The 51,369-nt window shown below is 52.7% G+C and overlaps 3 protein-coding genes across 5 annotated transcripts; all 3 read right to left on the reverse strand.

Moving 5' to 3' along the window:
• Positions 1-19,307: 19,307 nt before the first annotated feature.
• Positions 19,308-30,359, reverse strand: MAG (myelin associated glycoprotein). Its single transcript, XM_058530947.1, has 9 exons — positions 30,295-30,359; positions 29,767-30,135; positions 28,194-28,490; positions 27,846-28,103; positions 26,466-26,726; positions 22,318-22,605; positions 21,875-21,971; positions 20,781-20,880; positions 19,308-19,778 (listed from the first exon to the last, which is right to left on the reverse strand). Exons 1-9 carry the CDS (start codon positions 30,338-30,340, stop codon positions 19,614-19,616), a joined length of 1,881 nt encoding a protein of 626 aa, XP_058386930.1. The 5' UTR covers positions 30,341-30,359; the 3' UTR covers positions 19,308-19,613.
• A 7,147-nt stretch (positions 30,360-37,506) lies between these two features.
• On the reverse strand, positions 37,507-39,953 carry HAMP (hepcidin antimicrobial peptide). Of its 2 annotated transcripts, XM_058530935.1 has the most exons (3): positions 38,804-39,953; positions 37,796-37,864; positions 37,507-37,717 (listed from the first exon to the last, which is right to left on the reverse strand). In XM_058530935.1, the coding sequence occupies exons 1-3, from the start codon at positions 38,888-38,890 to the stop codon at positions 37,613-37,615; spliced, it is 261 nt and encodes an 86-aa protein (XP_058386918.1). In that variant the 5' UTR covers positions 38,891-39,953; the 3' UTR covers positions 37,507-37,612. The 2 variants fall into 2 exon arrangements, with proteins under 2 accessions (XP_058386918.1, XP_058386917.1); XM_058530934.1 differs by having other exon boundaries at positions 37,507-37,864.
• A 1,200-nt stretch (positions 39,954-41,153) lies between these two features.
• Positions 41,154-50,695, reverse strand: USF2 (upstream transcription factor 2, c-fos interacting). Of its 2 annotated transcripts, none has more exons than XM_058530894.1 (10): positions 50,573-50,695; positions 50,263-50,309; positions 50,037-50,155; positions 49,782-49,901; positions 49,130-49,280; positions 48,951-49,038; positions 48,601-48,659; positions 42,156-42,250; positions 41,886-42,014; positions 41,154-41,793 (listed from the first exon to the last, which is right to left on the reverse strand). In XM_058530894.1, the coding sequence occupies exons 1-10, from the start codon at positions 50,632-50,634 to the stop codon at positions 41,704-41,706; spliced, it is 960 nt and encodes a 319-aa protein (XP_058386877.1). In that variant the 5' UTR covers positions 50,635-50,695; the 3' UTR covers positions 41,154-41,703. The 2 variants fall into 2 exon arrangements, with proteins under 2 accessions (XP_058386877.1, XP_058386876.1); XM_058530893.1 differs by having other exon boundaries at positions 49,701-49,901.
• Between the last annotated feature and the right edge of the window lie 674 nt (positions 50,696-51,369).

The following is a 51,369-nucleotide window of genomic DNA, read 5'->3' on the forward strand; positions in this document are numbered from 1 at the left end:
CCGAAAAGGCACAAGCCAACTTGAAAGTATTTGTAGTTTAGTGACCGCATCCCGTTCTTCTCATTCGCGTTACTGTCCCTCTACGGGCACGAATGTTCGGGGATCTGATCACTGACACTGAGGCATCAGAGCCCCCAAGGGTTCAGGGAAGAACACACAGATTTCAGGAAGGAAAAAGGTAACTTATGTGAAGTGTTATTGAATTGGCAAGTCCCGAGACTCAAACCTCGCCACTTTTACCAGACTTTTAGTCTGGGAGTGTCTTCAGACCAGAGCCAGACGGCAGGCAAAGCCATGCAAATCCTAGAGGTGAAAGGGCAGCTTCTGAGAAATCTTCACTCCGACCCTCTACCACACCACCCTCTACCAACCACCAGTCATTGAGAGGGAAATGGAGAGAGTGAAGAACAACAACTTCAAATTGCAGTGATGTTCCAGGAAGTAGAGGTACTTTTCCCCATTTCTTCTGCGAAGTACAAGTGAAAACCCTGGACATTATAAAACAAGCATAAGAAGACTCTGGAAGGTGGAGAGAAGGCACACTGGTTAGGGGCCCCGGGGCCTGAGGAACGATGTGGCGGTGAATTCCCTGGGTTTTTTCTTTCCCTGGTATATCCAAGACGGAATACTGGAGAAGCCTGCAACTGAAAATGCCCATGGGCACAGACAAAAAAAACACTCTAGCAAAACCCTGCTCTTCTAGCCAAAGAACCAGGAAAGGGGCAGCCTAGAAAGACAGGGCAATAGCTGCTCTACTCCAGCCAAGGACCACAGAAAACCCTTCAGCTTCCTCTCACCCCCGACAACAAAGGCTGATGGGGAACCTAGACTTCACTCTCCCGGGGCTGTAAGGAAGAACCCCAGGCCACGCCCCCACACCCCGTCTGAGCGGCGCCAGAGGAAGCCGAGCCCGGGGCTGTGCCCTCCATCCCCAGTGGGCTCATCCTCCCCACAGCGTCAGTGGAGACCACACTCCCCGTCAGGGGAGCCTGAACATCTGCCCCCACCCAGCGGGTGATGGGAGGTCCCTCCCCCTCCTCCCTGGGGTGCCATGAGAGGAGGTCCATTGGAGAGTGGGGACTTCACCAACGCGCAGTAGTAACGAGCCCTCCTCCTGCAGTAGGATCTGCGTGGAAGCCACGCGGGGAGCAGTCATGAAGTACCCCTCCCCTCCCAGCCAGAGTGGGAATAGTGGATGCCTGATGGGGACCTGAACTCCGCCCCTACCCCCACCTAGCAATAACAATGAGCCTTCACCCTCCAGGGTCGAGGGAGGCTGGTTGGAGGAGCGGGACTTCTACCCCCATTTGGCGGTAATGAGGTGGTGCCCCCTTCACTTCACTGGAGCAGGGGCAGGGGAGGCTTGCGAAAACAGAGATTTCAATAAGATGCAGCCCTCTAACATAACACTCAAAACGTCCGGGTTTCAACTGAAAATCACTTGTCGTATGAAGGACCAGGAAGTTCTCTAAGTGAATGAGAAAAGATAATCAACAGACGCAAACACCAAGATGACACAGATGTTAGAATTATCTGACAAAGATTTTATGTTTTAGGATCTTTTTTTATTGAGGTAACGCTGGTTTATAACATTATATAGGTTTCAGGTGTACAGCATTATAATTTAACATCTGTGTATACTACAGCGTGCTCACCACCAAAGTCTAGTTGCCATCGTCATTGTACAGTTGACCCCATTTACCTATTTTGTCCTTCCCCCACCGTCCTTCTGCTCTGGTAACCACCAATCTGTTGTCTGCTTCTATGAGTTTGTTTTCGTTTCGTTTTGTTTGTTTTGCTTTTTATCTTCCACATGAGTGAGATCATACAGTATTGGTCTTCCTCCATCTGACTTATTTCATTTAGCATAATACCCTCAAGGTCCATCCATGTGGTTGCAAATGGCAAGATTTAATCTTTTCTATGGCCGAGTAGAATTCCATTGGGTATTTATACCATATCTTCTTTATCCATTCATCCATCAATGGGCATCCATATCTTGGCTATTTTAAATAATGCCGCAATGAACATAGGGGTGCATATATCTTTTTGAATTAGTATTTCTGTATTTTTCGGATAAATACCCAGAAATGGAATAGCTGAATCATATGGTAGTTCTACTCTTTATTTTTTGAGGAAGGTCTTTGCTCTTTTCCATTGTGGCTGCACCAATTTACATTCCCACCAACAGTGTATGAGAGTTCCCTCTTCTCGACATCCTCTCCAATATTTGATATTTTTTGTCTTTTTGATAATAGCCATTCTGGTGGGCATAAGGTGATATCTCTTTGTGGTTTTGATTTGCATTTCCCTAATGATTAGTGATGCTGAGCATCTTTTCATGTGTCTGTTGGCCATCTGTATATCTTCTTTGGAAAAATGTCTGTTCAGATCCTCTGCCCATTTTTTTAATTGAGTTGTTTGGGGTTTTTTGTTGAATTGTATGAGTTCTTTATATATTTTGGATATTAACCACTTATCGGATATTTGATTTATGAATAGCTTCTCCCATTTTGTGGATTGTCTTTTTTGTTTTGTTGATGGTTTTCCAGGCTGTGCAGAAGCTTGTTAGTTAGATGTAGTCTCATTTGTTTATCTTTTCTTTTGTCTCCCTTGCCTGAGGAGACATATCCAAGAAGATATCACTAAGACTGATGTCAAAAAGCATACTGCCTGTGTTTTCTTCTAGGAATTTTATGGTTTTGGGTCTTATATTTAAGTCTTTAATCCATTTTGAGTTAATTTTTGTGTACGGTGTAAGATAGTGATCTAGTTTTGTTCTTTTGCATGAGGCTGTCCAGTTTTCCCAACACCATTTATTGAAGAGATTTTCCTTTCTCCATTGTATGTTCTTGGCTCCTTTGTCAAAGATTAGCTGTCCCTAGATGTGAGAGTTTATTTTTGGGCTCTCAGTTCTGTTCCATTGATCTGTGTGTCTGTTTTTCTGCCAGTACCATGCTGTTTTGATTACTATAGCTTTGTAGTATAGTATGAAATCAGGGAGTGTGATACCTCTGACTTTGTTCTTTTTTCTCAGGATTTCTTTGGCTATTTTTGGGTCTTTTGTGGTTCCATACAAATTTTAGGATTTTTTGTTCTATTTCTGTGAAAAATGCCATTGGGATTTTGATAGGGATTGCATTGAATCTGTAGATCGCTTTAGGTAATATGGATATTTTAACAATGTTAATTCTTCCAATTCATGAGCACAGAATATCTTTCCATTTCTTTGTATCTTCTTCAATTTCTCTCAATAATGTCTTATAGATTTCTGTGTACAGGTCTTTTATCTCTGTGGTTAAATTTATTCCTAGGTATTTTATTCTTTTAATTGCTTTGTAATGGAGTTGTTTTATTAATTTCTCTTTCTGACAGTTGCTTGTTAGTGCATAGAAACACAACAGAGTTTTGTATACTAATTTTGTTCCCTGCAGCTTTACTGCATTCATTTATTATTTCTAATAGTCTTTTGGTGGAGTCTTTAGGGTTTTCTATATATAAAATCATGTCATCTTCAAATAGTAACAGCTTTACTTCTGCCTTTTCAACTTAGATGCCTTTTATTTCTTTTTCTTGCCTAATTGCTCTGGCTAGCACATACAGTACTATGTTGAATAAAAGTGGTGAGAGTGGGCACCCTTGCCTTGTTCCTGATCTTAGAGGAAAATCTTTCAGCTTGATGTTAGCTGTGGGTTTGTTATACATGGCCTTTATTATGTTGAGATATTTTCCTTCTATATCCATTTTATTGAGAGTTTTTTTCATAAGTGGATGTTGAATCTTGTCAAATGCTTATTCAGCATCTATTGAGATGACCATGTGATTTTTATTCTTCATTTTGTTAATGTGGTGTATCATATTGATTGATTTGTGGATGTTGAACCATCCTTGCATTCCTGGAATAAATCCCACTTGATTGTGGTGTATGATCCTTTTAATGTATTGTTGTGTTTGGTTTGCTAACATTTTGTTGAGAATTTTTACATCTATGTTCATCAGAGATTTTGGTCTATAATTTTCTTTTTTTTGTGTTGTCCTTGTCTGGTTTTGGTAGCAGGGTAATGTTGGCCTTATAAAAGGAATTAGGAAGCATTCTCTCCTCTTCAATTTTTTGGAAGAGTTTGAGAAGGATAGGTGTTAAGTCTTATTTGAATGTTTGGTAGAATTCACCAGTGAAGCCATCTGGTCTGGGACTTTTGTTTTTTGGGAGGTTTTCAATTTCCTTACTAGTGATCAGTCTATTCAAATTTTCTATTTCTTCATGATTCAATCCTGGAAGATTGTATAATTCTAAGAACTTATCCATTTCTTCTAGATTTTCTAATTTGTTAGCATATGGCTGTTTGTAGTCATCTCTCATGATCATTTGTATTTCTGTGGTATCCGTTGTAACTTCTCCTCTTTTCTTTCTGATTTTATTTGAGCCTTCTCTCTTTTTTTCTTAGTGAGTCTAGCTAACGGTTTGTCAATTTTGTTTATTTTTTTCAGAGAACCAGGTCTTAGTTTCATTGATCTTTTCTATTGTCTTCTTAGTCTCTATTTCACTTATTTCCACTCTGATTTTTATTATTTCCATCCTTCTACTAACTTTGGGCTTCGTTTGTTCTTCTAGTTTCTTCAGTTCCTATTCAGGTGTATAGTTAGAGTGTTTCTTTGAGATTTTTCTTGTTTCTTGAGGTAGGCCTGTATTGCTATAAACTTCCCTCTTAGTACCACTTTTGCTGCATCCCATTGATTTTTGTATGTCATATTTTCATTTTCATTTGTCTCCAGGTATTTTTTTGATTTCTCTTTGGATTTTTTTGTTGACCTAATAGTTGTTCAGTAGCACGTTGTTTAATCTCCACATATTTGTGATTTTTCCAGTTTTCTTCTTGTATTTTATTTCTAGTTTCATACTGCTGTGGTCAGAAAAGATGCTTGATATGATTTCAATCTTCTTAAAATTAGTGAGACTTGTTTTGTGTCCCAACATATGGTATCTCCTTGAGAATGTTCCATGTGCATTTGAGAAGAATGTGTTTTCTGTTTCTTTTGGATGGAATGTTCTGTATATATCTATTAAGTCATCTAGTCTAATGTGTCACTTAAGGCTGATGTTTCCTTGTTGACTTTCTGTCTGGATGATCTATCCATTGATATAAGTGGAGTGTTAAGGTCCCCTACTACTATTGTGTTGCTATCAACTTCTTCCTTTAGGTCTGTTAATAGTTGCTTTATATTCTTTGGTGCTCCTATGTTAGGTGTATATATATCCATAAATGGCATGTCTTCTTGATGTATTGTTCCCTTTATCATTATATGATGTCCATGTTTGTATCTTGTTATCTTTTTTGGCTTGAAGTCTATTTTTTCTGATATAAATATGGCTACACATGCTTTCTTTTGGTTACCATTTGCTTGGAGTATCATCTTTCACTCCTTCACTTTGAGCCTGTGTTTGTCTTTAGCGCTGACATGGGTCTCCTGGAGGCAGCATATTGTTGGGTCTTGTTTTTCTAATACAGCCACTGTATGTCTTTTGATTGGTGAATTCAGTCCATTTACATTTAGGGTGATTATTGATATATGAGGGCTTACTACTGCCATCTTATCTTTTGTTTTCCAGTTGCTTTATATTTTCATTGTTTCTTTTCCCTTGTATTTCTGTCTGCCATTTTAGTTTGGTTGTTCTCTGTGATGTCTTTCTCAGTTTCTTCTTTTTTTATGTTTCGTGTCTCTGCTCTAGATTTTTGTTTTGTGGTTACCATGAGGTTTGTATACAATAGATAAAATAGTCCTTTTTCTACTGATAGCTTCTTATTTTCGTTTGCCTATACAGGTTCTGTCCTTTACCCCCTCCCCTTTTATATTTCTGTTGTCACAAATTATCCCTTTTTATGTTGTGAGCTCATTACCATATTGAAGTAGCTTTAGTTATTTTTAATACTTTTTTCCCCTTAAGCTTTATGCTATAATTAAGTGTTTAAATCCTATTCTGTAATAGGTTTACAATTTTCTTGTCCAGTCTGTCTATTTACCTCCTTGCTCAAAGTTTTTTTCACTTTTGCCTTTTCATTTCAGGTAGAAGGGATCCTTTAAACATTTCTTTTAAGGCAAGTCAAGTGGTGATAAATTCCCTCAGCTTTTGTTTGTCTGGGACAGCCTTTATTTCTCCTTCAGATCTGAAAGATAACTTTACTGGAGAGAGTATTCTTGGCTGACAGGTTTTATCTTTTCAATATTTTGAATACATCATTTCAGTCTCTCCTGCCCTGTAGAGTTTCTGCTGAGAAATCTGCTGATAACCTAATGATGGTTCCTTTGTAGGTTATTGTTTTTTTCCCTGGCTGCCTTTAGTATTCTTTCTTTGTCATTGATTTTTGGCATTTTTAATATAACGTGTCTTAGAGAAGGTCTTTTTGAGTTGAGATAATTAGATGTTCTGTTAGCTTCATGTATTTGTATATCCAGTTCCTTTCTCAGGTTTGGAAAGTTCTCAGCTATTATTTCTTTGAATAAGCTCTCTGCTCCCTTCTCCCTCTCTTCTAGAAGGAGAAGATTATTCCCATGTTGCTTTTTCTAATGGAGTCAGAGATTTCTCATGGAGTTTCTTCATGTTTAAAAAATCTTAGTTCTCTCTCCTCTTCTACCTGTATCATTTCTAGGTTTCTATCTTCCTATCTATCCTATCTATCACTAGTTGTCTCTTCCATATGGTCTGCACTATTTCTAATGCTTTCTAATACATTCTTCATCTCATTTATTGAGTCCTTCAGCTTTAGAATTTCTGTTTGTTTCTTTTTTAGAGTTTCAATCTCTTTAGTAAAGTACTCCTTCTTGTCACTAATTTTACTCCTGAGCTCATTGAACTGTCTTTCTAAGATTTTTTTGTGGCTCATTGAGTTTTCTCATGACAGCCATTTTTAATTCTCTGCCAGTCAGATTGCAGTCTTCCCGTGACTTCAAGTTTGGTTTTTAGAGAATTATCATGTTTTTGTGATACCGTGTTACCATAATTTTTCCTGGTGCTTGATGAGTTTTTCCTCTGCTGGTGCATTTGTAGTAGTGAACACCTGTCTTATTTAGGGAAAGCTCTGGTTACTTTGATTCTGAGCTGCCTCTGATTGTATTTGAGAGCCAGCACTTTCCACCCTCCACTGCCTCTGCCAGACCTGTCATTGGTGCTCTCGTTGTCCCTGCTTTTGCCTCCAAGGTCATTGGTGCCTTGCTGCTGCTGGTTTCACTGTGGTCCTGGGCATTGCCACCAAGTTAACCAACCTGTTTCCGGGATCACCTGGGTCAAAGTCTCCACCACCATGGGGGGAGAGGAGAGAGGGGCAGGATCTGGGGCTGCAGGGAGCCTCCACTGTGTCCAGGGTTGTCGGGTTCAAGGCACTGCTGCCATGAGTGGCAGGGCTGGGGTTGCAGACACCACTGTGGTTGAGGGACCAGGGTCAAGAACTCCACCGCCATTGCTGCCCAGTTCCCTGTGGCCTCAGGCACCACTGCTGCTGAGCAGTGGGAGTCACATGCACCACCTCCGCTGCTGCTACCAGGTTTTCTGGGGATGCTGGGTTCATGCACATTGCCACCACTGCTGGATGGGTCAGGGTCACTGGTGTTGCCACCACCACTGCAGAGTGTGGGTACCTGGGCCACAGGCACTGCCACAGTTCCTGGGACCTCAAGTCCTGGTGCTGCTTCAGTTTCTGGGGCCCCCAATCATGGTGCTGCAGCAGTTCCTGGAGCCTCTGGTCTCAGAAGCCACCATAGTTCCTGGAACCCCAAGTTGCAGACATTGCCACTGCTGCTGGGGGCACTGGAGTCTTGGATGCAGCCCTCCTTGGAGGGCTAGAGTCACAGGCACCACTGCTTCTGCCAGGGGAGAAGGAGGGGGCTGCATGCATCCTTGTCCTGGAGCCTCTGGTTGTGGGTGCTGCCTCAGTTCCTGGAGCCTCAATTCTCAGATGTTGCTGTGGTTCCTGAAGCCTCCAGTCACAGACACTGCCACGGCTCCTGGAGCCTCCAGTCACAGACACCGCCACAGTTCCTGGAGCCTCTGGTCTCGGGAGCTGCTGCTGCTGCTACCTGGTTTCACCACCTCCAGGAGGCCCAGTCCACCCACCTTCAGATTTACAGATGTATGGATCTCTCAGGTGTCCTGCTGTGCTGCGCAGAGGATCCTTTGTTGGTCTATGGATGTCCTGCTGGTTGTGACCTAGGGAGGAGAGACCTAGGGAGTGGCTCACACTGTCATGGTGCTGACCTCACTGACAAAGAGTTGAAAGCAGCCTTCATAAAAACGCTTCAGTGAGCAATTGCAAACACGCTTGAAATAAATGAGAAAACAGAAATTCTCAGCAAAACAACATATATATATATATAAAGAAGAACCAAAAGGAAATTTTAGAGCTAAAAAATACAATAACTATAATCAAAACCTGAACGAATGCGCTCAACAGCAGAATGGAGAGTATGGAAGAAAGACTCAGTGAAATGGAACATGGAACAACAGAAATTACCCAATTTGAACAACAGAGAGAAAATAGACCTAAGAAAATGAATAGAACCTCAAGGACATGTGTGACTATAACAAAAGATCTAACATGCATGTCATTGGAGTCTCAGAAGGAGAGGAGAAAGAGAGTGGGGCTGAGAAAGTCTTTGAAGAAATAACGACTGAAAAGTCCCTAATTTGACAAAACAAACAAAAAAAGTATATCTACAGATTCAAGAAGCTGAGCAAATCTCAAACAGAATAAATCCAAAGAAATCCATGCCAAGACACACAATACTCAAACTTCTAAAAACTAAAGACAAAGAAAAAATCGTGACAGCAACCACAGAGAAATGACACATTACCTATAGGGAGAAAACCCATTGAAATGACAGTAGATGTCACATCAAAAACCATGGAGGCCATGAGGACATGAAACAACATTTTTTGGATACTGAAAGAGAAGAACTATCAACCTGAGAACATTTTTCTAGTGAAAATATCCTTCAGAAATGAAGGGGAAATCAAGACATTCTCAGGTGAAGGAAAACTAACAGACTTTTTAACCAAAAGAGGCCTACTTAAAAGGATGGCTAAAGGGAATTCTCTAAACAGAAAGAAAATGATTTTTTAAAAAAAAGGAAGGAAGAAAGAATATGGAAAGAGCAAACTTATGGGTAAATACAATAGACTTTTCTTCTCTTCTTGAGTTTTCTAAATTGTATTTGACAGTCAAAGCAAAAACAATAACACTGAGTAAATACTGTTCTCAGTGTATGTAGAGGAAATATTTAAGACAATTATATTATAAATGGGAGAGTGTAAAGGGATGAAAAGGGAGGTAAGGTTTCTACATTTCCCTTGAACAGGTAAAATGTTGAAATCAGTAGACTTTGATAAGTTACATATAATGTAATACCTAGAGCAATCACAAAAAAGCTATACAAAGTGATATACTCAAAAACACTATAGATAAATCAAAATGGAATTTAAAAAACTTGTTCAAGGATCCCACAGGAAGGCAGGACAAAGGAAAACAGAAATTAAAAACAGAGAGAATGAAGAGAAAACAAAAAATAAAAATGGCAGACTTAAGCCTTAGCTTGTAAGTAATTACATTAAATGTAAATGGTCTAAATACACAAATGAAAAGTCAGAGATTGGCAGAGTGGACAAAAAACATGACCCAACTATATGCTGTCTATAAGAAAATAACTTCAAATATAATTATATTGGTAAGTTGAAAATAAAATATTGAAAAAGGATATGCCATGCAAGCATTAGTCAAAATAAAGTAGGAGTAGCTATATTAATAACAGATAAAGTAGACTTCAGAGCAAGGAAAATTACCAAAGCCAGGGAAGGATATTATATAATAAGAAAAGGATCAATCCACAAAGAAGATATAGAAATCCTAAGTATGTATGCACCAAACAACAGAGCCGCAAAATATGTGAAACAAAGACCAATGGAAATGGGAAGAAAAATGGACAAATCCACAATTATACTTGGAAACTTCAACACCTCTCTCTCAACAATTGATAGAACAACTAGACAGAAAATCAACAAGGATATGTAAGAACTCAACAACACACCGTCAACCAGCAGGATCTAATTGACATTTGTAGAACACTCCACTCAACAACAGCCTGATGCACAATCTTTTCAAGCACCTATGGAACATTTACCAAGATAAACCAAATTTAGGGCCATAAAACAAGCCTCAAAAAATTTGACATAATTTAAATCATACAGAGTATCCAGTTGTCCCTTGGTATCCACAGGGGATTGGATCCAGGACCCCCACAGATACTGAAATCCACAGATGCTCAAGTCCCTTATATAAAACGGTGTGGTATTTGCATATAATCCACCCACATAATCCCATATACTTTAAATCATCTCTAGATTACTTATAATACCTAATACAATGTAAATGTTATGTAAATAGTTGTTATACTGTATTGTTTAGGAAGTAATGACAAGAAAAACAAGTCTGTACATGTTTGGTACAGAGGCAACCATTGTAGGCCTTTCGATCTGCAGCTGGTTGAAACCACAGATGCAGAACCCATGGATACAGAGGGCCAACTGTGTTCTCTAACCACAGTGGAACCAAACTAGAAATCAATAACATACAGATAACAAGGAAATCTACAAACACTTAGAAGCTAAATAACACATCTAAATAACTTACGGGTCAAAGAGGGAATCCCAAAAGAAATTTAAAAAATACATTAAACTGAAAGAAAATGAAAATAGAACCTATCAAACTTTATAGGACACAGCTAAAGCACAAGAGGGAAATTTACAGCACTAAATGCTCACATTAAAAGAACAAAAGTCTCAGGGGCCAGCCTGGTGGCGTAGTGGTTAAGTTCACGCACTCCGCTTCAGCGGCTGCAGGTTTGCAGGTTCAGATCCTGGGTGCGGACCTACGCACCACTTATCAAGCCATGCTATGGCAGCATCTCACGTATAAAGTGGAGAAAGATGGGCAAGGATATTAGCCCATGGCCAATCTTCCTCAGCAAAAAGAGGAGGATTGGCAACAGATGTTATCTCAGGGCTAATCTTCCTCACCAAAGAAAGAAAGAAAGAAAGTCTCAAATCAGTAATATAAGATTTCATCTCCAGAAGCTACAAAAATAAGAGCAAAATAAACCCAAAGCAAGCATAAGGAAGGAAATAATAAATGTAAAGGCAGAAATCAATGAAATATGAATTAGATTATTTGAATAGCCCTATTACTACTAAGACAATTTAAAACCTGAAAAAGAAATCTCCAGGCCCATATGGTTGTACTGGAGAATTCTACTTAACATTTAAAGAAGAATTAACACCAATTCTACATAATCTCTTCCAGAAAACAGTAGAGGGAATGCTTCCCAACTCATTCTATGAAGCCAATATTACCCTGAAACAAACAACAAAAAAAGCAGATAATAATAGTAAGAAAAAGAAAACAACAGACAAATATTTCTCATGAATAAAGATGCAAAAATCCCTAATGAAATATTAGCAAACAGAATTCAGCAATATATAAAAAGAATTATACATTATCAGCAAGTGGGGATTATTCCGGGGATGCAAGTCTGGTTCAATATTTGAAAATCAATCAGTGTAATCTCACAGTAATAGGATAAAGAGAAAAAAAAAAATCACTTGATCATATAAATTGTTGCAGAAAAAGCATTTGACAAAATTCAACACCCATTCATAATAAAAACTCTCTGAAAACTAGGAATAGAGAGGAAATTCCTCAACTTGAGGAAATTCCTCAACTTGATAACCTACAACTAACCTGCAAAAACTGTAGCCAACATACCTAACACTAAGAGACTGAATACTTTCTCCCCTAAGACTAGGAACAAGGCAAGGGTATCCACTCTCTCTGCTCCCATTCCACACGGTACTGGAAGTTCTAGACAGCACAGTAAGGCAAGGAAAGGCAATAAAAAAGTATAGATCTGAGAGGAAGAAATAAAACCATCCCTATTTGCAGATAACATAATAATCCATGTAGAAAATTCCAAGGAACCTATAAAAAATTCTAAAACTAATAAGTGAGTTCAGCAAGATTGCAGAATACAAGATCAACAGAAAAATTAGTCACATTTCTTTATACTAACAGTGAACATGTGAAAACTGAAATTTAAAATACAATTCCATTTACAATGGCTTAAAGAAGAAAAGAAATACTTAAGTATAATGAATCTAACAAAACATATGTAGGACTTGTATACTGAAAACTACAAAACACAGCTGAAAAGCATCAAAGAAGACCTAAATAAAGACCACATTCATGAACTGGAAGACTAAACATAGTAAAGATGTCAGTTTTCCCCAAATTAATATACAGATTTAAAGCAACTAACTATCAAAATCCCAGCACAATTTTTTTTTAGATATAGACAAGATTATTCTAAAGTTTATACAGAAAGACATAAGAACTAGAAGAGAAAACATTTTTGAAAAAGAAGAATAAAGGAGGAGAAATCATTCTACCTGATGTCGAGGCTAATCATAAAGCAATATACATAACCAAAACTGTGTGGTATTGGTGGCGGGTAAACACGTAGGTCAACTGAACAGACTAGACAACCCAGAAATAGCCCCTAAAAGTATGGCCAACTGATTTTTGATAAAGGAGAAAAAGCAATTCAACGGAGGAAAGCTAGTCTTTTCAACAAATGGTGGTGCAGCAACTGGATATCCATAGGCAAAACATGAACCTTAACATAAACCTCATACTTTATACAAAAATTAACCCAAAGTGGATCACAGACTTACATGTGAAACATTAAGCTATAAAACATTTAGAAGGTAATATAGGGTCATAGGACCTGATGAAGAGTTCTTAGACATGAGACCAAAGCATGACCCCTAAGAAATCAATACATTGGACTTGATCAAGATTAAATTTTTTTGCTCTGTGAAAGACCTTGTTAAGAGAATGAAAAGATAAATATAGACTGAGAGAAAATATTTGCAAACCACATATATGACAAAGGACTCATATCTAGAATGAACATATAAAGAACTCTCAAAATTCAACATTAAAAAGAATCAAACAATCCAATTAGAAGATGGGAAAAAGACATGAAGAGACATTTCACTGAAGATGATATACGGCTAGAAAATTATCCCATAAAAAGATGTTCAACATCACTAGCCTTTAGAGAAATGCAAATTAAGATCACAATGAGATATGGCTGCTACACACCTATTAGATAGCTAAAACAAAAAACAGTGGCAATATCAAGTGCTGGAAAGGACGTGCAATAACTGAATCTTTTATACGTTGCTAGTGAGAATGTAAAATTGTCCAGCCACTTTGGAAAACAGTCTCAAAATAGTTCCTACAAAGTTTAAACATAGAATTACCATGTAACTGCAATTCCACTCCTAGGCATATACCCAAGAGAAATGAAAACATATCCACCCAGACATCTGAACACCAATGTCACAGAAGCATTATTCATAAAAGTGAAAAAGCGGGGACAACCTGGATGCCCATCAAGTGATGAGTGGATAAGGAAAATATGGTATATTAATACAATGAAATATTATTTGGCAATAAAACAATGAAATACTGACAGATGCTTCAACATGGATGAACTTGAAAACATTAAGTGAAAGAAGCCAATCACAAAAGGCCACATATTGTATGCTTCCATTTATATGAAATGTCCAAAAAAAGACAATCGATAGAGATAGAACATAGACTTAACGGTTGCCTGGAGCTGGGGTGGAGGTGTTGAGAGGAAATGGGAAGTAACTGCTGCTGGGCATGGGTTTATTTTGGGGGTGATGAAATGTTCTAAAACTGATTGTGGCGATGGTTGCACAGCTCTGTGAATATACCTAAAACCACTGAAGTGTGCACTTTAGGTAGGTGGATTGTCTGAGCAATTAGAAAATGGGCAAAAGACCTGAAGAGCCATTTCACCAAAGAGGCTACACAGATGACAAATAAGCACATGAAAAGATGTTCAACATCACTAGCCACTAGTGAAATGCAAATCAAGACCATGAAAAGATATCACTACCTTCCCATGAGGATAGTAAAAATAAAAAATAATGACAACACCAAATACTCGTGAGGATGCAGTGAAACTGGATCATTCATACATTGCTGGCGGGACTGTAAAATGGTATAGCCACCCTGGAAAATAATTTGTGAGTTTCTTGAAAAACTAACAAAATACACCTACCACGTAACTCAGCAATTGCAATCCTAGGCATTTATCCCCCCAAATGAAAACTTTATGTCTACACAAAAAAACTGTGCACGACTGTTCATAGCAGCTATATTTGTAATAGCCAAAAACTGGGAACAGTCAATGTATCCCTCAATGGGTGAATGGTTAAACAAGTTGTGATAGATCCACACCATGGAGCACTACGTAGCAATTAACAAGGAACAAAGTATTGTTACATGCGACACGTTGGATGATTCTAAGGGCATCATAGTGAGTGAAAAAAAGTCCATTTCTAAGGATCACATACTGTATGATTCCCTTTATGTAACGTTCTAGAAATGATAAAATGATGGAGATGGAGAACAGATCACTGGTGGCCAGGGGTTAGAGATGGTGGGGGAAGGGAAGTGGATGTGACTACAAGGGAGCTCTTTGTGGTAACAGAATAATTGTGTATCTTGGTTGCAGAGGTGGTTACAACACCCAGACATGATACAATGACTTAGAGCTATACACACGTGTGTCCAATGCCAAATTCCTGGTTTGGATATTGCACTGTAATCATGTAATAAGTAACCATCAGGGGAAACTGGGTGAAGGGCACACCAGACCTCTCTGATCTGTCTTTCCAACTTCCTATGAATCTATAATTATTCCAAAATAAAAAGTTTAAAAAAAACCCCAGCAATCTCAGTGGGGGACTCCATGCCAGGGGACAGGGTCCCAAATGCCTCTGGCAGGGGACCCCCTGGGGACTTAACTCCCTGCTCACCACTTAGAAGGAATTTCCGGGGCCTCTGCTGGCAGCTCCAGGCCTTGCTCACAGTCCTGTAACAGGAGGAAGCTGGGCAGGGGGCTCATGGACAGGCTGGGATTTCTGGAGGCCAAGGGCTGCGTGGAAACGGCCAGGGTGGGGGGCAGGACTCCTGAGAACAGTGGTGTTGGTGCCTTCAGTCTTCCTTCCATCCTTCCCTCCCAAGGTAGATGGTCTCCGTTTTGGGTAACTTGACTGTTACACAGACACACATACAACCCAGGGAAGCAGTGGAGCCAGGCAACCAGGGCACCACTGTGAGCTCTGGGCTGACACTCCCGCCCGGCTGTGTGCCCCCTCTGAGTCCCCTGCCCGGGACGGAAGACGGCACCTTCCTCACAGGGTTAGTGAGGTCAGGCATGTGATGCGCTCAGCCCCATGCGCTGCATATGACGAGCACATGGAAGACCGACCTCTAAGACCTTCAGACCCCAGCCCTGTCGTTTGTCAGCTGTGGCATCCCTCAGTTTCCCCTCTAAGGGTGACGATATCGGCAGTACAGGCTTCACTGGTGCACCGTGAGGAACCGCAAGCACATACCGCACTTTGCACGGTGGTGGCTGTCATGGGACGAGTGCTCTGTGAAAGTGAGCTGTCATGTTACAGACACCGTCACTTGCTTTGCTTGACCAACACTCCCTGGTGACCTTGAGTCTCACACCCAAGGCCCTAGCCTGAGCTTGGCAGAGAGGCCCTCTGAGAGCAAACTGTAGTTTCCCTCCTGCTCCCCAGGGAAGGTACGCCGTGCAGACCAAGCTCAGGGGGTGGGAGGGGGTCTTCCTCTTCGCTGCTGCCCTGCCTGCAAGCTGAGGTGTCGCCTCCTGTCCAGGGAGCAGGCTGGAGTTGAGAGTGAGGACGGTGGGGAGAGGAGGAGGCTTGGCCACTCCTGGGCAGGACTGTGGGTTGCCAACCCTGGCCCAGGGGAGGAGGCTGCAGAGTGGCCAGCGCCGGCCTGGAGACCTTTCATCCTTGAGGATAGTGGAGCTGCCTGCCCCAGGCACGGTCCTCAGGACAGGGTGGGGGGCCACCAGAGATGGGTCATCTCAGCCAGGAGCCTCCTGGGAGGCTCGCGAGGGGAGGGACAAAGAGGTCTGTGTTGTCATGACCCTGGCCTGGTGCCTGGATGTCCTCCCTCCTACACCGGGTAGCCCATCCCTCCAGACAGCTGGGACCAGGAGACCTGCTCACCTCTACTCCAGCCCGACCACACCTCATCTCCTGCCTCTGTCCCGTCTCTCTGAATCACTGTGTCACGGATGCTGACATTCCTCAGCTTGGAATGTCCCAAGGGAGGGGTGCTATCAGCCTCTCCTGGCCTTGAACGCGGCCTGAGTAGAGCACACTTGCGTTCTCCACCGAACTCGTTCCTCCCACTCTCTTCGGCCTCTAAGGAAGTGGCCGGTCACCTCTGACTCCTCTCTTTCCCTCTCCTCCAGGAGTAGCAAGTCCCATCAATACTTCCTCTGAAATAGGTCCCGACCCCGTCCCCTCTCCCCATCTCCACTTCCTCTCTCTTGGACGACCGCCATGGCCTCCTAAGCCCTCAGCCTGCGTCTGCGGATGGCCTGTGCTCACTGTCCACACAGCTGCCAGCGGGGTCTTTGAACCCTCAAGCCCCTCCGTAGCACTCCTCCAAGTACAGTTCTCCAGCTGCTCCCGGTTCACTCAGCGTAGAAGCCCGCCCGAGGCCTGACCGTGGCCTTCACGGCCCTCTGTGATCAGGTTCCGTCACGCCACTCCACGCAGGCTGGTCTCCTTCTCGTTCCACAAACGTAACAAGTACCTTCCCACTGTAGGCATTCGCACGTGATCTTGGCTTTCCCCGGACCCACATCCCCCAGAAACTGACAGCGCTCCCCCCCTCACTTCCTTCCGGTCCCTGCTCAGATGACCTCTTTCTAAAACAGCAGCTTAGTTTCCTTCTTAGCACGATGGCTATCTGACCAGCACTTGCTTATCTGATCGTCGTCTGTCTCCCCTGCAGAGTGTCAGCTCCGTGAGGTCAGACAGTGTTTCCCCCTGTCACTGTGGTTTCCCGAGGGCCCACGTTGGGTAGCACACAGTAGGTGTTCCGTACACATGTTGATGGAACGGATGAATTCAGGGGGAGTCCGGGAGCCAGGTGGAGTGACACCTGAATTCCAGACCTCCGTGAGCATCATCCCTGCGCGTCAGTCCCTCCTAAGAGCTGGTCTTGAGTCAGATCACTTAGTTGTCTTAACTTTAGGGGTTTACCTACGACCTTCAGGACTTTTGTCATGTCTGAGAACCACCTGAAATATTTTTATTTCATACATTTCTTCAAATCAACTCCCTTGATTGATTTTTTTTTAACTTAGCCTCATCCTAAGCTTTTATGGGAAAAAACCACCAGTTTGGTGAGCTGGTTTCCTTTGTTCTGATACATCATAATGAGACATAAATATTAACGAGAAGTCGCTCCCTGCCCCTCCCCATATCACCAGGAGGCACGTCAGCGGCACAGGGTGACTCTGATGTCCCTCACTGTTGACACTGCTCTGCTCCTCAGGGCGAAGTCCTCGGGGGCATTCATACCAGGCCAGACCTGCTGGAGCCAGGGTCTGTTGTCAGGGGACGGGTGTGTCAGGGAGGGCCCCTGCGCGTGTGCAGGAGATGGAGACAAAACTTCCACGTGGTTGCCACGGGGCCCCTACTATTCTCTGCCTCCTCTCTCCAGCCGTATTTTCAGTTCCTGGAATTTGCTAAACACGTTCCCAGCTGGGGCTTTCACACAGGGTGTTCCCAGGTGACTTTCCTTCCAGAGGGACGCCTCCTCTGACCCGTGGGGCCCTAGGGCACCTGTCCGTTTTGTGCTCTAAAAGCCCCCCTCATGCTTCTCCCCGGGAGCAGGTGTCACAGGTTGCCATCAGGCACTCTGTGTGAGGTCACTTACCTAGTGTCCTTCTCCCTGCAGGCCTGTGAGCTCTGAGGAAGGGGCTTGGGCAGCCTCAGGGTGGGTCCCTCCCCACTGCTCACAGTCCACTACCACCTGCGTCTCTTCCTTGCTCCTGGACGTGGACTCTCCGTTCCACCCAAAACAGCCTTATCACCTTCCCTCCCAATGATTAGTCCTGCCTCTCAGCCTTGACTTTGGCCTCGGTGGTATCCTCTACCTTCTTCGAAAGCCAGGGGAGGCCGCCTTCCCCGGAACCACGCCTGAATTGCCCGCAGCCCTGCAGCTCTGTTCTTACGGCCCCCTCAGCACCTTTGGTCCCGTGAGCTCCCATTGCTTGTCACAAAAACAGCAGCACAGCCCAATGGTAAGAGCGTGGGCTCTGGGGCCGGACCTCTGGGCTCAAATCAGGGCTCCACAGTTACCAGCTAGGGGACCCAAGGAAGGGATTTAACCTCCCTGTGTCTCGGCTCCTCCGGGTCCTCAAAGTCAGCACATCAGAAGCACCAGAGGACTGGTCAAAACACAGACCGCTGGGCCCCATCTCCGAGATTTAGGGTCCTGCAGCCTGGGATGAGGCCTGAGGACCTGCCTTTCTCATGGGTTCCCAGGTGATGCGCTGCTGGTGCAGGGACCCCACTTTGAGAACCACTGTCCTAGTTGTTAGGGAAGGTCAATGGAAGAGAAGGAGGAACGAAGTTCAGGGCCTGGCCACACCACTCCCCAGCTCGGGGACCCCGGGAAAATCACCTCGCTTCTCTGACCCCTGTGTTCTCATCTTCTTAGGTTGTCCTGGGGTCCCTTCCCAGGATAGCCTGAGCTTCCTGAAGGGGCTCAACACGCAGCCGGTGCCTAATTAACGTTTCTCGAACCAAATGAAGTGCAGTTTGAAAGACTGGGGTTGCAGAGCACAGCATGAATGTGAGGGATTGGGTCAGACCAACACAGGCTCATGAAACATTGAGATCTGGGGTCCCGCTGACCCACAGAGGGCAAGAGGGAAAGTCAGTGAGTAAGCCAGCCAGGAGTGGGACAGCAGGGAGTGGTGGGGACTATGGCACATAGGCCCCTTCAGAAGGGGCAGCCACCGTCTCTTCAGGGAGTCGTGGCTTCATGCCAGTGTGAGCCCAATGCTGCCAGTCACTCTGACTGTGGACGACACAGGAATGAGGGGGGTTATCCGAAAACACCCAGCAGTCAAACACGGCTGGCTGTGGACCAGACCCAGCCCACGCTGCCAGCTCAAAGCGGGGGCAACTCCAGGGCTCAGGGCTAGAATCCCTGGGTCCTTGTCCCCACACAGGGCCCAGCAGAGGGCAAAAAGAGGGATGGCAGGGGACCCCAGGATGGGTCAGAAATCATCCGGATCTAGACAGGCATTTGGTCCAGGGCATTTATTTCATGTCCCTCCGTACGGGCCGTAGGGCCAGGTGTGGGGTGGGAGACAAGGCAGGGTAGCAATAAATAAGACGGACAGACGGAGCTCCCCTCCAGACAGATGAGGTTAGAGGAGGTTAGAGGGGAGCCACAGTGCGGGGGGTGCGGGGGGCAGGGCAGGAGGGGGGCCAGGCCCGGGACCTCATGTCACCTGCCCCGGCCCTTCCTGCCCCGGCCCCACCACTGTGGGAGGAAGGGAGCCCGCAGCCAGCGGGGCCAGCGAGGGTCCTGAGGGGGGGCGGCCGCACGGCTGCCCCCAGCTCCTCACTTGACGCGGATTTCAGCATACTCGGCCAGCTCCTCCGTCAGGGTGTAGCTGTCCTTGGTGGGCCGCTTCCCCAGGGCCGAGTGCGAAAAGCTCAGGTCCAGCTCCGGGGGCTCCCCCCGGAGACCCAGCAGCCTCCTCTCGGATCCCAGGCGCCTCTCGCTCTACGAGGGAACCAACCCATTAGAAGGGGCCTGTTCCCCCTTTTCCAGATGCAAGGGCTGGAGTTGCTCGCACCCCCACAGCTCCGGAGTCGAGTCCTGGAGCCCTGCGGGAGCCTCGTTTCTCAAGGGTGGCCAGCCCTGCCAGCCCCACAGCCCCCGGTCCCACTCTGGGGTCTCTGCCGGTGCCAAGCACCCTCCACGACAACCTCCTCGTCACTAAGCCTGGAAGTTGCCTACAAATTCCATTTCTCCAGGAAGCCTTCTTCCACATAGGAGTTTGAGGGGCACACAATTCACCCCATAATGCCTTCCCAGATTAAAGCCACCTGGTGGGGACCCCACCTTTCCAAATTTTTGTACACGCCTGCTCCAGGAAGTCCTCCCCTGTGCTTGGGTCTGGTGTGGGTCTCCCCTCCTCCAACAGGGAGACCCTGCCGGAGTGACTCTGGCCTCCCTGTCATGCGTTCCATCCCCGTCCCCCAGCCCCACACGGGCCTTTGGACACACACAGGACAGTGGCCACAGACAGACAGGAGGGAGCAGCAATGGGACAGAACAGACAAGGCCAGGAGAGCTGGGCAGGGCCAGACTTAACCGGGACCATCCTGGACGCCTGACAGGGACGCACACACATGCACGCCGGCCCCAAGGCCCGAGGAGGGCCCAGAGGCCGGCACACTGAGGCCCCAGAACCTACCTCCCGGGGCGCTCATTCCAGGGTAGAGACCTCTCTGGACTATTGGAGAAGGAAATGCAGTCATAGACCCAGGCGGGAGGAGGAGGAGGAGGGCTTCCCTTGGGCCCCAAGCCCCACAGCCCACTTCACAGCCTCAGTCTGAGGTCCCAGCCCAGGTCCAGGCCAGCCCTCCGCACTTTCTCCCTTTCCCTTCAGAGGGGCCGGCCTCCCCTCTGCCCCTCGGCCTCCCAGCCCCTCCCAGGCCCTCCATGTCCCTAGCATCTGAGTTCCCCAGCTAGCCTGGAGCCCAAGGCTCTGGCCCTCACCTCATATTTCTCCGGCGCCCCAGAGATTCGGAAGTCGCTGCTGAACAGGACAGGGGGGTTGTCCCCTGCAGAGAAGCTGGGGCTCTCTGTCACGTTCTTTCTGTAGGACAAGACACATCAGCCCCAGTGGGACTCCCAGGCCCCCCTCTCCCCTCCTTTTCTGCACCTCCGTCTGCCGTAGGAGTTTGGTGCAAGGGACCCCAGAGCTGCTCCCACCCATTTTCCTAAGATGGGGTGGACAGCCTCTTAAGAATGACTGGGAGGCCAGCCCGGTGGTGCAAGCAGTTAAGTGCATGCGCTCCGCTGCGGTGGCCCGGGGTTCGCCGGTTCGGATCCCGGGCACACACCAACGCACCGCTTGGCAAGCCATGCTGTGGCGGCGTCCCACGTAAAGTAGAGGAAGATGGGCATGGATGTTAGCCCAGGGCCAGTTCTCCTCACGAAAAAATAAATTAATTAAAAAAAAAAAAAAAAAAAAGAATGGTTGGCCTCTTCCTGCTCGCCCCTGCCCATCCCTCCACTGCTTTGTAGCTGAGAATGAACCATGCGGCCCCCAGTCTCTGTCACTTTCCAGGACCCCAGACTGCCTTCCCGGGGTTCTCCACAGATGCTCTGGGTCTGTCTGCCCCTCTTGCTGCCAGGATGTGGGGCAGGCAGACTAATTCATTTTCAGGACAGCTGATGTGGGTGTGCCACGGGGAAGAAAAGTAGCCCCAGCACAGTTGTGGCAGGTGATGTGGTTTGGGCTGGGGAGCGTTTTTGTTGCCACAGATGTGTGTGATCACTGGGGCTTCTGGAACCAACTCTGGCTGGTGCGTGGCTGCAAGCCAGGGGTAGCTGGACTTTCCCCATCACATCGAGTGTGCGTGGGAGCGTTCCTGGAGGCAGGAGGCCACAGCACAGAAGTGGGGACAGGTAATGAACGACTGGTGGAAAGTGCTAGGCCCAGGCACGGGCACCCCCTGACCGGCAGGGACCTCTGTCCTCCATCCAGCTGACTGGTCTCAGAGCAGAATCCGCCCTCCCCCCAACACACACAGGGCTGCCCTCCCCTGGAGACCCCCATCCCCGCATCAGCCTGGCTGGCCACTCACTTTCTGCGCGTCTGGGTGATGTAGCAGACGATGGCAATGAGGATCGCAAAGGCCACCACGGCCCCCACCGGCCCGATCTTGGCCCACATCAGGCGGTCTGAGGACAGAGCAGACCCAGGTGCCCTCAGAGCTGTTGGTGGGAGTGAGGACACAGGGGTTTTTGGGAGACAGGCTGGGGCAGGGGTGATACTGACAGGATTTACATGGGTGGCACACACTTGCACTGACTGACCAGCCTGGAGGGCCCAGGGGAGGGGCTGGCAAACAACAGGGAGACTCCGGGCAGCTCCTCCTTGCCACCTGGAAAGGGCATTTCTACCGCTTGACCCACCTGTGGAGCCTGCCCCAGGCTCGGTGGCTGATGGTCAGCCTTGGGGAGGGGAGCCTGGGTCCAAGGGGAGCCCCCTCTGCCCCGTGGCCCCCAGCCGCAGCCACACACTCACGGGCTCCCTGGAAGGGCAGCTCCAGGCTCTTGGTGCCATAGAGGTTGTGGGAGGTGCAGATGACCCGGGGTGGGGCCTGCGCCTGCCCCCGCAGCGTGAGGATGCTGGTGAGCACCAGGCCGCTGCGCTCCGAGTACACGAACTCCCGCTCCGTCTCGTTCACAGTCACGTTGCGCGAGGGCAGCTCGAAGGCCACAGATGGCTCGGGGTTGGACTTCACCACGCACAGGCACTGCACCGTGTCACGGGCCGCCGCACAGTGGGACTCCAGGAGGATCACGGGGGCGACTGCAGGGGCGAGACCAAGACCCGGGGGCCTCAGGGGATACCTGGGCTGAGGGCCAAGGGTGGTGGGAGCTCTCTCAGAGGTGAGCTGCCTTCTCCCCTGTGCGCTATCTCTCGCATCCTCTCTAACTCTGTTCACCTGTAAAACACCAGTCAGATCGTGGCGCTCTCTGCTCACACCCCTCCTCCAATGGCTCCGTGTCACCTGGAATAAAATCCAAATTCTTCGCCTTGGTCTATGAGGCCCTGCAGGACCTACCCACACTTGGCTCTCACCAGTTCCTTCCTTCCCAGTCACACTGGCCTCCTTGCTGTTTCTCAAGCTCGTGGGGCTTTTCCCACCCGGGTCTGTGTTTCTCCTTCAGCCTGGAACACTTTCCTGACAGCTGCCCGACTCGACTCACCCCCTCTCTCCATGCATCTCCAGGCATCTCTTTCTCTGACCACCGTGTCATCGCAGCTCTCTCCACTAACATTCACCCCCTGTCCGCCCGCTCTCTCCTTGGGTTTCTCCCCAGCACCATCCCTCCAGGTCCTCTACTGATATGGCTGGTCCCTTGTTTCCATCAGGACGGGCTCTTGCTCTGTCTCCACTCTGTCCCCCACACTGAGAACGTGGAGCAGGAGCCCCGGGAAGACGGATGGGATGAGCTACTGAATTCCGCCAGCTCCCCTTCCAAGCCATCCCGAAGATGCCCGTGAGTCCTCGCCTGGAGCCCCCTTGCCCCCTGACCCTCCCTCCCTCATGAGATGCCCCAGTGCCACTGGCACCAAATACCACCCGCCAAGATCATTTTGTTGAGTTTTGCTTCACTGCCATTTGCATTACAAAAATAGTACTGGTGTAATCTTTTTCTTTCATTTTCCAAAATATGAAATGATAATGGAACATTGAATGTTGCTTTTTTAAATTACATTCTTTTTCCCTCCTGGAAAGTCTGGCCCTCCCCTCTGGACGCTCTAGACTGAGCTCTGGTTCTCAGTTCTGACTAAACCCACTTACATACGGGCTAAACACCCTCACCCCACTTACCCTACTTATTTTCAATTTCCAGCAAAAAAGAATACGCAGGTAACGGTGATGGGCCAGAGTCACGTGACCAGACGTATTTGCAATAGAGCTTATTCCAACTGGAACCTCAATGGGTACATCTATCCAAGTCTAGTAAATTAAAAATTATATACCCCAAATTCTGTTTAGGCAGACATGCACTGTGCTTGCTATAGCGGTAACGAGTTAACATGCCACAGAGCAAATATAACTACAAACCTGAACTGACAGCAATTAAATTTTTTTAAAACCCTTCCTTTCAAGACGGCACTGGTTCTCCGGTGATGCCGTCCACCCTAAATGCTGTGGGAACGCTGACACCCTACCTACATGTGCTCGATATCTTCACAGCTCTGTGGGCAGCCTGGGAGACCTCGGAAACCCTGACTGCTGCTAGACAAACCCCAAATGCCACAAAGAATGGGGACCTCAGGGTGGGACGGCTCTGGCTTGAATCCCAGCTCTGCTATATACTGGCTGGGTGGCCCCGATCAGACCCTCAGCTTCCCTGGGCCTCGAAGATGGAGTTCCCATCTGTGCAAACAGGGGCAATGGTCCTTAACTTGCACAAGTGCGTTTAAAGGCTCAACATCCCACCCAAGGACTTGATTAGAGAATTAGAACAATTCCAGCAGAGGGCGCACGTGAGCAAAGCCGCTGCCTGGATCGTGCAGGAAGATGTGTGGGAGATGAGGGGACATCTAAGATTCCCAGAGCACATAGGACCGGTCAGGCGCTGTGGGCCCACCGTAATTTCCTTAGTCTTCACAACCATCTTTGGGGTAAGATACTGTTATCACACTCGTTTTTCAGAGAAGTGAATTAATACTCAACAAAGGCAAAGCCACTTGTCTGGGGTGGCACAGCAAGACGGAGAGAGAGCTAGGATTCTGACCCAGGTGGGTCCAGAGCCGGCAGGGCCTGGACACCAGTAACACCTCGGTTTCCTTCTATTAAACTGAGGTGAAGAACAGTCCCCTCCCCCATCATATTGTTGCGAGAATAAATAGGTCAGTACGTGCACAGGGCTGAGCTGAGTCCCCTGCATGTCAAGGGGGAGCGCCTCCTGCGTGGCCCATGCCGTGCACGTGAGACAGGGACGCCGCTCCAGGAGCATCCCTCATTGTCAATGAGCAGTAAGACCCTGGCACTAGGGGACATAGACTTCGGGGACAGAGGGGCGCCTGAGGCCACACTCCGGGAGGGCAAGCCCGGGCACAGGCCTTGGTGGAGTGCCAGGGGCTCAGCAGCTGGGGCAGGGGTGGGGGGCTCAGCTGCCCCTCAGTCCAGCAGATGGAAGGCCTGATGCTCCAAATTTGTTTGTTCTCAAAATAAGCCAGATAACATGAGTCCTTGGGTGCCAAGGGCTGTGGGGGAGGTGAAGTAGCCAGAGGTTTAAGAGCTAGGCAGAAGGAGTGCAGAAGAATCCTGGCTCTGCAACCTTCCCAGCTGCCTGGCCTTGGGGAACCTGACCTTCAGTTAAGGGGACGATGATAACACACACCTGCTTCCCAGGGCACACAGGGCTCAGCCGAATCACGCCAGCAGAGGATGTAGTGCCAGCCAAGAGCAGGCCCTCAATGGATGCTTGCTGTCCAGGCTCTTATTACAGGGGAGGGTCTGTGACTTAAGACTAGATGGTGTGTGTGTGTGTGTGCACGCGCTCGCACGCCCGTGCAGAGAAGGGGGGAATGTGCCCAAGGATGAAAGGTAGCGGAGCAGTGGTGGCCCTCTAGGAATACTCTGCATGTACTGCGTACCAATTATGGCCACATGCAGAGTACTAAGTAGGACTGTGCTCAGCAGTCTGAGCAAACTCGTGTGGTGGGGACCATTGCAGGTGGAGTAATCGAGGCCGGCAGTGGGGACATTTGGAGACTAGTGCCAGAGGCCAGGTGGGAGCAGAGGAGGAGGCAGCGGAAATGAAAGAGAGGTGACATTCCAGAGGGAGGCTGCTGGAGGAGGGGGAGTCGAAACTGTGGCTTGGGAGCTGTGACCCAGGATGATGGCTGTGGGGGGGTGTCGGTGGTGCTGTCCATAGAGACGAGGCCACGAGGTCAGGAAAGGTACTGGCCGGCAGTGGAACGATGAGTTTCATTGCCAAGACAGTTTTTACATGCATCCATCTCATCTCTCTGGCTACACTGTATCTGTTAATGAGCTCAGTGTCCTCTTGGTCCTATCCCCCACCTCCCACAGAGCCGCACAGCCCTTTGCACAGAACAACCACTTGATCAATGGATTCTGATGCAGTAACGTGGGATGAGGTCAACTTTGGGCAGTACAGAAGAGTGGAACCACACTGCCTGGATTCGACTCTCAAATTCTGCCTTTTTCTGGCCGTGTGACCGTGGGCAAGTGGCATAACCTCTCTGGGCTTTCCTTCTCTGAAAACTGGTGACAGGTACCAGAACCTCCCTCATAGGGATGTCATGAGGGTGAAATGAGTGGGTCCCTGTACAGACCTTCCAACAGTCCCTGGTTCAAAGTGATGCTCCACAAGGGTTAGATGGCATGGTGACTGTTTTAGTTAATGCAAAGGGGCGGTGGCCACAGGGTCCAGAAATCTCCATGGTCAAAAGCCCACCCCAGGATGTGTGGACACAGTATTCTCAGGTGGGACTCTTGTTTTCTTGCTGAGGACTCAGCTTCCCTGCCTGTCCCATCCTCGTCTGCTGGAGCAAAGCCCACTCCTGGCTGAGATGCTCCCAGTAACCCGGGGTACCCCGTTGAACCGTTCACCTCAGGCAGGGCATGGAGGGCTCAAGTCCAGCCTGCGCTCTGGGCAGGGGTGGAGGAGGGGAGCACTCACACTCCACGGAGAGGTTGAAGGCGGTGGCCCTCTGGCCGTACTGGTTCTCGGCCACGCACCAGTACTCCCCGTCGTCCTCGGGCGTGACGGCGGGCAGCTCCAGCTGCAGCTCGCTCTCGTAGATGACTGTGGCCAGGATCTGCTTCTCCTTGAAGATGCTGAGAATAGGATCTGGGTTGCTCTGTGTGGAGCACGAGATGGAGACCATCTCCCCCTCCACGGCCACCATTGTCCCGTTCACCGTCGGCTTCCAGGGTGCATCTGGGGGCAGGACAGGGGGCTGATGGTCAGATGCCGGGGTGCCTCTTCTGCCGGACAACTGCCACCCATAACTGTGACCCCAGGTGCCCCAATCCGAGCATACCAGCCCAGGATGGCTCAGGGAACCCCAGGCCTGGCTGTCACGGGGGCGCCACAGCCACGGTGCTTATGCTTGCGTCCCGGCTCTTCCCCTTCCCAGCTGTGTGTGCACCCATGTCTTAACCTCTCTGGGCCTCATTTTTCTTATCTGGGAAACAGGCTTACTAATAGTCCCAACTTTATAGGGGTCGCTGAGAACCTACTAAGTGACAGGTGAGTAGATGAAGATCCCTGCCCATGTGGGTGGATGCTATGTAAGTAAATAAAATAGAGAGCTGGCAAGACAGGGATAAGGGCTTTAGAGAAAAATAAAGGGGAGGGGATGGGAAATCAGGGCAGTTACAGTTTGAATGAGGAGGGTAAGGGAAGGCTCCCTGAGAATAGAAGGAGGTGGGTGGGAGCTGGGCGTGGGGGTGCTGGGGAAGAGGGCGTGTGTAAAGCGGTTAGAAACCGCTGAGTAAATGTTGGCTTTGGCTATCATGATTATCACCCCCAGCCCTGGGCATTTTGCCTCAAAAAATATTTGTGAATGAATGAATGACCTCTCCTTAGTTCCTAGCTAAGAATTCTGTCTGACCAGCCCCCTCCCCTGGGGCCCCATATGTTACACTGTGCGCACAAGGGGCTGGAGGAGGCCTGGAGTCCCCTCGAGCCTCCCATGAGAAGTGTAATGGGCTCATTTTAGAATGCAGATTCCTGGGGCCAGGCCCAGATCTACTCCCAGACCCACCAGGGACGCCGCCAGGAATGTAACAGGCTTTCCTGGGTGGCAGGGACCGTGTCCATCACTTCCCATCTTGTCCTAGCGATGAGAGTGGTGCAGACTAGGTGTTCACTGGATGCTTGTGGAAAGAAGAGAGGAAGGCCTCGACCTGCAACCCTCCTCTCCATATTCACCTCAGCCGCTTTCATGGCCCTGACCACCCTTGCCAGCCCAGCTGGGCCCCAGGTGAGGCTGGTCCCCTAATATCTGCCACAGGGCCTGTGCCAGGTGTGCGCGTGCACAGGACAGCGACTCACACATGACGCTGAGCCCCACGGTGCGGTTGTCCTGGCCGTAGGCATTCTCTGCCAGGCAGGCGTAGACGCCATCCTCCGCAGGGGTCACCTCGTCCAGCTCCAGGAACAGGCTCTCGGCCACCGCTTCCCGGAGCACCGCGCCGTCCCGCATCCAGGTCAGCAGCGGCGGCGGGTTGCTGTCGGCCCCGCAGAGCAGGCTGACGTGGGAGCCCTCGATGGCCTCCACCGAGGAGTTCATCTCCACAATCACCGGGGGGTCTGAGGCCGAGGACACAGTGGGTCAGCGGGCAGGTGCGCAGGCCCCGCCCCCGGCCCTGGCCCCGCCCCCCGGCCCGCACCCAGGCTCACACTTGACGTCCAGGCTGGCGTAGCCCTCGAACTGCAGGGTGGTGTTGGGGAAGGAGGCCTGGCAGCCCAGCCGGTGGCCGTTGGCCTCCCGGGTGGGCACGAAGTGCAGCAGCGACACCTGCACCCAGGTGCCCTCGTCCTCGCGCAGCCGCCCCAGCACAGCGGGCTCCCCCAGCCCCTCGTGGCCCAGCCAGCTCAGCTCTGGGCGCAGCTCGGGGCAGTTGTCAGGCACCATGCAGCTGACCTCCACTTCCGTGCCTGCCACCACCTCTGGGGGGAGCACGATGTTGGGGGTGTCTGCGGGAGATGGGAAGAAGGAGGGTCGAGGAAGCAACGTTGGGCTACAGGACCCCCCACCTCGTCCAACTCCGTTCCTGGTCCCCGGTCCGGTCCCCGACCTTGGATGCGGAATTCCCTACGACCTGCTTTCCTCTGGTTACCCTTCACTCAGAAGCCCCACAGACCCAACCACGGATGCAACAATAATGAAAATAACAATATAGAAGTCTGAGTACCTTACAGTGCTTAACTTGCCCAGTCCTTCCAGCCATGCTAGAAGGTGGGTAATAGTATTTTGCTCATTTCGCAGATGGGGAAACTGAGGCCCCAGCTAGGATGGGGTAAAACTGGGCTTCAAACCCTGTCATGCTGGCTTCATCCTCTGTGCTCTGGACACCACACTGTATTCCTGAAGAAACCCCTGTCCTCGTCCGTCTTTGCTTTAGTTTACCTTCTGCTTGTGAGTGTGTGTGTGAGTGTGAGTGTGTGTGTGTGTGTGTGTGTGTCCTGGAGATCTGTCTGTGTCTGGCTGTGCCTGTGGGGTCTCTTTCTGAGTCAGAGCTGTAATCTGGCTCCTCATGTAGACTCGGTGCTGACGGGGACCCCGAATCAGAGGGCTCCAGGCACTAGGGCCTCTCAGAAACCAGGCATTGGGAATGCCTGAAACCAGGCTGCAGGCTCTACCTGGCCCGGAGCTGCATTTTATTTGGCCTAAATTTAGAAGTTTTTTAAAAAAAATCTGAATCAGCAACCAATGTTTAAGAATTAGGGGATTACACGGAAAAATATGTAATTCTGGTTTCTCTTGACAATTCAGACTACCGGACAGCAGCAACCCGGCATGCTCTCTGGGCACCAGAGCTGGGCGCCTGTGCCGGGCCCTGACTGAGCACTGGACAGCCATTCACTCACGGAGCAGTGAGTGCCGCTCTTGTCTCCACTTCCCAGAAGAGGAAAGCAAGGCCCAGAGAAGTTTAGTAACTTTCCCGCAGTTGCCCAGCTAACGCAGGAATCCAGAGGCTTCCTGCTAGCCCCTGGGCCCCACTGCCGTTCTCCCACGTGTTTCCAGAAGAGTCAGAGCACTCTTTTCCTCTGAGGGCAGCAAGATTACTTGGGGACCCGCTTATCTCTGTCATCTGCCCAGTCCGTGTGGGCACTGGGGTTCGCATCCCCCAGCCAAACCAACAAGTCCCTGGATCTGCCGTCCGAACCTCCCTGGAAGGTGTTGGAAGGACCCCCCACTGCCCCCTGCCTGCCCAGCCCCGCGGCACCCACCGAGCCCCAGGGGACTCACTGAGGATATCCAGCACACTGTGCTCGGAGAAGGTGTACTGGTTGTAGCCACCCAGGTCCCCGCGGAAGTAGTACTTGCCGCCCAGCTCGGGGCTGAGGTTGCTGAGCAGGAGGGTGCAGTTGCGCAGGCCCAGGTCCCCCAGCAGGCGGCTGCGGCCCTGGAAGCTCTCGTGGACGACCTGCGTGCGCGACTTGAAGACCACCGGGGGGTAGTTTTTCGGGTAGGGGCTGTTGAAGTACCAGACGCCATGCACGACGGCTGGCCGCAGCTCGTCGGGGAAGTCGAAGCGGCAGGGGATGGAGACGCAAGTGCCCTCAAAGGCCGAGATGGACGAGGGCATCCAGGCGCCCCAGTGACCCCCGCGGGAGGCTGTGGGGGAGCAGGGCCACTGAGGAGGAGGGGCATGTCCTGCCTGGCTCCCCCGACATGCTCCCATCCCCTGCCACTGGCCTGGAGGTCCAGGGACCCACAGAAACCACCCCGGCCCGCTCAGGGGCCAGGGCCCCAGCACCCCAGCATCCCCATTACCTGAAATCATAATCCAAAATAGGGGCAGTGCCGTGAGGAATATCATTCTGTACAGCAAGTGAGCACCAGCTGGAGGAGGGGGAGGAGAGGGTTAGAGGCCAGGGGAAGTGAGGGTGCTTCCGTGAAGGCTTCAGGAAGGGGCCTGTTCCATGTTAGCACTTCTGCGAGTATTATTTATAATTATAACACTTCTCTGGCATCAGCCAGGTACCAGCCCTCAGTGCTATATTCTGCTATATTAATTCATTTGATCTCTTTGAGGTAGGTGCAATTACATCTTCATTTTATAGCTGAGGTCCAGAGAGGTTAACTAACATTCCCAAGGCCACACAACTGGTAAGGAACAGGAGCTAGGATTCAAGCCCTGTCTGCCTGGCTCCAGGTCTGTAGACTTAATCACCCCACTGTCCTGTCTCTGCCTGGCAGTGATATGCTGATAATTATCTTCATCACTGTCGTGCCCCTGGGGATCTCCAGAAAGTGAGGACAGAGCCAAGGCTGAACCAGCGGCAGGAGGCGGGGGAAGCCAGGAGGAAGGAGAAGTTGGAACCCTGTCCCTCACCTCAGTCTCCTTGAGTTGTGAATGTCTTCTGGTTCCACTTGGAGCTGTCAGCCAGCCGACCTAGAACAAGAGTCAGACAGGTGCCGGGGGCCCCCGCTTTCGGTATCTACTATGAGTTGTGGCCTGTCGTAAGGCTGCCCATGTGGTCTCTGTCGCTTAAGGATGCTGCGACCCTCCCACACAGCCTCAAAGCTGCTCTGTGGTCACACCCCGCCCCCAAGGTGCAATGGAGGAGAACTGTGGGGAAGGAAAGGGGAGCAGCAGAGTATTGGGGTGGGAGGAGGGGAGTGCAGTGAGTGGGGTGAGGGACAGATGTCCCACGGCTGAGGCCTGGGGGTGGCAGGCAGGAACCCAGCCCCATCAATGACTGGGTTTCACAGCATCAGCATTCCCGACATGCCGCGTGAATTCCTGCCGCCCTCTCCCACCCCACAAACGGCCCCTGGTGTCCCCACCCTCACCAGAGGCCAGTGCCTGGTACAAAAGAGCCCTGTTCCCTCAGGGTGAGGGGTCCTTATCCTGGGGGGCTTCTCGGGGCGGTGGGGGTGAGAGGAGGGTCGGGCACTCCTGGCTGGGCTCTGAGTGGGGCCAGAAGGACCAGGGGTTGGGAGTTAGTGACTCCTGGCCGCTGGCTGCTCTGTGGGTTGCCTCAGGGTTGGAGCCAGGGTTTCCAAGTGGCTGCCTTCCCCGGCCTTTGTCACCCTCTTCCCACGGACACAGACGCGTGCACAGTCAGACACATACAAATGCTGGTGTGAGACATGACAGATCCAGACTCGGCCAGAGGGAGCCGGCTCACACAGCAGAGACTCACGGACACCCGCTCAGGGCTCTGCACACACGGACAGGTGCCGAGCACCCCCGCGCCCACAGAAGCGCCCCTGGACCGCCATGGCACGGCATGGAGGCACGCACATGGACCTGCCTGCTCACAAAGACACACGGACCTGCACACGCACACTGGGGTATAGCTAAGGTCAGACCCCCCAGATACATGCTGATGGACACATGGAAGAGGGCGTCCTCCCACCTGCGACAGGAAGGCTCAGGGGAGGGACACGGGTGAGGGCCAGCCACAAGGCCGGAGCAGATGTGTGAAATGAACATGTAGATCATGCGTTCCTAATGGGGGTGAAAATTAGTTCTTGGGGTCGGGGCCAGAAAAGTCTTAGCTATCGCAGTGATTCGTGACTCTCTAAAGGGCTGCAGGACATAAATATCTGTACAGTCTGTCTGTGGTGGTAAAATTTTATGGGGGGAGTAAGATTAGGAAAAACAGGTCTAAAAATTTTCCTTAGTGGAGGATAATGAAAAATAGGTTGAGAAACACTGATGTAGATTAAGGCTCACTCAGGGGAGGTGCCCACACGTACACACACACACACACACACACACACACACACACCTGTTGTGTGCCCAGGTGCTGGAACGTGCTCACTCACAGCCCACTGCCCCCACCCCCTCCCAGGTGGCAGGATGCAGGTGTCTGATCACCTGAGCTTCCTTCTGCTCTTCACCCAGCCCCAGACAACTTCCACTCCATCTGCCCCAACCTTGGGAGCTCCGGGAAGCTGTTCCTGCAGAACCTCCCCGACGACGGGAGCCGAGGAGGGCCCTTTGTTCTTCCTCTCCATCTTCCCAAAGCCCCTTCACTGTGCCTGCTGTGGTCCCAGCCCATCCCCAAAGCAGCCCTAAGCAACACCCTCCCCTATCCTGAGTTAGTGGCCATTCACAGCAGCATGCACCTCCCTGGCCACCTGGCCTCACGAGTGCCTCTGGGCGCCCCTGCGAAGCCCCTCACTGGGTCCTCTGCTCCCCACCCATCCCCCGGGCCCTCTCGGCTGCTGAACTCACTTGGTACTCTTGCTTCTGCACCCTCTGCTCCGCAGGCCCAGCTCGCATTCCCTGGCCTCCCAGGGTCTAGGCCCCCACTTGCCAGCCCCTCCTCTCCCCCCCGGGTGCCAGGGGCCGCCTGCCTCCAGGGCCCAGCTCCTCCCTGCCCCCAGGGGAGGGGGCACAAAGGGGCCCTTGTCACCACTGCTGGAACTGGGCAGCCTGACGCCTGGGTTCTACTAGCTCCTTCCTGGAGGGGATGGGAGGTGGCTGCCTTCCTTGTTCCCCCTCCTCCATCACCGTGCACCCACCCTGGTTGTGGGGCCTGAGAGGGCGTGCTCCTGTCTCTGGAAGTCAGAGGCGGAGAAGCAGAAGGCGTCCTCAGCTTCTAGGGCATCTTGGCGACAACGTTAGGTCTAACCTCGGTCTGGTGAGGCCACAGAGGGCAGTGTGGGCAGGAGGAGGAGACAGGACCTTCCTGTGCTCGGCTTCAGTGTCACCTCCACCCTCTCTAGAGTCACTTCCCTGGGTCATCTTTGGTGCATCCTGGTGTATTTTCTTCTGGGCTCTTCTTGCCATGGGAAATGACCTTATGTAACGACTGTCTCCTCTCGTGAGAACATGACCTCCAGGAGGACAGGGCTTTGCCTGCTTATCCCCAATCTCTCCTGCTTCGGGAACGGCTCCTGGCACAGAGTTAGGACAGAAACGTAGAGTGGGACATCAGTGTGTTCCTCGGATCCCCTGTGGCACTTCTGACTGTGGGCCTTGGCACTGCTCCTTCCTTCCGGAACGCTCCCCTGCCCCATCCCACTCCCCATGCTGATGGCCACAGCCTGCTCACCCTTGGGTTCCCAGCTTGGATGTCATTTCCTCTGGAAGGCTCCCCTGGCCCTCTCACCACGCCAAGCCCCTCCATTTAAATGCTGCCCCGTCCTGCTATAAGCTGCTTCTCCACCAGCATGGGAGCTCCCAGAGGGCAAGGTTTCTGCGTGTCTGTCTTGTTCACCCTTGTGTCCCTAGAACAGTGCCTGGTGCACAGAGAGTGCTCCCACAGTGGTCCTCCTGCCGCCCCAGCCCCTCCCATTGCCCATGACCTTTGCCCGGTGGTGGGGGAGCCAGTGGTGGTGTGATTAAGGGAACAGTGGGTTTGACCATGAGCTGTTCGTCACACTGGGGCACGTTCTGTCCTCCTTCAGGCCAGAGCAGTGGGGAGGGAGGAGGCAGTGTCCTTTCTCCCGAGGGAGAATCCGGGGCAGGGAAATCCCTCACCCCCGGGGAGTGAGGAGTCAGAGCCGGCTGGAGGAGGGGGAGGGGAGTCCCACCCCCACCTCAGGCTTCATGATGTCAGACTCTGCCCGTGCCTTTCCCAGTCCGGACAAAGGCCCATTGAGAGTCGGGTGGGACTTGAATGCCTGGGTCCTGGAGAAGACGGAGTTGGGGGGACCTGGTGCCTGACCTTGGGGGAGACGCCGACCAAGATCCTGGGTACTCATATGGCACAGCCCTCAGCATCAATACCAATCCCCTCAGGGTGATGTGCCTCTGCAGTTTGGGGTCCAGCTCCTCTCCGGGTGTGAACTGAAGGCTGTCCCTGGGGGACAGAAGCACTGGTGAGTGCGTCCCACAGAGAGCACTGGTGACTCTCCTGAAGTCTGGAATCTGCATCTCCAGACCACAGGAGGACCGGGGAGCACATGCGGCCTAAGGCGGGGAGCCAGCACCCAGCTCCAGCTCCAGGGTCGCCAGATCTTCCCGTCCTTCCGGGCCAGGCAGGTGTGGTGGTTTGCTAAGGCTACTCTGACAAAGTACCCCACAGCGAGTGGTTTGAAAACCAGAGTTGAGGGGCTGGCACCGTGGTATAGTGGTTAAGTTTGGCCCGCCCCACTTTGGGGGCCCAGGTTCACGGGTGCGGATCCTGGGCGTGGACCTATACCACTCATCAGCCATGCTGTGGTGGCAACTCACATATAAAATAGAGGAAGGTTGGCACAGATGTTAGCTCAGGGCCAATGTTCCTCAGCAAAACAACAACAACAAGAACAACAAAAATCAAGTTGATCGTCTCACAGTGCTGCAGGCTAGACGTCTGAAGTGGCGAAGTTGGCGATGTTGGTCCTTCTGAGGACTGTGAGGGAAGGATGTGTTCTAGGCCTCTCTCCTTGGCTCGTCGATGGCCATCATGTTCACACGGTGTTCTACTATATGTAGGTCTGTGTGTCTAAATTTCCCGTTTTGATAAACACACCAGTCCTATTGGATTAGGCCCACCCCAACAAACTCATTTTAACTTGATTATCTCTGGAAAGACCTTATCACTGAATCAGGTCACAATCTGAGGTACTGGGGGTTAGGACTTCAACACATAAATTTTGGAGGGACATAGTTCAATCCATAACAGCAAGAGTTCAGATTTTTATGTGAAATATCTTAATTTTTAGGTATTAGCCCAATTTTATCTAAAACACTGCACAGACTAAGCAAAACTCATCTTAGGGTGGAGTCAAGTGCGCAGGCCAGCCTGGTTGATGCTCTCTGGAGTGGAGCTGGAGCTTGCTCCAACCACGAGGCGCTTGCTGCCCTCAGCCGGAGTTGGCAGCTTCACACTGGGAGTCCACAAAGCGTGGCCCCCAGGCCAGCAGCATCAGAACCGCCAGGAGCTTGTTAGAAATGCAGGTTCCAGGGCCCCACCTCAAATCTGCTGACTTGGACTCCAGCGATCTGCATGTTACCAGGCCCTCCAGGAGATTCTGGGGCACTCTGAAGTTTGAGCACCTCTGCCTCTCGTCTCTCGGACCACTAGGAGAACTCGCTGAGATGGGAGAAGAGCACTCTAGGTCACGAAATGCAATTAGCAATCTCAGGTTTCCCACCTCCCAGGGATTTATTGAGGGGTCTGAGAGGCCTCCACCTTCCCCGTCCATTCTGATCCTTTACATTGATGAGCCATTTGAGTTTCCAAAACTGCGTCACACTCGTCCCGTGTGGAGCAGCTCAACAGCTGGGGGAGCTGAGTCCTGTAGAGACACTCCTCTCCTCTCCAGATGAGGAGGCGGGGATACAGAGCAAGAAGAAGATGGCTGCGAGATCCCGCAACCAACAGGAGCCAAGCTCCCGGCCTCCCTTCCTCTCCCGCCCTTCAGGCTCCTCCAGGAGAACCTCTCCCAGAGGGGAGCCTCCCGCGGCTTCTAGGACGGGAGGTAGAAGCTGGTGGTGGACAGGACTGATCCGGCTCCCAGGTGAGTGTAGTTGGGTTCACAGAATGTTGATTCAAAAAATCAAATCAGGGGCCAGCCCAGTGGTGTAGTGGTTAAGTTCGTGTGCTCTGCTTTGGCGGACCCGGGATTCACAGGTTCGGTCCTGGGCACAGACCTGCACGTGGCTTGTCAAGCCATGCTGTGGCGGCGTCCCATATAAAGTAGAGGAAGATGGGCACAGATGTTAGCCCAGGGCCAGTCTTCCTCAGCAAAAAGAGGAGGATTGGCAATAGATGTTAGCTCAGGACTGATCTCCCTCACCAAAATAAATAAATAAATTCCTTTAATCAGGTGCCAACATTTTAAAAATCAGGATATTTCACCTAAAATAAGGATTGGCCCTTTCTCTGGAAAAGCAGCTCTAGCCGTCCGTGTCTGGCCGGCCTTTGGGCCTGGCGGCCGTCTCTGGGAGCCCTCTTTAGGTGGGGCCCCAGCCTCCCCACTCCCTATCTCCACAACACCGAGGCCAAGTGGCCAACACTCTTTATCGTCCTACTAGTGTTAGTGCTTTCTTAGGGGCTTAAAAGATAGTGAACTATATTGTGTATCTCTGTTTCTATCGCAAGGGGGACATCAGATAAATTGAGAGGGATACAGTTTTCAAGAAGAAGGGGAGGACACTGAATCCCTTGTGGAGGTAGACGGTATTCTCCTGTGTGTCTCACGTGCAAAGTGTGTCCTTATTGAGAGGTTATGACTTAAGATGCTCCTGTGAAGCAAGCCCATCCCCTCACTCCTTGACTGTCCTGTCTGGAAGGTCAGTGCTTCTCAGACTTGTCGGTCTCAGGACCCCTTTCTACTCTGCAGGATTATTGACGACTCCAAAAAGCCTTTGTTTACGTGGGCTGTATCTAGAGTTGCTCATCGTAGTAGAAATCGAAACGGGGAAACTGGTAAAGCACAAGATACACGAGCACACGATCCACTAGCCCTCAGAGCGGTGACTGCATCCCACGTCACGGGGCCTCTGGGAAACTCCCCCGCACACTCACGAGAGAAAGAGACACGTGACCTCTTGGTAGCTTCCACCTTGCGGAGCCCTGGAAGGAATCCCCAGACCTTCCTTGGAGAACTCTTGCTGGGCATGTGAATTTGTTACCCCTGTTTCCAGAAGACTTCAAGGATGGGAAATTTTGTTCAACTTTTATCTCCTGCTGTTGCAACATAAATTCTAGGTCTTTTTTTATTTTTCTTCTGCTGAGGAAGATTCACCCTGAGCTAACATCCCTGCCAATCTTCCTTTATTTTGTATGTGGCTCGCAGTCACAGCATGGCTGCTGGCAAGTGGTGTAGGTCCACACCCTGGAACCGAACCCCAGCTGCCGAAGCGGAGCGCACCAAACTTAACCACTAGGCCACAGGGCCGGCCCCAAGAAAAGAAATAGGTCTTTTGAAGTGGGGAAAGGAGGAGACGAATAGAAGTTAAATTTCCTTCACCAGGCTTCCTTGCAACCCCCAGTACACGCCAACCCCGCACAGCCCACTGAGGACTGGCCCTGACAAGGCAGGGGCCAGAAGGCATAGGCCTTTGACAGGTAGAAAGGGCAACAGAGACTCTGGTTTGGAAAACAAGAGAGAACAAGCCATTTTATTCAGAGACCATTCACAGAGTGCTGGAGGGGTAGGAATAAATAAGGAAGGGAGGCCTGGGCAGGGCCGGAAGGTTCTAGGTCTTGCAGCACCACCCACACTTCGACTTCTTGCAGCAGCCACAGCAGAGGGTGCAGATGGGGAAGTGGGTGTCCCGCCGCCTCAGCTGGTGGAGCCCGGGCTGCGGGAAGGAAGGGAGAGTGAGCAGGGCCTGGACACAGGAAGGGGCAGGACACTCAGGACTCTCAGCTGCTCTCACCATCAAGCCGGCTGTAGCTCCCGCTGTTCCAACTGTGTCCTGGGTCTGGAGGTCTGCAAGCTGCCTTGTCTGGAAAGCAGAAGGATATTGAGGATGGCAGGGCCCGGCAGAGCGCTCAAACTTGCCCCCCTGCAGCACCCCCCCGGGCAGCTGGTGTCCATGACTGGGCTGGAATCCTAGGAGGAGCCTTGTCTCCTGGCATCTCTCACCTTTGCATGGGAGTTACCCTTCCTACAGACGCCCTAGATTGGGCTCCCTCTCTCTCCGCTCCTGCTACTCCTCTTGGGGACATCACCCTCCCGGCCTGGATGCCAGTGCCGCCTGGGACGAGTTTCCCTGCCTCTTGCCCCTTACGTTGGGTCCCCCACGCCTCGTCAGTCCCGTCGTGGCTTTGTCCATTGTAAAGACTGCAAGGTTCCCCCTGCCCTTGGAGGAAAATCAGTATTTGCACAGCTGCCCGTAACCACCCTGCGATCTCATCTCCAAGTTCATCGCCTTCCCCAACTAACCCCTGACCCTCGGGAACACCCTGCTCGCCCTCATCTCGGGTCTTTGCTTGCTGTCTTCTCTTCTCTTCCAAGACTTAGGGCAAATAGCATTCTCTCTCAAAACCCGCCTGCATGACTACCAGCCCTGCTCCCAGCTGATGCCTCCCCGACCACGGGCACTCTACTGCCATCTTTTATGTTATTCGTGGATAGCATTTACTAAACACAGTTTAGTATCTTATGTTTTAATTGTTCATTGACTAATTCCCTGACCAGATGTAAGCTCCATGAGAGCGAAAATCTCCTCTCACCTTGTTCATTGCTGGCTCCCCACTGGCTGGACCAGGACTTAACACAGAGTAGGTACTCGGTAAGTGACTGTGGGATTAGTTCGGGACGCCATCTCTGTAGTTTAAGCAGCCGCCCGGCCCCCTTTCCCGGCTGCCCTCAGCAGTCCCCTCCCAGGGCCTGGCTCTCCAGTCCCCGCTGCCCTGCGGAGTCGGGCCCCACGGGCTCTCACCTGGTGTGGAGAAACCGAGCCAGTGGTCAGGCTGGCCAGGAGAAGGAGCAGCAGACAGGCAGCCCGGATGTGCGTGTTCAGGACCATTGTGCCGTCCGTCTGGCTGTCCCGCTCTTGGGTCTAGGACTGGCTCCGGTGTCTGGGGCCCAGTTTCACTTGCTTTTATGGGGACTGCTGGGGGACGTGGGGGTGCTAAGCCCACTCCCCTTTGCCCTAACTCATTTCCAAGAAGGTGGTGGCGCCGAAAAGGCGGGAGAGATAAGCGGGAACACAGTGACAGGGAACAGGGTTGTGTCACCCTCAGCCGGCAGAGGTGTGTCCAGGGGGTGGGGCAGAGGGGCCGCAGACACATGTCTCTGGCCAGCCACCTGAGAAACACTTTCCCCGACATGACATCACCCTGCTGGTCTCAGAAAACCACTCCCCCTTTGGCTGCTGAAGCTGAACAGGTCCATGAGAAGGAGCCATTCCCCACCCTCCCTGATGTCCCCATTCATGTGGAGGGTGGCTGTCACTTACTGGGCCCTCAGGGTGCCCGGCAGTTCCCCCTGCTTTGGGTTCTCTTCGCACACGTGTGGATTCTGGTGGGGAACACCAGGGCAGCCAGATACAGGAGTTTGTGTTGGCACGTGTGATGTTTTCTAAGGATCAGAACAAGTATCGGATGTGGCCCTGTATCTGGAGAATGTTCCTGGGAACTTTGGACCATAAAAGATCGCGGCCACAGTCATGCTAACATCTGACGGCCCTGTCGTGTTGCCAGCAGATGTTTTGACTCACTTTTGCGGTAACTCCGCTGGCCCGCCCCTCCTCTGAGTGGCTCTGGCCTGCTGGGCTCTGCTCTGCTCTGTATCCAGGGGCCCTCACTACCTTCTCAGCTGCCCCAGACGCCTAGCTTCCCAGACCCTGTCCCTCTTAGGAGCCCACCATGCCCACCTGAGACTTGTTTTCTTCACTTGACGGGGAACTGAAGGCAGAGATGGGGGTAGTGCCGAAGCTTGCCCAGCCAGAGGCAGAGCTGGGATTCCAGCCTGGGCGGCCTGACTTTGCGGCCTGTGCTCTCCTCACCAGCCTTTCCTGCCTCCCTGAAATCACAGGAGGCACAGTGGGGTGTGCTGGAGCTGGCTCCTACCGGGTCAGTGGAGCCGACTGTGCATTCAGCGGCATCGTGTTGGTGCCTGAAACGAGCAGCAGTGGAGCCTCTACACCACAGACCTGGGCCAATGCTGCACAGCTTTGTTTTGGAGAGCTGGTTTCCCCACACCCCCCGGATGGGGAGAGGACCGCGGCTGCCTGCCTGTGGCAGCCTCACTCCTGTCTACCACCTGAACATCTTAGGGTGCACACGGCCCAGGGGAACCACACACCTGGACTCGAGAGTGGGGCCTTTGGTCATTTTGCCTCTGACTCACTCTAGGGCCATCTGGTGTCAACCCCACCACTGGAGCCTGGGGACCATGCTGCCAGGGAATGAACACTTCTTCTCGACCCCAAACCACTGCCAAGACCCACTCAAAACCACAAAAATGGAGGTGGGGTAGTGAAGGCCATTCCCTGCCCCCTGCTTCCCCGTTTGCTCCACACTTGAGGATCCCCCTGCCGCATACACCTTCCCTCTCAAAGACGGCTTCAAGCAGAGGAATGGCTGGGAAAACGAGACAGGGCTCTCAGAGGGATGAAGAGCCCAGTTGGGGGGCATCTGGGGTGGGACAGGGTGGAGAGCTCAGCAAGGTGACCAGACCGGCAGGCCTGGCTCTAGGAGCGGATGGAGGAGCACAGGGCCTGTGGCTCGAGGCAGGCTGCACGCCCGGCCCCAGGGAGACACGGCAGCATCCCCCAGCACTGCCCGGCATCACTGCATCTCCGATCAGGCCAGGTTTCATCATCAGCCAGGGGCAGGGGTCACAGCACAGGCGCCAGAGCCTCAATGCAAGGCGACAGGCTGACGGGCCAAGCCTGGCTTCCTGGCCATCTGCCCTTCCTGGGGGTGGGGGGCTCAAGGCCAGGCCCCACCATTGGCTGGTGTAGAGGGGAGGGCTGCAGCCCCGAAGGGCAGGGCCAGGAGCCAGTTCTGTTTTTAAGAACTGGTGACATGGGAGACCCCAGCCTCTCCTCCAAAAACAAGGGACATGCCCTTGACCCCAGCACCCCCCGCCCCCACACCACAGACAGACACCTGGGGCCTCAAAGAGGATATTCCTTCCTTAACTCCTCCGCCCATCCAACAAACAGACCGGGTGCCGGCGATGCAGGGTGGCAGGGCTGGTACACAGCCACCAACACCACAGCTGGGGCCCTGCCCATTCCCCAGGCCCCCTCCCCACACCTGAGATGAACAGATACACAGACAGACAAGGCGGGGCCACATGGGGCCAGTTTATTGCAGTTAAATACCTCTCTCTCTCTCTATTTTTTTGTCCATTTTTCCATAAAGAAAATTAAAACACACACACTCACCCAAAGGGGAACAGGGATCCAGAAACAAGAGGTGGGGTGGGACACGGCCTCCCTGCTTAGGTCCAGGCCCCAGGGATGGGCCCCCCAAAGGGTCCCTTCCTTCCCGTAAGCACCCTGTCTCAGTACCTCTAGAGATCAAGGAGGCAGCGGGATATGGCAGGGCCTCCGTCCTCGTCCCTCTCGCCTCCGGACGAGACCACTGCTGGGGCTTAGTGGGGGCCGGGAGGGGGAGACAGACAGATGGGGCGGGAGGATATCATTTCCAAGTTGAGGAGAGCGGTGGGCGCTTATCCACAGAAATGCATGATTTCTCCCTGTTTTTGTTAAAAATCTACTGTAAAAAAACGCAGCTGGGGGAGGGGCGTCTGTCCCTCTCTGTGCTAAGGGCTGGGGCAGGGGACAGCCGAGGCCGGAGGAGGCTCCGCTGCACGGCGGGCCGGGCGTCACTGCCGCGTGCTCTCGCCCACCATCTCCAGGTTGTGCTGCTGCAGCTGGGCGCGAAGCACGGCGTTCTCGTTCTTCAGCTCCTCAATCTGGCAGACACGACAGGCGACAAGGAGCCAGGGGCTGGCTCCCCGTAGCTTGGGGTTCCTGGGTCCCCCTGGCTCCCGGCCCTGGCCCTCACCTGTTGCCTCAGGAGCTCATTGTCCATCTGCAACCGCTCGGCCTCCTTGAAGGTCTCCTGCATGCGCTGGTTGGTCTGGCGCAGCTCCCGGATGTAGTCGCAGGCCTTCGACAGGATCCCCCCTTTACTCTAGGGGGTGGGCGGGAGCATTAGCCAGCACTGCCCGCCGGCTTGCCCCGGGACAGCTCCTGCGCCCAGCGGTCAGGCGGACTTTGTGGAAGGGCTAGGGGACTGGGCCCTGCGGCACGGAGGCCGAGGTGGGGCACTCACCGCTCCCGTCTTGCTGTTGTCTGCATTACAATCTGGAATGATTTTTGAAAGCTGGACGATCCAGTTGTTGATCTTGTCTCTCCGCCTCCGCTCCACTGCAGGAACAGCAATAAGACGGCTGCGTTTACACCCCTCCCGGGCGCCCAGGCGAGGCCCTCCTGAGGCCGGTGCTGCGGGACCCCAGGGCGCTGAGGCACAACGCAGGCCCTGCCCAAGATCACGCCGCCAGCCAGCGCAGCCAGGCAGCCGGCTTCCACGCCCGCGTCACAGTGCTCCTCAAGAGGAACAGAGACATTCTCACCCTCGAGGCCCCCACACACCCCTTGGGCAGAATCGACAGCTGGGGACCATGGGTTCATTTGGTTTACCCACCCAGCATATTTTTAAAAATCTAAGCTAAAATGTGAAAATGAGGAAATTTCACAGAATAACTGGCAGCTTCTGAAAAGTGGAGTTGTGGCTACAGTGGGCACAAATTCTCAGGAGGCAAGAATGGGCCGGAGCCCCTTTACGCAGGCCCCGAGTGCCCCTCTCCGGTCCCCACAGCCTGTGCACGTGACTCTCCACAGTCCTCAGTCTCCCCAGAGCCCTGGGCCCCGGATGCTGTTTGTCTCTTCATCTTTAAACTCAGTCTGACCACTGCTCACCCTGTGCAAACCCTTCTCCAGGGCCCCAGCAGCAAGGCCCAGCCCCCCTGGCTGGCACCAGCGGCTCTCAAGGGCCTGGCCCATCAGGCTACCGGGTCACCTGGGAACAACAGGAACCCTACCTAGAAGGCCAGGGATTCCAAACTAATGGAAGATTTTACTTGAAAAATCCTGTGATTTTATTTCATAAAACGCCATAACCTCTCTCTGTCGGCCAAGCTGAGAGGCAGCTGCCCCCTTGGCACAGGGCGCGTGTCTTCTCTCGGCTCCTCATCCGGCCCACGGCATGACCTCATGACAGTGGTCTGGGGTCTGGGTGCACTGCAGCCCGAGACCCCTGGACGGTGCCTATGGAAGCAAAGCTGTCCCGGCCCTTCCTTCCCTGCCAAGCACAGTCCCAGGCACTGGTGGGGACCCCCAAGAAAGCCCAGTTACCCCCCAACTCTCACCCTCATCCCCCTGCCAGGACAGCTCATGGACAAATGCAGGCAGTGTCAGTGGAAGAGGGGGGACTACTGCGTGTGGAGGTGGGATTTGGAAAGGAGGGCAAAGGGGTATTTTCTCAGGGTTAGGCGGGCTGCTGGGAGACTGCGGAGGGTCCTGGTGAGAGTGAGAAAGGAGGGTGGGCCAGAAGCATGCCCCTAGCCCTCCCCTCCTCTGAGGCGAGCACCCCCCACCAGACCCTGCTGTTCCCTCAAAGAATGCACCAGGCCACTAACAGGCACATCTCCCGTCTTCTCTTGGCACCTGGTTTCGTCCACTCATGGCTGACCACCTCTTCCCCACCTCCAATGGCTCCCGCTTGGGTGGGGGTGACAACACCCTCCTATGCGCACTCTCCTCCTCCCTGGCCCCTCTTCCTTCCTCGATCTCCTCTCCTGCCACTGAGAGCTCCCCAATACCACGAGAATGGTGCTCAGCCCTGAGCTTCGCCTGCCGCAGGCCCCTGGGGTCAGTGACAGCTCAAGACCTGGGCCCCACTGTTATCGGGGTGAGCTGAACCTTTCCGTCAAGGACAGCCACGTCTCACAGCCTTTGGGAGCTCTGTGGCCAAAAGCAGTAGAGCCAAGAGTCCAGCCCAGGCCTGGTGGCACCGCCCACCGTGTCCCTCAGCGGCGTGCTCCCTTCCCAAGGATTCAACTCAGGAACCCGACAGACAGCACGCAGCCTCTCGGTCTCTTTCCCCACCCTCATAGCCCCGCAGTCTGAGCCAGGCACCGTATCTCACATGTGCACCTCAGTTCAAGCCAGCAGGGGGCAGGGACAGGGGTGCTGCACATCTCCAGCTTGCATTTACCTCTTAAACACTTATTGCCTGCCCTAGTGTGTGCAGGGCACACCGCAAGGCCAGAGCCCACTGGACTCATCTGTCCTGCTGGCACTCACAGCACCACCATGCAGTGCACGTGAACGGGTGATACTGACTCCACGGGACACGTGTTACCCCTGAAGGCTGCACCAAGTGCCTGGGGAAGGCCAGGGTGGAGCGCTGACTTCTGCATGGAGTGGGATGGGGCTATCTTCAGAGAGAGTCTTAGAGAGGAAACGTTTGGGCTGGTTTCTGAGGGGAGGGGCATCAGACAGACAGGCGGCAAGACCCCAGAAATTTTGGGGGGTGGGGAGGTAGAAAGAGGTTGTAGAAACAGGTGTGAAGGCCGTGAATGCCATGCTAACGGGTCTGGAGCTCATCTCCTCCTCGAGGGGTCCAGGCCCTGGAGTCCAGGGCCTTTCGTTAAGCCGGTGGGACGTGGTCAGGCCCGTGGCTGGGGAAAACCATTTCAGCGCATTTGAAACCGAGGAAGACCAGTTAAGACCAAGGCCACGTCCATTCCATAGAAGTGCTTCAGTTACACCCACACGACATTTAAAACAATTTAGAAGCCAAATCTGCCAGGACTGAAGGAAGAAATGGACAAATCTACAGATATGGCTGGAGACGTGAACACTCCTCTCTCAGTAACTAATAGAACGAGCAGACAAAAAAATCAGGATAGAAACCTGAACGCTGTCAACCGACTTGACCTCGCCGACACGGAGGGACCACTCCACACGCAGCGGCAGCAGACACACGTGCTTTTAAAGTGCACACGGAAACTGTCACCAACAGACCATATTTGGGGCCGTAAGTCTGAGCCTAAGACTGTACTCAGCCTAAGTCTCAGTAAATTTCTAAGAACTGAAATTCCTGATCACAATAGAACTAAATTAAAAATCAATAACAAAAAGATATCCAGAAAACCCACAAATATTTGGAAGTTAAGCAACACTTCTAAATAACCCACGAGCCAAAGAAGAAATCATGGAGAGAACTGGAAAATATTTTGAACTGAATGATAATGAAAACACAACCTGTCCAAAAGGGATGTAGCTAAAGCAGTGTTAGAGTGAAATTTTTAACTAGAAAGGCTTGCATTAGGAAAAAAGAAAGGTTTAAAATCATCTTAAAAAGAAAGGGGAAAAAAACTCAGAAAATTCAACCCAAAGTAAGTACAAGCTATGAATTAGTAACATTAAGAGTGGAAACTAATGAAAGAGAAAAAGCAATTCCATCTGGCATTTAAAAATCAGATTTCACATAAAGATCTGGATTTCCGGCTTCTCAAGGTTCTGGCAACAGTGGGCCCCAATTCTGACCTGGCAGCAAGGGGCTGAGGCTCCAAGGGCTGCCCTCCAGCAGGACTTGCATGCCCAGTTCACCCTGGGGCCCACTGCTGCCCTTTCTGACACACCGAGTGTACTCGCGCCCTCAGGCCCCCAAGTTTGTGACCCAGAGATGGGCTCCTGCGGCACCAAGAAATGGGAAAGAGGGAAACAGGGAAAAAGACGCTGACTTAAGTCCACTCCGGCAGAGTTTCAGGGCTTGCGGACGTGAGGGAAGCAGAAGATGGCAGAGGCAAGGTGGCCCTGGTTTTCATTTCTGGCTTGGATCACTGTGACAGGAGTGCCTTCTGGAAAAAGAAATGCTGCACGAGAACCTTTACGGGGGGGAACAGAAAGTTCTGTTTTGGACAAGTTGAGTTTGAGGCGTCTCCAGGACATCTAGAAATGCAGATTTTGAATGGGCAGTTCAAAATGTGGGCCTGGAGTTCAACAGAGGAGCACGGGGTAGAAACGCAGCTTTGCCCGCTGGTATCCAGGGCGTGGGGAAGGCCTGGGAGGACATCGTGGAATAGCTCCCACCTTGACATCGTGGAATAGCTCCCACCTTCCCGAAGTCACACACTTTTCCAGAGAAAGCCAGCAAACACCCCTCCCCAGAGGAATGATGAATACCCAGTTGTGGATAGGGTTTGGGGATACTGACCATCCCTGGGCCTAACGTTCAGTCTCCTGAGGCCGACAGAAGAGGGGGCCAGACCCTAAGAAACACCCACAGGCGAAGCAGTTCCCTGTGTCCACTGTGAAGAATCGCCTGCAGAACTTGCTGGAATACAGACACCTGGGCCTCCCTGACCTGCCCACTCAGAACCTCTGAGGATGGCCCTGGAGACCATGAGTGTTAACAAGCTTCCTGGGGCCCGGAGGAGCAGGCTGGGAAGGGGAATCAGAGCGGGTAGAGCAGAAAGGAACATTCCCGAAAGGAGGGAACAGCCAGGGTCAGATGCTTGGAGCGCAGACAGGGAAGGAAGCCAGTGGATTTGGCAATGAGGTCTTGATGGGTGACCTTAAATGGCGGCCTTTTGGTAGAGAAAGGAGCCAGACTGCCAAGGGTACAGGGAGGATGGGCAGACGGTAGGTCGAACCCTGCAGGTTAGGAGAGAGGGTGGGGTGGAAGAGGAGGACAAGGTTATGAGAAAGACTGCTCTCTGCAAGGTGAGGAAGATCCAAGACTGTTCGGGGCAGACGATCCAGCAAGAGGCAGAGAGAGAGAACGGGTCGTGGTGGCTGGATGGTACCCAGATGGTTTACTGCAGTCTCACTGGCTGGCCTGCCAGACCGCTGGGGGATCACGTGCCTCAACTCACTGAAGCCTCACCGTGAGCCTCTGCGGTCGGCGTGCTACCACCACTTGACGGAGACAGAGCCAGCCTGAGGTCGCTCCACCAGTGAGCGGGAGGGCCAGGACTGCCTGGAGGGCCTACTGGAGGCCCATCAAACCCGCCAAACCCCAAACCAAGCTCGGATTCAGCCCTTCCCTTCAAACCACCCTGAGCCCATCAGGAAACCCCGATTCACGAAACTCTGATTGTTAGCCCTGGACTCTTCTCCCCTACGCCCTCCCACCCCATTCTGTGCCCTGTCCTGTCTCACACCCGACATCTGCAGTCACCTCCTACCTTCCCAGCCTCTGGTGTCCCTTCCTTACCATCCAGTATCCCTATACAAACCCCTCTGCTGGCTTCCCCTCAAACCAGACTAAAAACCCAGGAGCAGGGACACTGGAATGGCCTCTTACAGGGCCCCGTGTGATCTGGCCTGTCCAGCCCTCCTGCAACGCCGCCAACTTTCTCTTTCCTTTCCTGGATTCTGCTCTGCCTCAAACACACCAAGTCTGTTCAGGCCCAGGCATGGTGTGTGCACTTGCTCGCCCCTCTGCCTGGGACTCTTCCCCAGATCCTGGGCTGGCCCATTCAGGTCTCTGCTCAAATGTCACCTCTCAGAGATCCCCATGGAGCACCCTGCCACCACTCTTCTCCATCTCCCTACACAGTGTTAGCTTCTTCCCTCGTGTGACTTGTGCTACCTGATGTCACGTTGTAGCTTTGTATGATTTCCGATTCTGTCACCAGAATGAACACTTTGAGAGCCAAGACCTCATCTGTCCTATTATCCGCTGTACCTGAAGGACTGACACAGGGGCTGGCACGCAGTACGGACGTGCTGAATGACCGCCTGAACTCGGCAAGCAGCTCAGATCACGTGAGGCAGCACAGGCCCACCCCTAGTCAAACCCCTTCAGGATTCGGGGGCCTCACCTGATACTCAAGGCCTCCTGGCTCCCCTCCCCAGCGCTCCACATGGAACCTCTGCCACAACCAAACCAGCCTCACCCCACTCTGCCTTCCCTCCAGCCTGTGCTCCCTTCTGCCTGACAGGCACTCACTCCCAAAGGCCACCTCTCTGGGAAGTGTCATCTGATCCCCCTGGTCAGTGATGAGCCAGAAGCAGCCTCCGTGACATTCCAGACCAGGCCCCAGACCTGGCACAGGGCACAGGGCACAAGCTGCCCAGCCTGGACTCCACCTTCAGGAAATATCTGCTGAAAGACGCCTGCCGGGTGTATAAGTGTTCCCCCGGACTCGTAGGCTGCTATGCCCACTGCAGTGGCTACCGACTGGGGGCCGGGGTTGGGGTGGGGGACTAGGGAACAGCATGGAGGGCCAAAAGGACCTTAGGGTGGGATGTGGTGTTTCTGGGAAGGGTAGGATGCTCCAGCCTCAGCCAGAGGCACAGCTGCCTGCAGTTCACCCTCAGAGAGGCTCCCTATCAGACCATAGCTACTCTGGAAGCCAGGTGGCAAGAGAAGGTGAGGATGGAGCACACAGCTGCCACACGGAAAGGCATGTCCAGGGGGGCCAGATCAACCCAATTTTTCAAGAGAAGCAGGAAATCCACTGAATGTAAAATGTGGCACTTAGACGTCAGCCACTAACTCAAAATCGCTAGCCAAAACAAGACACATTCCAATTCACATCTCCTGTCTATCTGTCTTGACAATGGACTCCCCTCTACCCACTTCTACCTTTCCACATTCAACAAACACCCCAGGTGCGCCTGTAGTGTGCCCGGTGACCTGTGACCCCGAGCACCAGGCCTGGCTGTGCCTGCGAGGCCCAGGAGCTCTGCCCTGACCTTACCTTCGTTGTGCTGCGCTCTCCGTCTTTCATCCCGTGGCGTTCTGGTTCCGTCGATTTTCCTAGAGATGGAGAAAATGGGCACGGGTTACCTCAGACCTGTTTGTCCAAATATCAAATAAGGAATCAGATGTGAAAATTATCTTTGCAGGATAAACCCATATGCAGAAAGAAGAAATGGTACTACTGAAACTACAGAAGCAAAAACAGACCAGAAAATACACCGACTGCCCGCTGGGTACTCAACTGCCTGGCTCCTGCTCCAGAAAACTTTCCCTTCCTTTGGCCCCTGCACCCCCTGTGCAGGCCCTCCCAGCATCCCCTGCTCCTGGGACCAGGTCTCCTGCACATACGGGGAGTAGGGGTGTGTCCGGGGTGCAATCGTCCTCTGAGTTCCCGTCTGAAGCACGTCCTGGGGCGTCATCATGACGTAGAACTGGCCTGCAGGGAAATCGGGGGCACAGTCAAAACTGGCTGGGGGCCTCCCACCCCGCAAGGCCTGCTACCTCCTCTGCCTTCCGCCTCCCGTTACCTCCGGCCTGCAAGCTCTGGTCTGTGGTCTGTACGGACACAGCTGTGGTATCCCCCACGCTGGACGCTGGGAAATAGGCAAATCGTGCCTCCCCACTGACAGCCTCGGCCGCTGGGCTGCCACCATTGCTGAAAGGATTCTGGATCACAGCCTGGGAGGAGGAGAAGGACACAGAGGCCACCCTCAGCCATCTTTGTGCTCCAGTCTATCCACCCCTGGTTGTCCTGTTTGACGCCTATTGCATTCTTCACGGAGAGTAAGGATCCCCTCTATGTGCTGCTCTGCCCTGTGTCTCAGACAGCCCTGGAACTCGGCACTCAGCAACCATTTAGTGAGCTGATCCACTTTTACCTCTAAGAGACTTTCCTGTTACCATCATCCCCATTTCAGAGAAAGAAAGACATGTTCCAAAGATCTTGCCCAAGGCTTCACTGTGCAGAACAGGGATTTGACCCACATAGCCCAGTGCCCTGAAAGCAGCATCTGTGTCCCACCTGACCCACCACCTGGGGATCCCCAAACAGAGTCAGTGACCCCTCTCCATCCCCCCCAGGGGTTGCTGGGCACCTACCAGTGGGAAGGGTGCTGCGGGACCTGGGGGCACAGAGGCAGCGGCAGGACCAGGGCGCTGGGCTGCCCCTTCCACACCCACCTGGGTCACAGCCTGTTGCCCCCCCGCGAAGGCAGCCGTAGACACCACGCTGACGGCGCCTGCTGCGTCGCCCTGGCCGTCCAGCTGACCATCAGTCACCTGGACTACGCGGTATGTCACCTGCAGGGGGCGGCAGAGCAGCGAGACCGCGCTGGGGCCCAGGCAGGGGCCAGGTCCCAGCCCCTCCCAGCTCGCCCGCTCGACCCCCGGCTCAGCCCTCCGCTTGCCCGCCGGGCTCCCGGCCCGCAACCTCACCTGTCCTCCATTATTCTCTGTGCGGAATTGGTACTGGATATTGTGGTCGCCGAACGCCGCCTGCTGGACGCTAGCGATGGCCACCGCCGTCTGCTCCTCCGCCCCAGGGCCGTCCCCGCCTGCGGTCGGCGGGGGGTAGGGGGGCGGTCAGCGGTGGCGCGGGCCAGGGCGCCCCCAGTCCCCTCCCGGGCGCAGGCCGCGGTGCGGAGGCCCCGCGAGCACTCACCTTCCTGCAGCTCGACGCCCTCCTCTGCCTCGGGTCCCTTGTCGTGACTGCCGGGAGGACGGCAAGAGAGGGTCAGGGCCGCCCGCGCCCCCGCCCCCCTGCCCAGGTGCAGGTCCCCGTCCGGCCGGCCCAGTCTGGGCTGGGGGACCCCAGGACCGGGACCCGGGGGTACCACGCACGGGGTCCCCCTCCCTCTCGGCCTCCATTTTGAGCTGGGCCCGGTGGCCGCTCGGGATCATGGCGGCCCGGCCGCCAGGCCGAAGGGCCGGGGCCAGGGCGCGCGGGGGCACGGGCGGGCGGGCGCCCTTACCTGGCGGCGGCAGCAGCGGTGGCCGAGGCAGCGGGATCCAGACCCGGGTCCAGCATGTCCATGGGGGGGGTGGGGGCGGGGGGGGCGCGGGGCCCGGGGGGAGGGGAGGGGAAGGGGGGAAGGGAGGGGAGGGAGGGAGGGAGGGGAGGGGGCGGGCGGCCGGGGGGGCCCCGAGCCCGGCGCTCACGCCGCGCGGCAGGAGGGGACGGAGGAGACACGGGAGCCGCTCGCGCTGATCACGGGGACAAACAGTGGGGTCATGTGAGGAGGAGATGCCGCCGCCGCTGCCGCCGCCGCCGCTGCTCCTGCAGCCGCCGCCGCCGCCTCCGCCTGCCCGCCGGCTCCCGGCGGCTCCGGGCTCCGGGACGCAGCGCGGCCGCCCCCCGCCCGCCGCACGCGGCCCTCGGGCTTCCTTCCCTGAGCCGCCGCTGCCGCCGCCGCGACTTTTTTGTGACCCGGCCCGCCCAGGATGGCTGCCGCCTCGCCCCTGGATCGCCGGCCCGCGCGTCCGCCGCGCGGCTGGCCCAGTCCGGCGGCGGATCGCTGCTGCAGCCGCCGCCGCTTTCTATTTTTTCCCCCCTTTTTTTCCTCCTTTACTTGAGCTGCGCGCGCGCGGCGGCGGCGGCGCGAGCCCGGGCCAGACGCGCGCGGGGGGAGGGCAGCCCCCGGGGAGCGCGCGCGCTGTCTGTCTCCGATGGCGGGCGGGCGCGCGCGGGACGGGGCTCGGCGGGGCGCGAGGTCGCCGCTGCCGTCTCCGCGGCTGCCCGACGCCCGCCCGCGGGCGGCCCAGGCGGACG

Source organism: Diceros bicornis, chromosome 34 (genome assembly GCF_020826845.1).
Source record: "Diceros bicornis minor isolate mBicDic1 chromosome 34, mDicBic1.mat.cur, whole genome shotgun sequence".
In the NCBI taxonomy this organism is placed as follows: domain Eukaryota; kingdom Metazoa; phylum Chordata; class Mammalia; order Perissodactyla; family Rhinocerotidae; genus Diceros; species Diceros bicornis.

Bases quoted from the DNA above. Each gene is read 5' to 3' on its own strand.
- MAG (XM_058530947.1), bottom strand. From the start codon at position 30,340: ATGATATTCCTCACGGCACTGCCCCTATTTTGGATTATGATTTCAG. The intron at 28,104-28,193 runs GTGAGCCTGGGT...CCTCGGCCTCAG, and splicing joins CGCCAGCCTGGACGTCAAGT to ACCCCCCGGTGATTGTGGAG. The intron at 21,972-22,317 runs GTGAGTGTGTGG...CTCTGTCCTCAG, and splicing joins GCTGCCCTTCCAGGGAGCCC to ACCGCCTGATGTGGGCCAAG.
- HAMP (XM_058530934.1), bottom strand. From the start codon at position 38,890: ATGGTCCTGAACACGCACATCCGGGCTGCCTGTCTGCTGCTCCTTCTC. The intron at 37,865-38,803 runs GTGAGAGCCCGT...TCTGCTTTCCAG, and splicing joins GCTCGGTTTCTCCACACCAG to ACAAGGCAGCTTGCAGACCT.
- USF2 (XM_058530893.1), bottom strand. From the start codon at position 50,634: ATGGACATGCTGGACCCGGGTCTGGATCCCGCTGCCTCGGCCACCGCT. The intron at 49,281-49,700 runs GTAGGTGCCCAG...TCCTCCTCCCAG, and splicing joins CCGCAGCACCCTTCCCACTG to GCTGTGATCCAGAATCCTTT. The intron at 48,660-48,950 runs GTATGTGCAGGA...CTCCATCTCTAG, and splicing joins CGGACACACCCCTACTCCCC to GAAAATCGACGGAACCAGAA.